Source organism: Hordeum vulgare, chromosome 5H (assembly GCF_904849725.1).
Source record: "Hordeum vulgare subsp. vulgare chromosome 5H, MorexV3_pseudomolecules_assembly, whole genome shotgun sequence".
NCBI lineage: Eukaryota > Viridiplantae > Streptophyta > Magnoliopsida > Poales > Poaceae > Hordeum > Hordeum vulgare.
The window spans coordinates 339,822,633-339,894,721 of record NC_058522.1 but is presented as its reverse complement, the minus strand read 5'-3'; the positions used below and the strand labels follow the sequence as shown (position 1 = coordinate 339,894,721).

At 44.9% G+C, this 72,089-nt stretch overlaps 1 protein-coding gene across 1 annotated transcript; it reads left to right on the top strand.

Moving 5' to 3' along the window:
• Positions 1 to 45,962: 45,962 nt before the first annotated feature.
• Positions 45,963 to 52,550, top strand: LOC123395382. Its single transcript, XM_045090373.1, has 4 exons — positions 45,963 to 46,332; positions 50,828 to 50,941; positions 51,035 to 51,791; positions 51,943 to 52,550. The coding sequence occupies exons 1-4, from the start codon at positions 45,978 to 45,980 to the stop codon at positions 52,232 to 52,234; spliced, it is 1,518 nt and encodes a 505-aa protein (XP_044946308.1). The 5' UTR covers positions 45,963 to 45,977; the 3' UTR covers positions 52,235 to 52,550.
• The last annotated feature ends 19,539 nt before the right edge of the window (positions 52,551 to 72,089 follow it).

The following is a 72,089-nucleotide window of genomic DNA, read 5'->3' as shown; positions in this document are numbered from 1 at the left end:
AGTCATAGCATGGAAAAATGGCCAGAATGGACCAAATTTGTGAGTTCTGACGAGGTCCCTATAACAGGTTCCCAGATTTTGCAGAACGTTCGGATCGCCACGTGACCCAAATAAGTGAATAGTAGCATAAAAAACTAGCGAGAATGTATAAAATCTGTGAGTTTTGACCAGGTCCCCGTAACCAGACCCCGAAGTTCCCCAAACATTCGTATCATACAAAACTGGCCAGAATGAAGAAAATCTACGAGTTCTGACGAGGTCCACTTAACCGGTCCCGAAGTTTGCCAAACGTTTGGATCACCTGGGGATCCAAAATGAGTGAGTAATAGCATGGAAAAATTGGCTAGAATGGACCAAATCAACGAGATTTGACGAGGTCCCTGTAACCACACCCCAAAGTTCCCCAAACATTTGGCCTCGGATTAAAAAGTTTTTTATATGAAAAATCATCTACTCGAAAAGTTACATCCGAATTCAACAAGGGAACCCCGTTGAAGATTTTTAGAATCCCCAAAAACGTAACATAATAAAAGATACGGGGCTTTTAAGATCTAGAGGGGGGAAATGGAAAAAAAATTGAAACTTAGTAATGGCGCACCATTTGCTAGGTGCGCCACTAGTAAGAGAGAAAAAAATTGGTTTCGATTTTTTTTTGGAAAAAATGTTCAAAATATGATACGTAATATGATCGGGAAGTTTGAAATATTTGTTCAAAATTTCATCACACTCATAACATGAACAAAGTCCTAGAAATCAACAAGGTTTAATAGGATTGATATGATACATATATCAACAAGTGCTTGTTAAGTGAGCTGGTGTTGGGGTTGGATAGAACTAAGAAGTTAAGCGTGCTCGACCTGGAGTAGTGTGAGGATGGGTGACCTTTTGGGAAGTTTGACCACGGAGTGTGATTTGACTTGAGATTAAGCCATAGTCACCCGAGATTAAGGGAAAATTCTCGAAAAAAGTGAGGATGGGTGACCTTTTGGGAAGTTTGACCACGGAGTGTGATTTGACTTGAGATTAAGCCATAGTCACCCGAGATTAAGGGAAAATTCTCGAAAAAAATTCCCCAGCCTTTTTTCTAGTAGTAATGGCGCACTTTGGACATAGTAATGGCACACCCACTAACAGCCTTTTTTCTAGTAGTGCATACAAAACTCGCTAGAATGTATAAATCTAAGAGTTTTGATGAGGTCCCCGTAACCAGACCCTGAAGTTCCCCAAACATTCGTAGCACCCCGGGACACAAACACGATGAGTAATAGAATACAAAACTGGCCAAAATGGACCAAATTTACGAGTTTTGACGTGGTTTCCGTAACCGGACCCCGAAAGTTCTCGAAAAAAAATTCCCCACTAACAGCCTTTTTTCTAGTAGTAATGGCGCACTATTGGACATAGTAATGGCGCACCCACTAACAGCCTTTTTTCTAGTAGTGCATACAAAACTCGCCAAAATGTATAAAATCTAAGAGTTTTGATGAGGTCCCTGTAACCAGACCCTGAAGTTCCCCAAACATTTGTAGCACCCCGGGACACAAACACGATGAGTAATAGAATACAAAACTGGCCAAAATGGACCAAATTTACGAGTTTTGACGTGGTTTCCGTAACCGGACCCCGAAGTTCCCCGAACGTTTGTATCGCCTTGGGACCCAAATCAGTGAGTAATAGCATGGAAAAATGGCAAGAATGGACCAAATATGCGAGTTTTGACGAGGTCCCCATAACCGGTCCCCATATTGATTTTCGGAGTGTTAGAAGTTTTTGCCCCAAACAGTTTGATCAATTTGCTTATAGTCCATCGCGTGGTGCCTGTGGTGGATTGATCACCCTCTGGAATTCCTCCATTTTAACGGGCACCTTTGATTAAATCTCAACCCTTTGGTTTAATTGTGTCATTCACCTCAAATCGTATTTTTGAAACTTGGACTCTGGTCAATGTTTATGGTCCTTGCCAAGGAGAGGCTAGAGATCAGTTTGCCAGCTAGCTGTATAACCTAAATATCCATGTCAATGATAATTGGCTGCTTCTTGGAGATTTCAACTTTATTCACTCACCCTCTAATAGAAATCTTCCTGGTGCTGATGTGAATGATATGTTTATCTTTAATGAAATTATTGGCCATCTAGGACTGTTAGAACTACCACTCAAGGCCAGGTCTTTCACTTGGTCAAATATGCAAGATTCACCACTACTAGAACAATTAGACTGGGTTTTCACTTCTGCCAATTGGATATCCTCCTATCCATTGACACAAGTTCTTCCTTTAGCCAAATCTGCATCTGATCATGTCCCATGTGTTATGATAGTAAACATTTCCATTCCCAAATGTAACCTGTTTCGGTTTGAAAACTATTGGGTGGAGATGGATGGATTCCTTGACTGTGTCCAGAATTCTTGGAAGATTCATTATAGGAAAAGTCACATCACTGCCATCATTATGGATAAGTTTAAACACCTAAGACAGGCTCTGAAGAGATGGCAGACTAGCCTCTCTCAGCTCAAAGCACTCATTGATAAGTGCAATAAGGTGGTGCTCTATCTGGATAATCTTGAAGAGCTCAGACCCCTGTTCAGACCTGAGGCCAACTTTAGAGTGATTGTGAAGCTTCATCTTGAACACCTTCTGCATTTGCAATTCCTTTACTGGAAAAAGAGAGCCAATATCAGATTCAGTAAGGTGCGGGAGGAGAACACCAAGTTTTTCCATGCCATGGCAACTGAAAGGTATTGAAGAAACTCCATTTCATCACTTAAATTGGAGGATGGATTTGTTATATCTGATCATGAGCAAATTGTTGGCTGCTTTTGGTCATCCTTCAAGGACAGCATGGGCTCCTCTCAAGGAATTAACCTGGCTTTCAACCTTCAGTCTCTCATACATAGGGTAGAAGGGCTAGATGTTCTTACATTGCCTTTTACCAAAGAGGAGATGGATAAGACTGTCAAAGAAATGCCCATTGATAAAGCTCGAGGAATTGCAAAACTAGAAAACATGAACTACTCATACATTACTTTGGTGCCCAAAAAAGTTCTCCTGAGCAAGTAGGTCATTTTAGGCCCATCTCCCTCACTGGAATGGGACTTAAATTCCTTTCCAAAATGGTTGCTAATAGACTGCAGTTACAGATCATGAAATGCATCCATAAGAATCAGTATGGTTTCATCAAGTCCAGAACCATCCAAGACTGTGTTGGATTGACATTGGAATACCTACACCAGTGTCATCATTCAAAAAAAACATTGTCATCCTCAAACTTGATTTTGAAAAGGATTTTGACTCTATGGCACATGAATTCATATTTCAGATTCTTAGGCACAAGGGTTTTAATGATAGGTGGATGTTATGGGTACAACAGCTCCTCACTTTTGGCTCTTCCTCTGTTCTTCTGAATGGAGTTCCTGGTAGAAAATTTATGTGCAAGAAGGGTGTGAGGCAGGGAGATCCCATGTCCCCTCTCCTTTTTGCCATTTCTGGAGACTTTCTTCAAACCTTGGTAAATCAGTTGTTAGAAAATGGGCTCCTTCACTTGCCAATACCTTGCCATGATAAAGACTTTCCAATAGTCCAATGTGCAAATGACCCTCTTATCATTTTGCCTGCTGTGGAGTCCCAGCTAGTGGAGTTCAAAAAGATGCTTATGATTTTCTCCTAGTCCACTAGTCTTCAAGTGAATTATCACAAGTCTGCTCTGTTGCCTATCAACATTGATCAAGGAGAACTTCAAAGGCTAGCTGCCTCTATTGGGTGTAAGGTAGGATCACTCCCTTTCACCTATCTTGGTTTGCTTGTTGGGACAACCAACCAAGGATTATTGATCTCATGACGTTGATGGATAATATGGAAAGGAGGCTCTCTACTAGGTCCTCCTTCCTGGCTCAGGGTGGTCCTTTGCAATATCTGAACTCAGCTTTGTCCTATGTTCCCATTTTTTTCCTCTATAGTCTGGAGATACCACCAGGGATCATTAAGCAGTTGGAAAGGATACAAAGACAATGACTCTGGCAAAAAAATGGCCAAGACCATGCACCTTCTCTTGCATCCCGGTACTTGGTGTGAAAACCAAAAATGAAAGATGGTTTGGGGATTATGAATCTGCCTGTCCAGAATGAGGCACTTCTTCTTAAGCATGTGGATAAGTTCTTGAATAAAGCTTAAGTGCCCTGGGTTGATTTAATATGGAACACTTACTATCACAGCACAGTTCCACAGGGTATCTCCCTTTGTGGATCATTCTGGTCGAAGGATATCTGCAAGAGAATGGACAACTTCAGAGCTGTCACCTATGTCCAACCAAACAAAGGAGATACTTTCCTCTTTTGGTCTGATTCCTGGGCACTAGGCGACTCAACCCTGCCCCTAGGTCATAGGTTCCAACGACTGTTCTCTTTTGTGATTGATGCATTATGCACTGCTGAGGAGGTTTTCCAAGCAATTGAGCCAAATAGCATGACTAGCATGTTTCACTTGCCTCTTTCTGACAGGGCCTTCCACAAGTTCGAGACGGTCACCTGCTTGCTCCAAAACCTTAATAGAGAACAATTTAGCAAAGATGTATGGCTCTGGAGTAGTGACAGTAAGGTTTACTCTGCTAAGAAATACTACCTTCATGTCCATCATCCCATTATACCCAGCCCTCTACTAAGTTGGATTTGGAAGAGTTGCTGCACCATGAAGATCAAAATGTTTGCCTGGATGCTCATTATGGAAAGGATGAACACCCAGGATATGCTTGAACAATGCCACTTGAAAGTTTCTGATTCAAACCCATGTGTTATTCGCCATGCCAGGGTCAAAGAGGATAGGGATCACCTCTCTTTCAAGTGCCTATTCAGCACCAGGGTTTGGAACTATCTTCAGATCACCTGGCAGGGTACTTCCATGTGGGACACTTAATTCGCAGCTAGGAAAGATTTTCAACATCCTTTCTTCTCTGAAGTAGTATTCACTGCTTGCTGGAATATTTGGACACTCAGAAATGCAAGGATATTCAACAATGAGCGTTCCAGATTCAATAAATGGAAGTCTAGCTTCACTCATGATATCTATCTATTAGCCTATAGGATTAAGGCTAGATTTAAGGAAGATCTCCTTAAGTGGATCTCCTTCCTACCTCCCTGAGGTTTGTATATCGGCACCCACCCCTGTTGTATATTCTGATCCTCTCATGTACATAAACTCTCTTTATGTTTGAATAAAAGAAAAGGCTGTGGGGTGATTCCCTACAGTAGATGGTAAAAAAACGGTCCCCATATTTCACAGAACGTTCGGATCGCCCCGTAACCCAAAATCAGTGAGTAATAGCATAAAAAATTGGCCAAAATGTATAAAATATGTGAGTTTTGACGAGGTGCCCGTAACCAGACCCCGAAGTTCCCCAAACATTTGTCTCGCCCTGGGACCCAAACACGGTAAGTAATAGCATACAGAACTGGCCAGAATGAACCAAATCTACGAGTTTTGACGAGGTTTCGGTAACCGGACCCCGAAGTTCCCCGAACGTTCGTATCGCCCCGGGACCAAAAATTAGTGAGTAATAGCATGGAAAAATGGCTAGAATGGACCAAACTTGTGAGTTCTGACGAGGTCCCCTTAACTGGTACCCAGATTTCGCTAAACGTTCGGATCGCCCCGTGACCCAAAATCAATGAATAATAGCATAAAAAACTAGCCAGAATGTATAAAATCTGCGAGTTTTGATGAGGTCCCCTTAACCGGACCCCGAAGTTGCCCGTTCGTTCGTATCAACCCGGGACCCAAAACCAGTGAATAATATCATACAAAACTTGCCAAAATACACAAAATCTACGAGTTTTGACGAGGTCCACGTAACCAGTCCCCAAAGTTTGCCAAACGTTCGGATTAACCGGGGATCCAAAACCAATGAGTAATAGCATGGAAAAATTGGCCAAAATGGACCGAATCTACGAGTTTTGATGAGGTCCCCGTAACCGGTCCCCATATTTCGCAGAATGTTTGGATTGCCCTCTGACCCAAAATTAATGATTAATAAAATACAAAACTGGACAGAATGTATAAAATCTGTGAATTTTGACGAGGTCCCCATAACCAGACCCCGAAGTTCCCCAAACATTCGTATCGCCCGGGACCCAAAATCAGTGAGTAATAGCATACATAACTCACCAGAATTGACCAAATCTCCGAGATTTGACGAGTTTTCGATAACCGGACCCCGAAGTTCCCCGAATGTTCGTATCGCCTCGGGACCAAAAATCAGTGAGTAATAGCATGTAAAAAGGCCAAAATGGACCAAATTTGTGAGTTCTGACGAGGTTCTTGTAACCGGTTCCCAGATTTTGCAGAACGTTCGGATCGCCCCGTGACCCAAAATCACTGAATAATAGCATAAAAACTAGCGAGAATGTATAAAATATGTGAGTTTTGACGAGGTCCCCGTAACCAAACCCCGAAGTTTCCCAAACATTCGTATCATCCCGGGAATCAAAACCAGTGAGTAATATCATACAAAACTGGCCAGAATGAAGAAAATCTACGAGTTCTGACGAGGTCCACGTAATCGGTCCCTGAAGTTTGCCAAACATTCAGATCACCTAGGGATCCAAAATGATGAGTAATAGCATGGAAAAATTGGCCGGAATGGACCAAATCAACGAGATTTCACGAGGTTCCCGAAACCACACCCCGAAGTTCCCCAAAAAATTGTATAGCCCCGAGACCCAAAATCAGTTAGTAATAGCATAAAAAACTGGCCAGAATGTATAAAATCTACGAGTTTTAAAGAAGTCCCGTTACCGGAGCCCGAAGTTCCCCGGATGTTCGTATTTCCCCGTGTTGGGGATATTATATGTTACGTGACCCGCCCTACTTGGGCCGGGTCACCAAGTGGGCGACTCATCCTTTGGCGATTTAAGTCTTGGCCCAATAAGCCCAAGAGCTGGATGGCGGTTCAAGATCCTCATGGAAAATCAATCATTGGGAGGATCTCCAAGTCTTGGAAAGCACGGCGACTTAGAGATAGAAAGAATCATGACTTGCTTAGGGCAAGGACTCTTGTAAACCCTAAGGGCTCGACCTGTATATAAAGGAGAGTCCCAGGGAAGGAGAGGGCAGGTTAGAAATCATCGAGAGCTAGGTCAGGCGAGTTACGCCCTCCTTGTAATCGAAACATCATCAATACGACACAAAGCAGGACGTAGGCTTTTACCTCCTCACGAGGGGCCGAACCTGGGTAAATCTCTGTCTCGCTCCCGTTCAACCCCTTTGAGTCGCCACCAGGGTGCGATGTCTCCAACACTAAGTCCTTTCACGAGGACATCTGCCGTGAAAAAACCATGAGAGTTGGCGCCCACGGTGGGGCCTACGCACGGTGGAGTTGAGTTCTGAAAGGGAGCCCTAACAGGGTCAGGGAGCTACGCGGCTGGGCTCATGACCCGGAGCCACCGCGGAAAGTACTACATCAACAACTCGTTGTGGGGGCCCGAGGCCGATTCAATCAAATCTGGCTACAGAGTCCCCTTCGGCAAGGTCAACATCTTCATCGGCATGGTCGGAGCACCCGTGCCTGAGCCGGACACCTCCACCGACATTGTCAAGCCAGCCAGGTATATCCGTCCCGTTGCGATGCCAAACCTGACACGCCAGGTCTTCGTTGGCTTCACACAGGACTCTGATGAACTAGAGCGATCGGCAACTCAGGAGACTACACCGGTCAACACAGACGACGAGTCATCCATGGGCGACACAGATTCAATTCAGTCTCTGCACGGGGGCTGCCTCGGGGATATGTCGCTGGCAATGGATCCCGAGGTCCTCGACCGGACCCGCCGTCAGATCGTCGTATACATGGTTGGGGTGACTCAGTCCCAGCAAAACCCTGCAGGCGACAACGGGGCTGGCAAAACATCCAAGAGCCCAACTGCGATCTTGGTGGACTTGTCGGCGGAGATAACAAGGATCATGGCGACCCGTGTAACGGCGGAAAACCAGGTCACGATAAATGTCGAGTTAGCAAAACTACGAGATGAGATGGCGAAGGCTCGGCGAGATGCTGAGGCAGAAGACGCCAGGATTGAGACCCGGCAAGCTCAGATCACTGCTGAGACGGCCCGCTTGAACACCGAAAACTGGGGACTCGAAAGGCATCAGCGCGCGTCCGATGTCGTTCATCAGAGGAGGCACCAGGGACGTTTACCCCCTGATCTGAACCCTACTCGCCTTTTCGACACTCCGCGCACCCCCGGGGCAGGAACCGTTCCAAGAGGAGAGCCGGCTCAGCTACCAAACTTGCCGCTTCAGCCAGCAGTTGATCGCGTTCCCCGTTTCCAGACACCTCAGGGCCACTTTTCCAACCTCGTGGACAACGTGCTCACCGCAACTCACCACTTCGAATTCCTTCCAATTTATGGCAATACTTCGGCTGAAATAGAAGCAAGAAACGCCATTGAGATGTTGAAGACGGCGGTGGTTCAAAACGCGCAATTCTCGCACAGCCTCGACCGGCTGCACTCCACCCCCCAGGAGAGCCGCACCAGAAGCCGGCCAGAGGACCGACCCGCCATAACCAGCGGACCACGACACTTACCTTAGGTTAACCCACCTGACCATCGAGACCCGCCTGGCCGGGACCACCAGGACATTCAAACCAGCTCAGCGCTGCTTATCGAAGGTGGCAGGAAAGTAGGGGTGCCATGCTTGGCCCCCGCCCTTCGCAATGAGCGGATGCCGAAAGATTTTAAAGGACCAAGGAAGGTGCCCAATTACACCCCGGACCTTGAGCCCGCGTCATGGGTTGAGAGTTATGAAATTGCAATGGACATGCTCGATGTAAGTGAAGCGGTCTGTGCCAGGTATTTTACAATGATGCTCGAAGGGACAGCGCGCACTTGGCTGAAAAACCTGCCACCCAACTCCATCCAGACTTGGGCTGAACTGAAAGAACGTTTCGTCAAAAACTTCTGGGGAACTTGCAAGCGCCCGATGATGATAGTTGACTTACAGCACTGCGTTCAGCGCCCCGATGAGTCAGCCCACCACTGGACGCGGCAGGTTGCAGAAATCATCCACTCATCAGATGGCATCACGGCGGCTCAGGCTGTGTTGATCTTGGAGCAAAACTGCCACTATGAGCCCTTGGTGCAGAAGCTGGGGCAACTCAAGCGAAAGGTCCAGGATATTGGCGAATTGCTGGACACCCTCACTCGATACGCTAAAGTGGACGATACTAAAGATCCGGGAGAGGACGACATCTAAGCCAACTCGCCGAGGAAAGGCGGGTCATCCACAAATCACATCTGGTCTCAGGGACGCGCCCACCATAATCATGGCGGGAATGGCAAGAGAAGGCAGCAGGAAGGGCCCACGGACTTTGTTGCCAACACCAGTGCTAATAATGGCAACCAACGCCAGAAGAAGAGGGGGTATAGTGGCAAGAAGCCGCGCAACTATAATGAGATACTTAAGGGCCCCTGCCCACACCATGCCATGGCGGATGGACCGGCGACTCACTCTTGGGAAGACTGTTACGTGATGCAGGAATTTCGAGTGGAGGCAATCAAGAAGGGTCAAACCGCTGACCAGGGCCAACGGCAGGAATAGTTTGGTGCACCTAATCAACGCCAGAACCCGTTCGACGGCTTTCCCGAACCAGGAGCCCAGGGCGGCTCACAACCAAGCAGTGGCCAGTATCCAGTGCATAACCAACAGTGGTATAACCCGCCCGGAGTGTTTCAGCAGCCACCCCCGCAGGGGGCTCCGCAGGGGCAATATGATCATGGCGGGTTCCGCAGCAATCCCAAACAGTTAAGCAGCGGGCAATACCATGTGTTCACCACCAGTGCCTGTAAGCGAGACAAGAAGGTGAAGCACCGAACGTATAGTGTATCTGAGCCGGCACTCCCCGGGTACCTCCACTGGTCCGAGCAGATTATCTCGTGGAGTAGAGAGGATCACCCACCCAGAATTGACAATCCCGGCGACTTAGCATTGGTCGTGGCCCCCCAAGTCGGAGGATATACCCTGTCGAAGGTGCTTATGGATGGCGGCAGCAGCATCAACATATTATACTTCGATACCTTTCGAAGGATGAACCTATTAGAGAAAGACCTAATGCCATCAACCACAGTATTCCATGGTATCGTCCCAGGTAAGTCGGCATACCCAATTGGGCGGGTCAAACTCACTATGCCTTTTGGTACAACATCCAACCACACGAGCGAGTCACTTATATTTGAGGTGGTCAAGCTAAAAAGCCCTTATCATGCATTATTTGGCGGCCGGCTTACGCCCGGTTCATGGCTCGCCCTTGTTATGTTTACCTTAAACTCAAGATGCCTAGCCCTAAGGGACCCATCATGGTTGATGGTGACAGGATGATAGCAAGGGAGTGAGAGGAAGGAGATGCGGCTTACGCAGAAATCACCTGTGCTGCAGAAGAGCTCAAACATCACCAAGCTAATGTTGATCCGGCAGATATGTCACCCCTCAAGAAGCCAGCAACAGATGTCGAGCCGCCCCTCAAGTTCAAACCAACGGATGACACTAAGATGGTGGACTTCGTTCCTGGCGACTCATCCAAGCAGTTTACTATCGGGGCGGGTCTGGATCCCAAATAGGAAAGCGCGCTCATCGAATTCATCCGTGAGAATCGGGACATCTTCGCATGGAAACCTTCTGACATGCCTGGTGTACCGAGAGAATTCACTGAGCACTCTCTTAATGTTGACCCTAAAGCAAAGCTGATTCAGCAATATCTTCGGAGGTTCAATGAGGAGCGACGCAAGGCAATCGGGGAAGAGGTCGCCCATCTTTTGGCCGCCGGATTCATCGTAGAGGTCTTCCACCCCAAGTGGTTGGCTAACCCGGTCCTGGTGCTCAAGAAGAACAGCACTTTCCACATGTGCATTGACTACACCGACCTCAAGAGAGCTTGTCCGAAGGACCCTTCCGCCCTTCCCCGCATTGATCAAATCATTGATTCGGTGGTGGGCTGCGAGCGTTTGTGTTTTTTGGACGCCTACTCCGGATATCACCAAATCAAGATGGTTGTGGAAGATTAGGAGAAGACAGCTTTCATAACCCCATTTGGGGCTTTTTGCTATGTGTCCATGCCGTTCGGGCTCAAGAGCGTCGGGGCGACTTACCAGCGCTGCATCCAAAACTGTCTCCGTGGCCAAATCGGACGCAACGTCCATGCTTATGTTGATGACATTGTGGTTAAAACTCGTAAGAAGGAGACGCTCTTGGAGGATCTCAAGGAAACTTTTGACAATCTGCGGGTGTATCAGATGAAGCTCAATCCCACCAAATGTGTCTTTGGCGTTCCCGCGGGAAAATTGTTGGGTTTCTTGGTGTCCGGACGTGGCATTGAGGCCAACCCGGATAAAATTGAGGCAATTACTTCGCTTGGGAAACCAGCGAATATCAATCAAGTTCAACGCATGGCAGGTCGTATCGCGGCTTTAAGTCGCTTTATAAGCTGCCTGGGGGAGAAAGCTATCCCCCTCTATCAGTTGCTTAAGAAAGCTGACCGTTTTGTTTGGACAGACGAGGCCAATGAAGCTTTTGAAGCCCTGAAGCAGCAGCTGGTTAACCCGCCAGTTTTGGCCGCCCCGACTGAAAAGGAGCCTATGCTTCTATACATCGCGGCGAATTCCAAGGCGGTGAGAATGGCAGTAGTTGTCAAAGGGAAGGAAGGAGGAAAGGAATATCCGGTACAACGCCCGGTGTACTTCATTAGCGAGGTGCTAACCCTCTCCAAACAACGCTACCCGCACTGGCAGAAGTTGGTTTATGGGGTCTTTATGGCGAGTCGGAAGCTCAAACACTATTTACAAGAGCATCCCATCACGATGGTTAGCTCCGCCCCTCTTGGGGACATCATCCAGAACCGAGAAGCAACGGGGAGAATCGCCAAATGGGCAATTGAACTTGGGCCGCACCACGTGCGGTACACCCCTCGCACGGCCATCAAGTCCCAGGCATTGGTCGACTTCATCAATGATTGAACCGAATTGCAGATTCCAGAAGACAGGCCTGACCGCACGTACTGGACTATTTATTTTGATGGGTCTAGACAATTGGAAGGCTCGGGGGCTGGCGTGGTGTTGATTCCACCCCAGGGAGACAAGTTCTGATATGTTCTCCGACTCATTTTCCCATGCACCAACAACGCTGCGGAGTACGAAGCCTTGCTTCATGGCTTGTGACTCGCCAAGGAGATGAACCTCACGCGAGTCAGATGTCTTGGCGATTCTGATCTGGTGGCTCAACAAGTTTCAGGTACATGGGATTCCCGGGACCCCTTGATGGAGGCTTACAGAAGGGTCGTAGCTGATGTGGCGGGTCATTTTCATGGCTACCAAGTTGATCATATCGACCGGCAACTTAACGAAACAGCTGATGCCCTCTCATGCCTCGACTCACAACGTAAGCCGGTCCCTCCTAATGTTTTTCTGGATATTTTGCATAATCCTTCCGTGAGGTTGGCCTCAGAAGAGGAGTTGGCGATACCAGATCCTGAATCCCGGCTGGTGGCGATTCTTCGTGTTATGCCGGTTGGGCTCTTCCTTATTTGGCGTACCTTGCACGAGGCGAGTTGCCTTCGGATGAGGTGTTGCCTCGCCAAATCGTCCGTCGGAGCAAGTCCATGGTCATCATCAACGGCGAATTATATAAGCGAAGTACCTCTGGGGTATTTCAAAGATGTGTTTCTTCCGATGAAGGGTGTGTAATTCTAAACGAGATCCATGCCGGAGATTGTGGGCATCACGCCGGGTCACGTTCCCTGGTCTCAAAGGCGTTCCGACATGGATTCTTTTGGTTGACGGCTCATGCGGACGCGGAAGAGATAGTTCATCGATGTGATGGTTGTCAATGTTATGGCCGACAGGCCCATGTGCCGGCTCAGGAGCTAAGGATGATCCCTATCACTTGGCCCTTCGCGGTCTGGGGGTTAGATATGGTTGGCCCCTTTAAAATGTCATCCAACAAAAAAACTCATCTGCTGGTGGCGGTTGATAAATTCACCAAGTGGGTCGAAGCAGAACCTGTTGGCAGCTATGATGGAGAAACGGCCGTCAAATTCTTGAAAAAGTTGATCTTCCGGTTTGGATACCCACACAGTATTATTACTGATAACAGTACGAATTTATCACAAGGAGCGATGCACGAGTTATGCAACCGTGAGCACATCCGGCTTGATATATCTGCAGTCGCTCATCCACAATCTAATGGGCAGGCGGAACGGGCGAATCAGGAAGTACTGCGAGGAATCAAGCCCCGACTCATGGTTCCCTTGGAGCGCACCCCGGGGTGTTGGGTTGAGGAGTTGCCTTCAGTACTATGGAGCATCCGAACCACCCCAAACCGTTCTACGGGTTTTACTCCTTTCTTCCTGGTATACGGAGCAGAAGCCATTCTTCCCAATGACATTAGGCATGTCTCGCCCAGAGTCGCTGCTTATGTGGAACAGGACAACGAATTGGCACGTCGGGATTCTTTGGATGCTTTGGAGGAAGCACGCGATTTGGCTGCCTCTCGATCGGCTATTTATCAGCAGGACTTGCGGCGTTATCATAGCCGCCGGGTCAAGAGCCGAGCTTTTCAGGAGGGCGACTTAGTGCTCCGTTTCATGCAAGATCGCACTGGCATGCATAAGTTGTCACCACCATGGGAAGGACCGTTCGTCGTTAGCAAAAACCTTCGCAACGGGTCATACTATCTGGTGGATCTTCGGCCTGATCGGCCGACCACGGAGGCTGAGCCAACTCGCCCCTGGAACATAGCCCACTTGCGGCCTTATTACACTTGAGCTATTGGCTCCGTTTTTTCTTCTCTCATCCTTTGAAAATTGTAAGTCTTTCATTATATTAAGCAATAAAGTAGATGCCCACGAATTCTGGGTCTTTCCTGCTACTTCATCTTATTGAAAGCATGGATCTTTATTGCACTTCGACAAGTCGCCCAAGCATGGACGCTATCCAAACCAGAGAGCATAAGTCACCATGCTGCAATTACTACAACACTGGGTATCGATAAGCCAAAGAGGATCAAGTCGCTACAAGCGCACAATTCAAACATGGGCGCCTTATATGATTCTGTGGATTAGGCCGGCTTACTTGGGGGCTATTAGCTCCCAAGTCGTTTTGTGGTAAGAGCGTATACGCTTCTACAATCCTATGACTGGTCTTTACCCTAATCATAGGTCACTTGGGGGCTTCCTCTCACTCAGATTAGCCTTACTACCCATTTGGCTAGCGAAAAATTACCGCATTACAAATGGTTATACTGGATTGTGTGTTGGCCAAATCGCCATATGGACCCATGAACTCTTGGCGAGTTACTCCGCTCTATGGACCCTGAACTCGCCTTGGTTAAAACATGCATGGTACCGGCTAGCGCCCCACATGGAGAATAGAGAAACCATTGGTTCATTGAACCTGCTTCACTGAAGCTCGACTCGTGCCTGATCAGCTGGTCTAAATACTTGAGCTTTTTTACACAAAAAAGTCTCCCTCAGGTAGCACTTGAGTTTATCTAACTCGTCCTATCCTGTCGTGACTTGAACGAGCCGACGAAATTCTTATTTTCACCTTCCTGGCACTGCCACGAGGTTTCACAAACTTTTATAACTCGTCGGATCTTTTTGGACCAGGCTCTTCTGCATATAATTCGCCAGAACACCTTGAGTCGGTTATTATTTATCATCCATTACTCATTGAGATGGTTTGATGTATGTTTTTTTAGCCCAATAGGTTGATGCTTGCAATCTCTACTGACATGGCGGGTCAAGCGTCATAAGGCGCCCCAAGGGCGACACAAGCTTTTTAAAAGATCGCAGAAAGGGATTGTTTTCTACAATAAACCTATTACATGGCTCGGATGGCCAATTCAGTAAACATCTATTCTGCTGGTGCCTCCGGGTCAGCTTGCCCTGAGCTCTGGCCGACTTCAAGTTGCAAGTCGCCCAGCACCCAATTGCACTTGGATAGAGCGGCAAATTCGTCTTCATCATTCAAGAATGCTGAGAGATCTGCCTCCAAATCAAAAGGGTTCTTGGGCCGACGAGGACTCAAGCTGGTTGTCACAAAGGTTGGCGGGTTTACTTTCTTATTCTTGTTGTCATAAGCAGCTTGGTACTTTGACAAATCCAAGCTTGCTGCCAGCTGAGTCGCCGTCGAACGTGATTCTTTGACAACACGCTCATAATCGTCTTGAGTAAATTCTGACTCATCGTCCTTGAGATGTGGAAAGCCTGCTGCTACTTCTTCGGGTTTCAGTTCGGGAGCATATGCTAAACATCAACTCAACGTAGTCAGCACCCCTTTCCGTGCGGCGGATCGGGTTAGCTCACCTATCTGAGGCGGAAGGGTAGATAAGCAGCCAAGCATCTTTTTTATTGATGTTATGGGTTCCTTGGCGCCCATCACTGCCTTCACGGTCAGCATGCTTCTAGTATACGGTTGCTCCGTCAGTGTGTAAATCGCCTTTAACCTCAAGATACAATCGTCCTGAAGATTGGCGGCTCTCGGACCTGTATAAAGGACAATAATGGTCAGTACTTTCTTCACACTAAGTTTTTCTTTTTCAAAGTACAAGATCAGGGATTCCTTCTTACCAAAGATAGCTTGTGCCATGTTGGAGATATGTTGATTTAAGCCGGCCAGCTCTTGTTGCATGGCTTCCAGTTTTTTTTTTCATCTTTTTCCGCTCGCTTTAGCGCGACGGCTTGATCAGCTTGAGCCTTCTTGTTGGTGGCCTTCAGTTTTTCCATCTCAGCTAAGATCACCTGATATTTTTCTTCCGCTTTAGCACGCGCGTCTTGCTCGACGGTTAGATTTTTCTTGAAGTCGCCCAACGTCGACTCAGCTTGGGAAAGAGATTCCTGTCAAACATATTATCGAGGGACAAGTCTCAGAATTATTGCAAGCAAACACCCATGACACTTGGGGGCTAATGTATATTTTTTTAGACAAAATTATACCACATCAAGACCCGACTCATCTTTCAAAATATGACCCGGCCCTTGGGGGTTACAGGTTGAAAGTTTTTTTTTCAACATCAAGACCCGACTCATCTTTCAAAAGATGACCCGGCCCTTGGGGGTTACAGGTCGAAAGTTTTTTCTAACATCAAGACCCGGCTCGTCTTTCAAAAGATGACCCGGCCCTTGGGGGTTACAGGTCGAAAGTTTTTCTAACGTCAAGACCCGACTTATCTTTCAAAAGATGACCCGGCCCTTGGGGGTTAATGAGGAGGATATGCATTAAGGTGTACCTCATGTTTATTCTTCATCATAAGGAGCAGATTCTTCTCCATCTCATAACTTGACTCCAGGCGACTTGCGAAGCCGGAACAGAGCTCTTTAAATTCAAGATTCTCATACTGAGAAAGTTTGGCCTTGGAAATTTCATGTCCAGTAGAAGGCTGGGATGATGTTGATACATGCTTCGATAAGACTGCTGAAGCCGGCTTGGAGAAGCCAGTACCAGTGATGATTACAGCATCCGGATCTTAAGCCGTTTTCAATGGACTTGGCGGGTTGGGCGTTTCCGTGCCTTCCTTGGGAGAACTTGGGAGGTCTGCCTGGTCATCAGGTTTATCCTTTGCCGGGTTAGCATGAGCTGGGGCCGGCTTTTCTTTAGGCCCAGGAGCCAGAGTGGAAGTTGATCCGCCAGTTTTCCTCTTCTTCGCTTGTGCTCTAAAAAGAGAAAAGGTTATGCTTAAAAGCAAGCATCATCATCATCAGGGCAAATGTAAGTATTATAAGGACCTACCCTTGAACGCAAATTATTGGCGGAAGGGTTGACATCACTGAGTCGCCTGACGACGGAGGAGAAGTCTACAAAGAGTAATATCACAAAATATGAGCGGGTTACAAGTATGATCCAAAAGAAAATGAAGGTGGACATCGATAAAGGATACCTCATGGTGCCGCTTCTTAGTGGGAGTCTTCACTGGTAAGTCGGACACTAAATCTCCTGAGTGGCTCCAAGTCTTCCGATAGGAAGCGTGTTGCGATTTCTTCAAGAGAAAATTAGGATCCAGACAAGCATTCGGATGAGACATGGGAACTTTCCCACAAACCCGCCTAGCCGACTTAGGCGAAGGAGAAGGTGAGTCGAAATAAATAGAAATTACCTCTACACCGTCATCTTGGCTTTCGTTATCATCATTCTATACATAAGAGATGCAGAGATATAAGCACAAATTATAGCAACGGATGTCAAGACAATTATAGCAACGGATGTCAAGACAAAGAAGATAGAATTTTACCTCTGAAGACACGTCGCCGATTTGGGATTCGTCCACATCGGACGATTCGGTGATGGCGACTTTGCTTGTACCCTTGGTTTTCTTTTTGGGAGGCGGCCAGGCTTGCTTCAGGGCCATCTTCTTCGGCCTCTTGGACCAGAATCGGTCGCCTTTCTGAAGTGGAATTTTTCTTATGCGAATTAGAATCCAAGTAAGTCGGAAAGAATGAACCAAAGGCGGGTTAAATTATTTACCTTAGGAGCCGGGTTAATCTTGCAGAATGTCGTAAGCCCTATTTGGCTACACTTGGCCATGGGCTCGCCGGTTAACTTCTTGATAATGGTCACAATATCATCCTCTGTGAGTGTTGTGCGGAAGTAGCATTGGGGGTGGTCTAAAGTGCCATCAAACTCACACATCAAGCCGTCTCGGCGACTCAAGGGAAGGATGTGCCATTCCACCCAGCAGCGGATCAGATCAACTCCAGTGAGACCATTGTTCGTTAGAGATCGTAACTCGGATAGCACTGGAATAAAATCTGACTCCTCTTCTTTGGTGAGCTTGTCTGGGAGTTTGAAGTTGGTGGGCAGACGTTCTTTCCTATAGCTAAGGAGTTTGTTCTCACCCGGAGGGGAAATTTCTTGGCAATAAAACCAAGACTCGCCCCAGCCCTTGGGATGGCTAGGCATGGCGAGTGACGGGAATGAGCTGTCCCTGCAGCGTTGAACGTTAACCCCTCCAAGCTCTAAGCTAGGGCCATTGGCAAATTCGGTCTGGCGATTCAAATGGAAGAAATACCAAAACAAAGGGACCGATGGTTCCATCCGCAAGTAGGCTTCACAAAATACTTGGAATTGGCATATGTTGCTGAACGAGTTGGGGCCCAGGTCTTGGAGGCGGACGTTCATGAAGGCCATAGCATCTCTGAGGAATTTTGATCCTGGCGGCTTAAAACCCCGTTCGAGATGCTCAGCAAAAACAACTATCTCCCCTTCCTTTGGGTTGGGGATTTCCTCATCTAATCCGGATCGCCACCCGATAACTTCCTTCGGGTCAAGATTTCCCATTTTTACACAGTCGTTGAGGAAGGCGTCGTCAACTTTGGTCGGGAGCCAGTCGGCCTTGAACACGGTGCCCATAGCTACAGAGGAAAGGTTCACTGGTAAGTTAACTTGCCGAACATCTGTTGGGCGGCTAAGGAGATCTATTAACCCGCCAAAATATTTGTTGAGTGGCTAAAGGAATTTGTTAACTCGTCAATAAAGGACCAGATCTGGGCACAGAGGCGACTTAAGAATTTCCCATTGTTTAAGAGAAGACATCTCAGAGCATCGGGATCTATAAACAAGTTTCTACACAACAGGCAGCAAAATATAGATCTACGAACAAGTTAAAATGAATGGAAAAAGGCCTGGATAAGGTAAAAAAAGTCTATGGCTAGGGTAAAAACATTGGAGATTTAATAGAAGCCTTTTTTAGATCCCCAAACAGGAGCTGATCAACTGAGGATATGATCGATACTACCGTGCCTACTACCGTTATTGTGAACCAATCGACATTTGTGGGGGCATTCGAGGTGTTCTAAGGAACCAGCAGGTGATGAACATCGAGGAGCTAAGATCTGTCTCAAATGGCGAAGGACTGACCTGATGATGGCGACCGGAGGCGACCGAGGAAGATCCACGGCGAGTGTTGTGCACTTGATCGGCCTGGAGATGCGTCGGACGCGGTGGCCGGAGACGGAGGTCCTTGAGCGGCGATGGAGTTCTCGTGCAGTCGCGAGGAAGAAGGGGCCGACGAAATGGGTAGGTGGGGATGTTCCCTGCCCCTTTCCCCGAGCCTATTTATTGGGTCGGGCGCTGGAATCAAGGCGCCTCACGTGGGAACTGAAGACGGGATAAAGATTCGCCATAATAGAGCCAAGATTTTCGGGATATCGGTGCCGAAAGATCCGTTGGAGATTGCGTCATCATTTCTTACGAGATTAAAGGGGTAAGATGGCGTCAACAAGAAGCGGTTCGGTGACTTGGATATTTTTACAAAGGGTGGCGGATTAAGCGTGTGATGCGTAAAAAGAGCAGAGTGAGTCGCCCTTAACTAAGTAAGAATTGGCGTGAACAGGTTCAAGTCAATCTGGGGCCTAATGTTGGGGATATTATCTGTTACGTGACCCGCCCTAGTGGGCCGGGTCACCAAGTGGGCGACTCATCCTTTGGCGATTTAAGTCTTGGCCCAATATTCCCAAGAGCTGGATGGCGGTTCAAGATCCTCGTGGAGAATCAATCATTGGGAGGATCTCCAAGTCTTGGAAAGCACGGAGACTTAGAGATAGAAAGAATCATGACTAGCGTATGCCAAGGACTCTTGTAAACCCTAAGGGCTCAACCTGTATATAAAGGCGAGTCCCAGGGAAGGAGAGGGAAGGTTAGAAATCATCGAGAGCTAGGTCAGGCGAGTTACGCCCTCCTTGTAATCGAAACATCATCAATACAACACAAAGCAGGACGTAGGCTTTTACCTCCTCACGAGGGGCCGAACCTGGGTAAATCTTTGTCTCGCTCCCGTTCAACCCCTTTGAGTCGCCACCAGGGTGCGATGGCTCCAACACTAGGTCCTTTCACGAGGACATCTGCCGTGACAAAACCACGACACCCCGTGACCAAAAAATAGTGAGTAATAAGAAACAAAATAGGCCAGAATATATAAAATCTCCGAGTTTGACGAGGTCCCCGTACCCAGACCCCGAAGTTCCCCAAACATTCCTATTGCACCGGGACCCAAACATGGTGAGTAATAGCATACAAAACTGGCCAAGATGGACCAAATTTGCGAGTTTTGACGAGGTTTCCGTAACCCGACTCCGAAGTTCCCCGAACTTCATATCTCCTCGGGACCAAAAATCAGTGAGTGATATCATACAAAAGTGGACACAATGGACCAAATCTACAAGTTTTGACGAGGTCCCCGTTACCGGAGCCCGAAGTTCCCCGAATGTTCGTATCACCCCGTGACCCAAAATCAGTGAATAATAGCATACAAAACTTGTTAGAATGTATAAAATCTGCGAATTTTGATGAGGTCCCAGTAACCAGACCCTGAAGTTCCCCAAACATTTGTAGCGCCCCGGGACCCAAACACGATGAGGGATAGCATAGAAAACTGGCCAAAATGGACCAAATTTGCGAGTTTTGACGAGGTTTCCATAATCAGACCCCAAAGTTCCCCGAACGTTCGTATCGCCTCGGGACCCAAAATCAGTGAGTAATAGCATGGAAAAATGGCCAGAATGAACCAAATCTGCGAGTTTTAACGAGGTCCCCGTAACTAGTCCTCATAATTCGCAAAACGCTCGGATCGCCCCGTGACCCAAAATCAGTGATTAATTGCATACAAAACTAGCGGGAATGTATAAAATCTACGAGTTTTGACGAGTTCCCCGTAACCAGACCCCGAAGTTCCCCAAACATTCGTATCGCCCAGGACCCAAAATCAGTGAGTAATAGCATACAGAAGTCACCAGAATGGACCAAATCTGTGAGATTTGACGAGGTTTCGATAACCGAACCCCGAAGTTCCCCGAACGTTCGTATCGCCCCGGGACCAAAAAACAGTGAGTAATAGCACGGAAAAATGGCCAGAATGGACAAATTTGTGAGTTCTGACGAGGTCCGTGTAACAAGTTCCCAGATTTTGCAGAACGTTCGGTTCGCCCCATGACCCAAAATAAGTGAATAATAGCATAAAAAACTAGCGAGAATGTATAAAATCTGTGAGTTTTGACCAGGTCCCCGTAACCAGACCCCGAAGTTCCCCAAACATTCGTATCACCCCGGGACCCAAAACCAGTGAGTAATATCATACAAAACTGGCCAGAATGAAGAAAATCTATGAGTTCTGACGAGGTCCACGGAACCGGTCCCCGAAGTTTGCCAAACGTTCGGATCACCTGGGGATCCAAAATGAGTGAGCAATAGCATGGAAAAAGTGGCCAGAATGGACCAAATCAACGAGATTTGACGAGGTCCCCGTAACCGCACCCCAAAGTTCCCCAAACATTTGGCCTTGGATTAAAAAGTTTTTTGTATGAAAAAAATCTACTCGAAAAGTTACATCCGAATTCAACAGGGGGAACCCCGTTGAAGATTTTTAGAATTCCCAAAAACCTAACAGAATAAAAGATACAGGGCTTTTAAGATCTAGAGGGGGGGAATGGAAAAAATTCAAACTTAGTAATGGCGCACCATTTGCTAGGTGCGGCACTAGTAACAGAAAAAAAATGGTTTCGATTTTTTTTTTGGAAAAAATGTTCAAAATATGATATGGAATATGATCGGGAAGTTTGAAATATTTGTTCAAAATTTCGTCACACTCATAACACGAACAAAGTCCTAGACATCAACAAGGTTTAATAGGATTGATATGATAGATATATCAACAAGTGCGTGTTAATTGAGCTGGTGCTGGGGTTGGATAGAACTTAGAAGTTAACCATGCTGGAGCTGGAGTAGTGTGAGGATGGGTGACCTTCCGAGAAGTTTGACCATGGAGTGCGATTTGACTTGAGATTAAGCATATTGACCCGAGATAAAGTCATAGTGACCTGAGATTAAGAAAAAAAAAGGGAAACAAATTCTGAAAAAAAAATCTAATTTTTTTTTGAAAAAATAATTGTTAGTAATGGCTTACTTCTATGTGGTACGCCATTACTAACTCACATAGTAATGGCGCACTATTGGACATAGTAATGGCGCACCCACTAACAACCTTTTTTCTAGTAGTGCATACAAAACTCGCCAGAATGTATAAAATCTAAGAATTTTCATGAGGTCCCCGTAACCAGACCCTGAAGTTCCCCAAACATTCGTAGCGCCCCGGGACACAAACACGATGAGTAATAACATAGAAAACTGACAAAATGGACCAAATTTACGAGTTTTGACGTGGTTTCCGTAACCGGACCCCGAAGTTCCCCGAACGTTTGTATCGCCTTGGGACCCAAAATCAGTGAGTAATAGCATGGGGAAATGGCCAGAATGGACCAAATCTGCGAGTTTTGACGAGGTCCCCATAACCGGTCCACATATTGATTTTCGGAGTGTTAGAAGTTTTTGCCCCAAACGTTTTGATCAATTTGCTTATAGTCCATCGTGTGGTGCCTCTAGTGGATTGATCACCCTCTGGAATTCCTCCGTTTTAACGGGCACCTTTGATTGAATCTCAACCGTTTGGTTTAATTGTGTCATTCACCTCAAATCATATTTTTTGAAACTTGGACTCTGGTCAATGTTTATGGTCCTTGCCAAGGAGAGGCTAGAGATCATTTTGTCAGCTAGCTGTATAACCTAAATATCCATGTCAATGATAATTGGCTGCTTCTTGGAGATTTCAACTTTATTCGCTCACCCTCTAATAGAAATCTTCCTGGTGCTGGTGTGAATGATATGTTTATCTTTATTGAAATTATTGGCCATCTAGGTCTGTTAGAACTACCACTCAAGGCCAGGTCTTTCACTTGGTCAAATATGCAAGATTCACCACTACTGGAACAATTAGACTGGTTTTTCACTTCTGCCAATTGGATATCCTCCTATCCATTGACACAGGTTCTTCCTTTAGCCAAATCTGCATCTGATCATGTCCCCTGTGTTGTGACAGTAAACATTTCCATTCCCAAATGTAACCTGTTTTGGTTTCAAAACTATTGGGTGGAGATGGATGGATTCCTTGACTGTGTCCAGAATTCTTGGAAGATTCCTTACAGGAAAAGTCACATCACTGCCATCATTATGGATAAGTTTAAACACCTAAGACAGGCTCTGAAGAGATGGCAGACTAGCCTCTCTCAGCTCAAAGCACTCATTGATAAGTGCAATAAGGTGGTGCTCTGTCTGGATAATCTTGAAGAGCTCAGACCCCTGTTCAGACCTGAGGCTAACTTCAGAGTGATATTGAAGCTTCATCTTGAACACCTTCTGCATTTGCAATTCCTTTACTGGAAAAAGAGAGCCAATATCAGATTCAGTAAGGTGGGGGAGGAGAACACCAAGTTTTTCCATGCCATGGCAACTGAAAGGTATAGAAGAAACTCCATCTCATCACTTAAATTGGAGGATGGATTTGTTATATCTGATCATGAGCAAATTGCTGGCTGCTTTTGGTCATCCTTCAAGGATAGCATGGGCTCCTCTCAAGGAATTAACCTGGCTTTCAACCTTCAGTCTCTCATACATAGGGTAGAAGGGCTAGATGTTCTTACATTGCCTTTTACCAAAGAGGAGATGGATAAGACTGTCAAAGAAATGCCCATTGATAAAGCTCGAGGAATTGCAAAACTAGAAAATATGAACTCCTCATACATTACTTTGGTGCCCAAAAAAGTTCTCCTGAGCAAGTACGTCATTTTAGGCCCATCTCCCTCACTGGAATGGGACTTAAATTCCTGTCCAAAATGGTTGCCAATAGACTATAGTTACAGATCATGAAATGCATCCATAAGAATCAGTGTGGTTTCATCCAGTCGAGAACCATCCAAGACTGTGTTGGATGGACATTGGAATACCTACACTAGTGTCATCATTCAAAAAAAAGCCATTGTCATCCTCAAACTTGATTTTATAAAGGATTTTGATTCTGTAACATGAATTCATATTTCAGATTCTTAGGCACAAGGGTTTTAATGATAGGTGGATGTTATGGGTACAACAGCTACTCACTTCTTTTGAATGGAGTTCCTGGTAGAAAATTCATGTGCAAGAAGGGTGTGAGGCAGGGAGATCCCATGTCCCCTCTCCTTTTGCCATTTCTGTAGACTTTCTCCAAACCTTGGTAAATCAGTTGTTAGAAAATGGGCTCATTCAGCTGCAAATACATTGCCATGATAAAGACTTTCCAATAGTCCAATATGCAGATGACACTCTTATCATTTTGCCTGTTGTGGAGTCCCAGCTAGTGGAGTTCAAAAAGATGCTTATGATTTTCTCCCAGTCCAGTAGTCTTCAAGTGAATTATCACAAGTCTCCTCTGTTGCCTATCAACATTGATCAAGGAGAACTTCAAAGGCTAGCTGCCTCTATTGGGTGTAAGGTAGGATCACTGCCTTTCACCTATCTTGGTTTGCTTGTTGGGACAACCAACCAAGGATTATTGATCTCATGTCGTTGGTGGATAATATGGAAAGGAGGCTCTCTGCTAGGTCCTCCTTCCTGGCTAAGGGTGGTTGTTTGCAATATCTCAACTCAGCTTTGTCCTCTGTTCCCATTTTTTTCCTCTGTAGTCTGGTCATACCACCAGGGATCATTAAGCAGTTGGAAAGGATACAAAGACAATGCCTCTGGCGAAAAAATGGCCAAGACCATGCACCTTATCTTGCGGCCCGGGACTTGGTGTGCAAACCAAAAATGAAAGATGGTTTGGGGATTATGAATCTACCTGTCTAGAATGAGGCACTGTTTCTTAAGCATGTGGATAAGTTCTTGAATAAAGTTGAAGTGCCCATGGTTGATTTAATATGGAACACTTACTATCACAACACAGTTCCACAGGGCACCTCCCTTTGTGGATCATTCTGGTCGAAGGATATCTGCAAGAGAATGGACAACTTCAGAGCTGTCACCTATGTCCAACCAAACAAAGGAGATACTTTCCTCTTTTGGTCTGATTCCTGGGCACTAGGCGACTCAACCCTGCCTCTAGGTCATCGGTTCCAAAGACTGTTCTCTTTTGTGATTGATACATTCTACACTGCTGTGGAGGTTTTCCAAGCATTTGACACAAATAGCATGACTAGCATGTTTCACTTGCCTTTTTGTGACGGGGCCTTCCAGAAGTTCGAAACGGTCACCTGCTTGCTCCAAAACCTTAATAGAGAACAATTTAGCAAAGATGTCTGGCTTTGGAGTAGTGAAAGTAAGGTTTACGTTGTAAGAAATACTACCTTCATGTCCATCATCCCATTATACCCAAACCTATACTAAGTTGGATTTGGAAGAGTTGCTGCACCATGAAGATCAAAATGTTTGCCTGGATGCTCATTATGGACAGGTTGAACACCCAGGATATGCTTGAACAACGCCACTTTAAAGTTTCTGATTCAAACCGATGTGTTCTTCGTCATGCCAGGGTCAAAGAGGATAGGGATCACCTCTCTTTCAACTACCAATTCAGCACCAGGGTTTGGAACTATCTTCAGATCACCTGGCAGGGTACTTCCATGTGGGACACTTAATTGGCAGCTAGGAAAGCTTTTCAACATCCTTTCTTCTCTGAAGTAGTGTTCACTGCTTGCTGGAATATTTGGACACTCAAAAATGCAAGGATATTCAACAATGAGCGTCCCAGATTCAATAAATGGAATTCTAGCTTCACTCATGGTATCTCTCTATTAGAGTATAGGATTAAGGCTAGATTTAAGGAAGATCTCTTTAAGTGGATCTCCTTCCTACCTCCCTGAGGTTTGTATATCTGCACCCACCCCTGTTGTATATTCTGATCCTCTTATGTACATAAACTATCTTTATGTTGGAATAAAAGAAAAGGCTGTGGGGTGATTCCCTACAGTAGATGGTAAAAAAACGGTCCCCATATTTCACAGAACGTTCGGATCGCCCCGTGACCCAAAATCAGTGAGTAATAGCATACAAAATTGGCCAGAATGTATAAAATATGCGAGTTTTGACGAGGTCCCCGTAACCAGACCCCGAAGTTCCCCAATCATTCGTCTCGCCCCGGGACCCAAACACGGTAAATAATAGCATACAGAACTAGCCAGAATGAACCAAATCTATGAGTTTTGACGAGGTTTCAGTAACCGGACCCCGAAGTTCCCCGAACGTTCGTATCGCCCTCGGACCAAAAATCAGTGAGTAATAGCATGGAAAATGGCTAGAATGGACCAAACTTGTGAGTTTTGACGAGGTCCCCTTAACCGGTACCCAGATTTCGCTGAACGTTCGGATCGCCCCATGACCCAAAATCAATGAATAATAGCATATAAAACTAGCCGGAATGTATAAAATCTGCGAGTTTTGACGAGCTCCCCTTAACCGGACCCCGAAGTTCCCCGATTGTTTGTATCGCCCCGGGACCCAAAACCAGTGAGTAATATCATACAAAACTGGCCAGAATACACAAAATCTACGAGTTTTGATGAGGTCCACGTAACCAGTCCCCAAAGTTTGCCAAACGTTCGGATTACCCGGGGATCCAAAATCAATGAGTAATAGCATGGAAAAACTGGCCAAAATGGACCAAATCAACGAGTTTTAACGAGGTCCCTGTAACCACACCCCGAAGTTCCCCAAACACTCGTGTCTCCCCGGGACCCAAAATCAGTGCGTAATAGCATAAAAACTAGCCAGAATGTATAAAACCTGCGAGTTTTAATGAGGTCCCCGTTATCAGGTCCCCAAGTTCCCCAAATGTTCGGGTTGCCCCGAGGCCCAAAAATAGTGAGTAATAGCATACAAAACAGCGCAACATATATAAAATCTGCGAGTTTTAACGAGGTCCCCGTAACGAGACCCCAAAGGTCCCCAAATATTCGTAGCGCCCCGGGACCCAAACACGGTGAGAAATAGCATAAAAAATTGGCCAAAATGGACCAAATCTGCAAGTTTTGACGAGGTTTCCGTAACCGGACTCCGAAGTTCCACGAACGTTCGTATCGCCCCGGGACCCAAAATTAGTGAGTAATATCATACAAAATTTGCCAGAATGGACCAAATCTATGAGTTTTGATGAGGTCCTCATATCCGGTCCTCGGAGTTTGCGAAACGTTCGGATCACCCCGGGACCCAAAATCAGTGAGTAATTGCATGGAAAAACTGGCCAGAATGAAACAAATCAACAAGTTTTGACGAGGTCCCCATAACCACACCCCAAAGTTCCCCAAACATTTGTATCATCCCGGGACCCAAAATCAGTGAGTAATAACATACAAAACTGGCCAAAATGTATAAAATCTGTGATTTTTGACGAGGTCCCCGTTATTGGAGCCCGAAGTTCTCCGAATGTTCGTATCACCCCGTGACCCAAAACCAGTGAATAATAGCATAAAAAATCGCGATAATGTATAAAACCTGTGAGTTTTGATGAGGTCCCCGCAACCAGATCCTGAAGTTCCCTAAACATTCGTAGCGCCCCGGGATCCAAACACGATGAGTAATAGCATACAAAACTGGCTAAAATGGACCAAATTTGTGAGTTTTGACGTGGTTTCCGTAACCGGACCCCGAAGTTCCCCGAACGTTCGTATTGCCTCGGGGCCCAAAATCAGTAAGTAATAGCATGGAAAAATGGCCAGAATGGACGAAATCTGCGAGTTTTGACGAGGTCCCCGTAACCGGTCCCCATATTTCGCACAACGTTCGGATCGCCCCGTGACCCAAAATCAGTGAGTAATAGCATACAAAATTGGCGAGAATGTATAAAATCTGCGAGTTTTGACGAGGTCCCCGTAACTAGACCTCGAAGTTTCCCAAACATTCGTATCGCCCATGGACCCAAACACGGTAAGTAATAGCATACAGAACTGGCCAGAATGGACCAAATCTACGAGGTTTGACGAGGTTTCAGTAACCGTACCCTGAAGTTCCCCGAATGTTCGTATCGCCTCGGGACCAAAAATCAGTGAGTAATAGCATGGAAAAATGGCTAGAATGTATAAAATCTGCGAGTTTTGACGAGGTCCACGTATCCGGACCCTGAAGTTCGCCGAACGTTCATTTCACCCCGGGACCAAAAACCAGTGAGTAATATCATACAAAACTGGCCACAATGGATAAAATCTACGAGTTCTGACGAGGTCCACATAACCGGTCCCTGAAGTTTGCCAAACGTTCGGATCACCCGGGGATCCAAAATCAATGAGTAATAGCATGGAAAAACTGGCCCGAATGGACCAAATCAATGAGTTTTGACGAGGTCCTCGTAACTACACCCCGAAGTTCCCCAAACATTCGTATCGCCCCGGGACCCAAAATCAGTGAGTAATAGCATAAAAAAACTGGCCAGAATGTATAAAATATGCGAGTTTTAATGAGGCCCCCGTTACCGGAGCCCGAAGTTCCCCGAATGTTCGTATTGCCCCGTGACCCAAAAATAGTGAGTAATAGCATACAAAACATGACAGAATATATAAAATTTGTGAGTTTTGACGAGGTCCCCGTAACCAGACCCCGAACTTCCCCAAACATTCGTAGCGCCCCGGGACCCAAACACGGTGAATAATAACATACAAAACTGGTCAAAATGAACCAAATCTGCGAGTTTTGACGAGGTTTCCGTAACCGGACTCCGAAGTTCCACGAACGTTCGTATCGCCCCGGGACCCAAAATTGTTGGGGAACGTTGCATGGGAAACAAAAAAAATTCCTAAGCATACGAAGACCTATCATGGTGATGTCCATCTACGAGAGGAGATTTGGAACTACGTACCCTTGTAGATCGCACATGAGGAAGCGTTAAGAAACACGGTTGATGTAGTGGAATGTCTTCACGTCCCTCGATCAGCCCCACAAACTGTCCCACGAACCCTCCCGCGATCCTTCCCACGAACCGTCCCGCGATCAGTCCCACGATCCGTTCCGATCTAGTGTCGAACGGACGGCACCTCCGCATTCAGCACACGTACAGCTCAACGATGATCTCGGCCTTCTTGATCCAGCAAGCAAGACGGAGAAGTAGATGAGTTCTCCGGCAACGCGACGGCGCTCCGGTGGTGGTGATGATCTACTCCTGCAGGGCTCCGCCCGAGCTCCATAGAAATCCGATCTAGAGGTAGAACTATGTGGTCTAGGGTTGAGTTGCACATGAAAAAGTTGTCTCAAATCAGCCCTAAATCACCACTATATATAGGAGGGAGGGGAGGAGGCTTGCCTTGAGGACAAAGTCCCCAAGGGTGCGCCGGCTAGGAAGGGAGTAGGATTCCTACTCCAATCCTACTCAAAATAGGATTGGAAAGTGGAGTCCTTCTCTTCCTTCCCACCTCCCATTTTTTTTCTTTGGTTTTCTTCTTATGACACCAAGGCCCTCTTGGGCTGTCCCACCAGCCCACTAAGGGCTGGTTCTCCACCCCTAGGACCATTGGGCTTCCCCCGGGTGGGTTGCCCCCCTCCCGGTGAACTCCCAGAACCCATTCGTCACTCCCGGTACATTCTCGGTAATGCCTGAAACCTTCCGATAACCAAATGAAGTCATCATATATATCAATCTTTGTCTCCGGATCATTATGGAAACCCTCGTGACGTCCGTGATCTCATCCGGGACTCCGAACAACATTCGGTAACCACACATATAACTCAACTATACTTAAACATCACCGAACCTTAAGTGTGCAGACCCTGCGGGTTCGAGAACTATGTAGACATGCCCCGAGGTACTCCTCGGTCAATATCCAATAGCAGGACCTGGATGCCCATATTGGATCCTACATATTCTCCAAAGATCTTATCGGTTCAACCTCAGTGTCAATGATTCATATAATCCCGTATGTCATTCCCTTTGTCCTTCGGTATGTTACTTGCCCGAGATTTGATCGTCGGTATCCGCATACCTATTTCAATCGCGTTACCGGCAAGTCTCTTTACTCATTCCGTAATACAAGATCCCGTGACTTACACTTATTCACATTGCTTGCAAGGCTTGTGTGTGATGTTGTATTACCGAGTGGGCCCCGAGATATCTCTTCGTCACACGGAGTGACAAATCCCAAGTCTTGATCCATACTAACTCAACGGACACCTTCGGAGATACCTGTAGAGCACCTTTATAGTCACTCAGTTACGTTTCCACGTTTGATGCACACAAGGTATTCCTCCGGTGCCAGTGAGTTATATGATCTCATGGTCATAGGAACAAATACTTGACACACAGAAAACAATAGCAATAAAACGACACGATCAATATGCTACGTTCATAGTTTGTGTCTTGTCCATCACATGATTCTCCTAATGATGTGATCCCGTTATCAAGTGACAACACTTGTCTATGGTTAGGAAACCTTGACCATCTTTGATCAACGAGCTAGTCAACTAGAGGCTTGCTAGGGACGGTGTTTTGTCTATGTATCCACACATGTATTTGAGTTTCCAATCAATACAATTATAGCATGGATAATAAACGATTATCATGAACAAAAAAATATAATATTAACTAATTTATTATTACCTCTAGGGCATATTTCCAACAGTCTCCCACTTGCACTAGAGTCAATAATCTAATTCACATCACCATGTGATTTTAACGAATCCAACACCCATATAGTTCTAGGGTCTGATCACGTCTTGCTCCTGAGAGAGGTTTTAGTCAACGGTTCTGAAACTTTCATATTCGTGTGTGCTTTACAAATCTTTATGTCATCTATAGATGTTGCTACTACGTGCTATTCGGAATACTCCAAATATCTACTCTACTATATGAATCTGTTTTACTACTCCTAGTTATTCGGATTAGTGTCAAAGCTTGCATCAACGTAACCCTTTATGACAAACTCTTTAACAACCTCCATAATCGAGAAAAATTCCTTAATTAGTCCATTAGATACTAAGGATAACTTTGACCGATGTTCAGTGATTCAATCCTGGATCACTATTTGTACCTCTTAACAGACTTGGGGCAAGACACACATCAGGTGTGGTACACAGCATGGCATATTGTAGAGTCTATGGCTAAGGCATAGGGGACGACCTTCGTCCTTTTTATTTCTTCTGCCATGGTCTGGCTTTTGAGTCTTACTCATATTCACACCTTACAACACAACCAAGAACTCCTTCTTTGCCGATCTATTTTGAACTCCTTCAAAAACTTGTCAAGGCATGCATTTCATTTGAAAGTTCTATTAAGCGTTCTGATCTATCTCTATAGATCTTCATGCTCAATGTTCAAATAGCTCTATCAGGGTTTCCTTTGAAAAACTCCTTTCAAACAACCTTTTATGCTTCACAGAAATTCTACATTACTTTCGATGAACAATATGTCAACCACATATACTTATCAGAAATTCTATAGTGCTCCCACTCACTTCTTTGGAAATACAAGTTTCTCATAAACCTTGTACAAACCCAAAAGCTTTTGATCATCTCATCAAAGCGTATATTCCAACTCCGAGATGCTTGCACCAGTCCATGAAAGGATCACTGGAGCTTCCATACTTGTTAGCATCTTTAGGATCGACAAAACCTTATGGTTGTATCACATACAACCTTTGCTCAAGGAAACCGTCGAGGAAACAATGTTTTGTCATCCTATGCGCAATATTTCATAAACAATGCAACAACTGCTAACATAATTCCAACAGATTTTTAGCATCGCTACGAGTGAGAAAGTCTCATCGTAGTCAGCTCTTTGAACTTGTCGGAAACATCCTTGCGACAAGTCGAGCTTTTCTTAATGGTGACTTTTCACCATCATCGTTTGTCTTTCTTTTAAAGATCCATCTTTACTTGAATAGTCTTACTACCATCAAGTAGTTCTTTCAAAGTCGACACTTTGTCTTCATACATGGATCCTCTCTCGGATTTCATGGCCTCTAGCCATTTGTCGGAATCTGGGCCCACCATCGCTTCTCCATAGCTCGTAGGTTCATTGTTGTTCAACAACATGACCTCCAAGACAAAATCACCATACTACTCTGTAGTAGTATGCGACCTTGTCAACCTACAAGGTTTGTAGTAACTTGATCCGAAGCTCAATGATCACCATCATCGTTTTCCACTTCAATTGGTGTAGGCACCACAGGAACAGCTTCCTGCGCCCTGCTACACACTGGTTGAAGTGACGGTTCACTAACCTCATCAAGTTTCACCACCCTCCCACTCAATTCTTTCGAGAGAAACTTTTCCTCGAGAAAGGATCCGTTTCCAGAAACAAATACTTTGCTTCTGGATCTGAGATAGGAGATGTATCCAGCTATTTTGGATATCCTATGAAGATGCATTTATCCGCTTTGGGTTTGAGCTTATCAGACTGAAACTTTTTCACATAAGCGTCGCAGCCCCTAAACTTTTAAGAAATGATAGCTTAGGTTTCTCCAAACCATAGTCTATACTGTGCCATCTCAACGGAAGTACGTCGTGCCCTATTTAAAGTGAATGCGGTTGTCTCTAATGCATAACCCACAAACGATAGTGGCAATTTGATAAGAGACATCATAGTATGCACCATATAAAATAGGGCGTGGCTATGACGTTTAGACACACCATCACACTATGGTGTTCGAGGTGGCATATTGTGACACAATTTCCACATTGTCTTAACTGTGCACCAAAAACTCGCAACTCAGATATTCATCTCTATGATTATATCATAGACAGTTTATCCTCTTGTCACGACGATCTTCACTCTGAAATAGCTTTGAACTTTTCAATATTTCAGACTTGTGACTCATCAAGTAAATACTCTTGTATCTACTCAAGTCGTTAGTGAAGTAAGAACATAACGATATTCACAGCGTGCCTCAACACTTATTGGACTGCATACATCAAAAAATGTATTACTTCCAACAAGTTACTCTCTTGTTCCATGTGGTATGATTTTGCATGTCTCAAGTGATTCAAAATCAAGTGAGTCCAAATGATCCATCTGCATGGAGTTTCTTCATGCGTTTATACCAACAGGTATGGTTTGCATGTCTCAAACATTTCAAAAATGAGTGAGTACAAAGGGCCTGTTTGGGACTGCTCTGCTTTGTAAGTGCATCTAGTGCCCCTTAGTGATTTTGGTGGTTTGAAGACTTATAGGTTAAGTATCTAATGTGCTTATGAGTGTACACAGGATCTATAAGTCATTGAGGAGTTTGAGATATTTGAAGAATATCGACCCCTAAAAATATATGTCTTCTGTTGAAGAAATTGGTCTGAAGCTGAAGAAATGAATCGCGAGGAATCTGCGATGAAATTGATATTCCTCATGAAGATACTGATACTAAGGAATCTGGTGTGTCCTAAATAAAATCACTCTGAAGAATTTGAAGCATGAAGATTTACACTTTCTGTTTTATTTTCTTCGCATTTGAGTAATAGGAACACCGTACTGTTAAAGGGGGTCGAAGTTACACTTTGGAATGAATTTCCTCATGATGCTCAACCCAAGCCTAATCCTACCAAAAGCCTCAAGTGAGGAATAGAGTGACATGAGGACTCTCACAGTTGAGGGTTCCGACCGTTTCGATAGCCACGCCAAGTCATTGGTCTTATCCACTCCAACGGTCATATTATTTAAGGGCATTAGTGTCAAATCATGTCGGGATGCTCCCAGGCTATAAATAGCCACCCCCCACAACCACTAGCTGGTTGGCTGCTCCGTTAGAAACTGACACTTGTCATAAGAGCAACCCAATTCCTCAGAGTCTTCGAGAGTAATTGATCGGTGAGGAAATACACCATACACCGAAACCACAAACCAAACCTAGTGATTGAGCATCACTGAAGAAGTTGTTCCTGTGTGGGACTGAAGCCTTTTACCTTTGAGGACTGTGCATCCTCCAGACGGTTAGGCGTCATGGTCTAGAGCTTTCCAGTAGTCAATTGTGGATAGCCGGGTGACCAAGTTTGTGAGGGTTTGGAAGTCTGCCCTGAAGACTTACCACGAGTGTTGGGCGAGGACTGTGTGTCCTTAGCTCAAGGAGAATACGGTAGGGACTGTGTGTCACGGGACTGTGTGTCTTTTGGTTTCAATACCAAGCCGCTCCAAACCAGATGTACGACTGTCACAGCAGTTGGAACTGGGTCATCAACGACTGTCTTCACTGAGAAACAGGTTCTAATTCCTCAACTCCTTACTTTCCTCGTATTATGTGTTGATGACTTTCACTGCGACTTTTTGAAGAATTTGCTGAAGACTTTCTCTGAATTTCCTCAACCCCAAATTCTTCACGTCAGTTAATCCTCATCTGTATTCTGCGTGCCTGCTCACTATGCAATTTGTTTTCACATTCTTCACTCTGAAAAACTGATGTTGTGAAACTTTGCACTTTCTGATCCTTTACTGTTTCCGCTGTAAGTTAGTCATCAGTGAGGAATTTCCTCAAAAGGAATTTCCTCAGTGATTAAATTCTAAAAATCTCCTATTCACCCCCCCCCCTCTAGTCGATATAACGCACTTTCAATTGGTATCAGAGCAAGGTACTCCCTTGTTCTGTGTGATTTTGGTTTAACCACCTGGAGTTTTAGTTATGTCGACTGCAGACATGTTTAAGGTGACTGCAGCATGTCCTACCTACGAAGGAAATAACTTTCCCTTCTAGAAGAACAAAATGCAAATGCATCTACAAGCTATTGATAATGATCTCTGGTATATTGTGGAACATGGCGTCCCCATCATCTCTGCGAGTGTCTCTGCTGCTGATGTGAAGAAATTCAAGCAACTCGATTCTCAAGCTAAGAACATCATCTCTGGCCATCTGAGCCCAGGCCAGTTTGGAAGAGTAAGTGCTTTGGGCTCTGCAACACTGATCTAGGAGAGACTGTGCAAAGTAAATGAAGGAGTATCAACCCAGCGTGACTCTCGTGTTGATGTTCTTCGCAATCTCTTCAATCGCTTCAAGAGACATGACAATGAAAGCTGCCAAGACACCTTTGATCGCCTCACTAACATATCAAATGAACTGCAAGCACTGGGAGCTCAAGACATCACTGATCATGAAGTTGTGAAGAATCTGCTGAGATCTTTGGATTCTTCATTTGATACTTTAGTTCTGATGATTCAAGAAAGACCAGACTACAAGATGCTTGATCCAGCTGATATACTTGAAAGGCTAAATACTCATGAATTCCAGCTAGAAGAAAATAAAGATCTATATGTACCAAGCTATTCCAGACCACGTGCACTGAAGGCTAGAGCAATTTCCTCATCTGAAGAAGAAGACACAGATGACAGCTCTGGTGACCCTGAAGAATTTGGACAGGAGCTTGCAATGCTCGTGAGTAAATTCCAGAGATTTACATGACGTGGTCAGTTCGATAAATCTTGAAGAAGAGACATGAAGAAATCAGAATCTTCATCTGAGGACTACAAGAAACGAACCTGCCACAAGTGCAAGAAATCAGGTCATTACATTGCTGATTGTCCCCATTGGGGAAAGGAATCAAAGAAGAAGAAATACAAGGATGACAGTTCTGATGACTCGAAGAAGAAGAAGAAATCTTCAAAATCCTCATCTTCAAATCCCTCATCGCACAAGAAGACTATTTCAGAAAGGCTCGGGCACTTATTGGCAAGGAAATGGACTCAGAAGCAGAATCAGAGGAAGGTGATGAAGAAGAGGGTTCTGATGAAGACTCAGAATCCGGACAGGCTAGTCTTGCACTGGCAACCACCTTCGTGAGCAAGTCAATCTTCAATCTTGAAGAAAATGATATCACCGTCCACACTGATGACTATGCTGATGACTTCGCTCCAACCTATTGCTTCATGGCAAAAGGTTCAAAGGTACCAAATAATGCCTCCTCCTCTGATTCAAGTGACTGTGAACTTGATGATTATGAGAAACCCAGTTACAGTAAAGTTGCTATCATTGCCACTAAACAACAAACTGCCCTGGAAAAGCTTCAGAAACTACTAGATAAAAGTGATGATCTGTTGAATGATGAAATGAACCTTACCCAAATCCTCACTGAAGATGTGAAAAGTCTTCAGTCTAGATTTGATAATCTTCAGGATCGTTATGATACACTTCTCACTGATCATGAGAAGCTTTCCTATGAATTTCTTCAAAGGAAGCTTGATCTTGAGAAGCTGAGGATGTCTCATGATGATCTTCGTATGGAAAATGGTTGATTACTAGCTCAACAGATCAGCGCTGGTCAAGTTGAATTCATTCCTCCATGTCTTAAATGCATTGAACGTGAAACTGCTAATTCCTCACCAGAATCATCAAATGCTACCATTGCTACAAATTCTTCAACTGCACCTGTTGTGTCTATTTCCTCACTTGAGGAAAACACAAATGTTACTGATGAAAATGCACGGTTGAAGGAATTGTACGTGACAGGCATATACAAAAGCCTCAAAGGACATCAAACCCTTTGTGATGTGCTCAAAAAGCAAATCTTGAACAGGAATCCGAGGAAAGAAGGAATTGCCTTTAAGAGGAAATAAAATGCTGATGGATCTTATTGGAAACCTGAGCAGTATCCCAAAACCTCATGGGTTGCTGCTACTGGGCCTCCTTTTGATCCATCTAACTAACTGGCTTTTCATGTGAATTATCCTATTCCTCAGATGAGTCATTTGACTCCAACTATAAACTGTTCAAAAATCAATCTGGTGAAGTATTTGCTCGATATGTTGGAACTAACTGCAGGAATGGTCCTCCCCTGAGGAAAATCTGGGTTCCCAAAAGCTGTCTTGAAAATCTTCAGGTGAATATCCTCATGACACCACCACTGAAGAATCTGAACCCCCGATCAAATTCCTCAGGAGGACCAAAGTCTTCAAGAGGCTCAAAGTCCTCAAGTGGTCAAAACTATGCTCGTACCCGTGCTAATGCGTCTAACATGCAGGGAAACTACAAGGAATATGAATATGAGTGTTACTCCTCAAATCATTATGTTCATAAATCCTCAAACCAGTTTTCTGCATGTTCATATAAGTACTTTAACCCCCCCTACTGTTAAGAGAAGTGCATTGGCTTCAATGCCACCTTTCTCATATGGTGCTCGCAGGATGATGAATGCTTTGCCACCCCTTCAGATGTGGGTGGTGAAGAAATTGAACTAATCACTACTGTAGGTCAGGTCTCCAGATGAAAATTATCATCTGAAGAATTTGCTGGAGACGTGAAGAAATGCTTGATAGGACGCAAGCTAATGATTGATGAAATAGAAATATTTCACACGTCCTTACATTTCTGCTATGATGAAATTAATGATCTGATGAAATTAGTATCATATTCTTCAAATCTAAAGCATATGAGATGGTAAGCTGTACTAATTCATCTGCAGGATGACAAACCCAAGAATACTGAGTGGGTTCTTGATAGTGGTTGTACACATCACATGACTGGTGATAAAAGCTTACTGATGAATATGCCACTAACTCCATCACCTCTGAAGCAAATCACATATGCTGACAAAGGTAAAAGCAAGGTATTGAGACTTGGCAAAGTGGCTATTTCCAAGGATAGACATATGGATAAAGTGATGCTTGTTGAATCCCTTGGTTTTAACCTCATGTCAGTCTCGATGCTTTGTGATCTTGATATGATTGTTATCTTTGGTAGATATAGATGTGTAGTCATCATGGAATCTGACAGATCCAAAGTCTTCGAAGGTGTAAGAAGAGGGGATTTGTACATTGTTGATTTCTCTACAGGTCCTCAACCAGCCACTTGCTTACTAGCAAAAACCTCAGAAGGATGGTTGTGGCACCGAAGACTAGGTCATGCAGGCATGAGGAATTTGCACACGCCCGCGAAGAAGAAGCATGTCATCGGCATTGAATCAGTCAAATTCCTCAAGGATCATCTCTGCGGTGCTTGTGAATCTGGGAAAATGACCAGATCCAAGCATCCCTCTAATACTATCATGACCACTACACGTCCATTTGAATTGCTTCATATGGATTTATTTGGACCTACTCACTATGCCACACTAACCAATGCAGCATCTTTATATGGCTTCGTCATAGTTGATGATTATTCCAGATATACTTGGGTGCATATCATAGTGTATAAAACTGAAGTGGGAAATCTTCAAACGATTTTCTTCAAGGGCCTCGACGAACTTTGGCATCAAGATCAAACATATCAGGAGTGATAATGGAACCGAGTTCAAAAACACTGGTCTTGATGATTATCTTGATGAACTTGGTATTACTCACGAATTGTCTGCTCCTTATACTCCTCAGCAGAATGGTGTCGTCGAAAGGAAGAACAGGACTCTGGTTGAAATGGCAAGAACTATGCTTGAAGAATATCAGACTCCTCGTCGCTTTTGGCCTGAAGCAATCAACACTACATGCCATATCATCAATAGGGTATATCTTCACAAATTCCTCAAGAAAACCTCATATGAACTCCTCACTGACAAGAAACCCAATGTAAGTTATTTCAAAGTCTTCGATGCAAAATGTTGGATTAGAGATCCTCACCATAGCTCAAAATTTGCACCTAAGACACATGAAGGTTTTATGCTCGGTTATGGAAAGGACTCGCACACTTACAGAGTCTTCAACAACTATCACAACAAAGTTGTTGAGACTGTAGATGTGCGGTTCGATGAAACTAATGGATCACAAAGAGAGCAATTGCCTTCTGATCCAGATAAGTTGTCTCCTAAGGAAGCAATAAAGCTCAAACCTACTGAAGACATTGTCCCCACTGAGGAATTTGGTGAAGAAACGATTCCCATCACTGATGAAAATCAAGAAGATGCTCCTGAGGAAATTGCACCAGAACCACTTCCTCAGCCTAGACGAAATCCGCAATCAGCTCATCCAAGGATTGCAAACGAAGTAGAACTTGACAAAATCCTCAACGAGATCAACGCGCCAGGTCCTCTCACTCGCTCAAAAGCTTCACACTTAGTTAACTTTTGTGGACATTTTTCCTTTGTATCCATCACAGAACCCTCAAAAGTTACTGAGGCTTTTCTGGAACCGGAGTGGATCCAAGCTATGCAAGACGAACTTCTTCAGTTCAAGCTGAATGACGTATGGGAGCTCGTCAAACGACCAGATCCTCGCAAGCACAACATCATCGGCACCAAGTGGATTTTCCAAAACAAGCAAGATGAGGACGGTCAAGTGGTGAGGAACAAGGCATGACTTGTAGCCCAAGGCTACACCCAGGTTGAAGGAATAGATTTCGATGAAACTTTTGCACATGTTGCTAGACTTGAAGCTATTCGAATACTACTTGCTTATGCTAATCATCATAACATCATCTTTTATCAAATGGATGTGAAAAGTGCATTCCTCAATGGTAAGATTGAGGAAGAAGTATATGTTGCTCAGCCCCCAGGTTTTGAGGATCCAAAGAATCCATACAAAGTCTTCAGACTTAAAAAGCCTCTTTATGGTCTCAACCAAGCCCCTCGGGCATGGTATGATACATTGAAGGAATTCCTCATGAAGAAAGGCTTCAAACATGGTTCACTCGATCCAACTCTTTTCAATAAATCCTATGATAATGAGCTATTTGTGTGTCAAATATATGTCGATGATATCATATTTGGTTGTACTGACAAACGATACAGTGATGAATTTGCCTACATGATGAGTGAAGAATATCAGATGTCCATGATGGGGGAGCTGAAATTCTTCTTAGGTCTTCAAATTCGTCAACAAAGCAATGGAATCTTCATATCACAGGAGAAATACCTCAAGGATGTTCTGAGGAAATTCGACATGCATGAATGCAAAGGTGCCAAGACTCCAATGCCTACCAACGGCCACCTCGGTACTAATGAAAATGGTAAAGATTTCGATCAGCAGGTATACCGTTCTATGATTGGTTCTTTATTGTATCTATGTGCATCTAGGCCAGATATAATGCTTAGTGTTTGCATGTGTGCACGTTTTCAAGCAAAACCGAAGGAATCACACCATAGGGCTGTGAAACATATTCTTCGATACTTAGCTCACACACCAACACTAGGATTATGGTATCCCAAGGGCTCAAATCTTCATCTGGTAGGGTATTCTGATTCTGACTATGCTGGTGACCATGTGGATCGCAAGTCAACTTCTGGCACATGCCATTTCCTCGGAAGATCACTAGTTTGCTGGTCCTCAAAGAAGCAGAACTGCGTATCACTCTCCACTGCCGAAGCTGAGTACATTGCTGCTGGTTCTTACTGTGCTCAATTACTATGGATGAAGCAAACCCTCAAGGACTACGGCATCAACATGAAGAATGTGCCTCTCTACTGTGACAATGAGAGTGCTATCAAGATTGCATATAACCCAGTTCAGCACTCGAAGACCAAGCACATCCAGATTCGTCATCATTTTCTTCGGGACCATGTCCTCAAGGGCAATATCCTCATCGACCATGTGAAGACTGATGATCAACTGGCAGATATCTTCACTAAGCCCTTGGATGAGAAAAGGTTTTGAAAGTTGAGGTGTGAGCTAAATATCTTAGAATCTTCAAATGTTTTGTAAAAACATGCACACATCCTAACACTTATGCAAAATTGATGACTTAGATGTGCAACACATGATGAATCGATTTTCTTCAACTGATGAAGAATGTCACTCTGAGTGTGAAGAAATCAACGAAGAAATTGATTCTCAGGGCCCTACGACAATTGTATGCGGCGTGTGTAATCAACATTCTTATATGGTGGGTCACGCCACCGCCCAATGTGAAATTCCTCAAGTTGATTTTCTTCAAATGTTCTATTTCCTCAAAATGTGTTTTTCTTAAAAACAGATGTTCTTCATTGTGACGATTTATCACAAAATCTTCAAAAACACTTGATGACTTTCATTTGACTAGATAGACTGTGATTTCAAGTCCTCAACAGCATTCACTTACTGCTAATTCTTCAAGTTGATATTTCTGCTAAGTGAATGTGATCGGACCCTACCTTCCCTCTATGCTATACTCATCCAGTCTATTCAATTCTTCATATGCGTTATACTTGAAACTTTGTTCAAAATCCTCACTGCGTCCTTGTCAGCTGATGATTTTGTAACGAAAATCCTCAAATCTTCAAAAACTGTTTCTTTAATACACAATAACTGAACCCCACTTCCCATGATCGGATAACCACGATCTCCACTATCTCCACCGCAGTGTTCGGGAGCTACACGTGTCCTGCGGAGACATAGAGGCAGGGGCTGTTTGGTCCGAAATTTTCGCGCCAACAGTAATTGTTTGGCTATAAATATGTCCTTATCCCCCTCGGCATACTCTTCTTCGCTCCATCACTCTACTGCCACAGCAAACACCACCTAACCCTAGCACCATCGCTGGAAGTCTCGTCACCGGTGAGGAAGAGCTTCACTGCCTCGACTTCTCCGTCGCCGGAACCACGCCGGAGTCGGACCATCTTTGTCCGCCGCTGTCTTAGACGTCCTCTGTCGCCGAGTCAGGGTGCATTGGACACGCAACCGAAGAGCTTCTCCACACACCTTTCTATGTTCTTTGTGCGCACCTTCCAGGGTAAATAAATCCCATTTTTACTGCAAGTTAGATCTAAAATATTACATCTTCCATGTGAAATCTCTCAAGAATCGATAAGCACTTGATTCCTCAAACACTGCCTATCACCACATCATTGATGAACCATGCTAAGCATCTAAGATTTTCACGAGATTCCTCAATTGTGCGAATTTTCGGATCTGTACAACTCTGGAACCCAAGAACAGTATGCTTAGGCAAATTCCTCAACCACTGGTTATATTCCTCAAACTGTCAAACTTTTTCATTTTCTTCAAATCTGAGAACGCATATGACCTCTCCAAATTACTCGCAACTATACTCTGTTCACAGGTACACACATGTCAGCTGATGAATCTCTCGGTTCTCATCACATTACCTCATTTGCAACGTTTCTGGAAGAAAATCTTCAAGTCTCATCAGAATCCTCAAGAGTTCAATCTCATCAGCAAAATCATCAACTGAAGAAAATGGAGGATGACAGAAAACACAAGGGAGGAAAGAAACTTGAGCAAAACACAGCTGCGGATATCCCTAAGGATATTTAATTGGACTATTGCACGCCTGATGAAAATGAGACAATGGCCAAGAGAAAGATACGATTGCAGAAGATAGACCGCCGATGGGCGAAGGAATGGAAGGAATACAGGTTTGTGACTGCCAAGTATGCGAAGAAATTCGCTCTGAAGCCCCCTGGCAGACAGGCCCCACTTGAGGATCATCGAGTAGCACATCCCTCAAGCCTCATGACCATTCATGACTATCCAGATGAGAAGGAAAAACATCTGGCTAAGCTCAAGAAGCAGGCAGAAGCTGCAGTGAGGAAATTCAATGAATCCTCAGCTGCTGCTACCTCCTCTGCCGCCGAGACTTCTGGTTCAGAAATTCCTCAAATGCGGTCTGTACCGTCAAAGCCAAGGGCTCCAAAGCCTCAAGAGAAGTCTGCTCAGGCTTCAGCCACAAAACCTTCAGCACCAAAACCATCAGCGCCAAAACCCTCAGTGCCAATCTCCTCAATTCCACCTCCAAAGCCTCAAGAGAAACCATTACAGAAGCAAGTCATGAAGCCTATGACCGCCAGCTCCAGCTCCTCACTCCCAGCTGCAATCAGCTCGGAGACAAAGTCTTCACCACCTCATGCGAAGACTCAGGTATCTGCTGAACGTGCACCTCTGCCAAGCGCTAGCAAAATCATCACCGTCCCGTCTGCATCAGAGGGTAGTGATGAATTTGATGATCAAACCCTCCAAGCCATCATCAAAAACAAGAAGGAAAGAGTAGCTCAAGCATCAGGCAGTGCCATTCCTATGGCAATGGACCCCAAGGTCCTCCTTGACTACATCAACATCTGGTATGAGGACCCAAACACTCCACTTGATGATTTGAAGCTTCCCCCTGGCATCAGCCACATGGTGACCACTTTCATCAATGAAGCCAAGTGGAAAGAACAGCAGGCCAGGCAGGCCAAAGTTGCAAAGATTAAAAAGGAGAAATTCCTCAAGCAGAATCTCCTCAAATTGAGTCCTGATGCACTGGTGTCAACACAGGCAGAGCCGAAGAAATTGACTGACAAGTACCCCAAGCTGTCAGATCGTAAAAGTCTCAAGAGCAATTTCATCAAGCTGGCCACTAGTGCTGTTGATGACTACAATAAGAAGGTCGCACCCCCAGCACCAACTTCTCAGCCCTTGATTGAGGAGCCCGCAGATGAATCTCCTCATGATGAGGAAACTCCTCAAGCTGAGGAAGTACACCAAGAAAGCCGTGCAGATGCACCGGCTATTGAAGAAATCATCATGGAAGCTCCAGCTGATGAATTTGTTGCAGCTGATGAGACTGCCCCTAACCCAGCTGCTTCGTCAAAGCAAGCTGATGACTCTGTTCCAGCTGGCTCCTCAATACCAGCTGAAGAATCTGTCAAGAGAACCCCTTCGCCAAAAGCTTCAACGGTGAAGAAGATGACTCCGTCTGCATCAGACGTGAAGAAAACCAGGGCTGCTGAGAAGGAATCCAAAAAGAGAAAGGCCTTCTCAGCAGAAGAAGAAACAAAGGCCAAGCGCCTCAAAGCACTTGAAGAAACTGCTCCTCTCGATCCTGTGCCCCTGAATGTCGCTCCTTCCTATGAAATGATCATCATTGATGATCCAGCAAAAAAGGCAGATGAGGAAATGAAGGATGCCGCCTCTGAGGAACACACTAACGAGGAAATTCACATAGACGACGGTCCTCCGCCCTTCATTCCTCAGAAAGACACTGCTCAAGAATCAGTTGCACCAGCTGATGAAACTACATCTGCCACCAAGCCAGCTGAGGAAGAACAAACTGAAAATCCTCAAGCTGATGAAATTCAACGCTCTGAGCAAAATCCTCAAGATGAGGAACAGGCTAACCCAACTCCTCCAACTGAGCAAGAAGAAGCAATTCCTCAGCCTGATGCACAGACAGAGCAAGCGCCTCAGCCTGACGCCCAGCAAGCACCATCTCCTCAGCCTGGAGTACCAGCTGCTGAAATTCCTCACCCTGAGGAAAATGCTGAGGAAAATGCACCGAACCAAGACAATGCATTCATCGTGCTCAACCCAAAGACTGCCATTGTTGTCTCCCCTCCTGTTCCTCAGCAAAATCTAAAGCCAGTTCAGCGTCAGCCATTCTCCAAGCGTCCTAAGTTTCAAAAGGAAAATTTCTTTGAAGAACGCATGTACTTCATTGGAGAGAACCCCTATGACAAGCCTCAAATGAGGCATCTGAAGTTTTGGACTAGGACTCAGATGAATTACTATGCCTCTGTGCTATGTGGACGAAACAAGATATTCCAGCACAGGCATATTCCTCATGTTAAACTTGAAGCAATGCCGTGCCTGGCGCCAGTCCTCAGTTTACTCCATGATGCTGGTTTACTCCCTATGTGCTCCGACATCTCTGACTGGAACAGCGAGCTAATTCTTCAGTTCTATGCCACTCTTCACATCTCTGGCAACCCTGAAGACATTAACACTTGGGTGTTTGACTGGATGACACAAAACAGTCATTACAAGGCGCCTGCTACTGAGCTTCTCCGTGAACTGCCTGTACCAATTCCCTTAGAGGAGGCTGTGAAGCTTTATGGTGAGCATGAGCTGCCAAATGGGATGATGGAAGTCCTCATGAAGCCTTTGGCTGAAGGAAAATCTCCGAGAACAACCTTCCTCGTCCACGAGCTCAAGCACACACCCAGATCTGTTTACATAATTCTCTGTAGTGTGCTCGCGACGATCAAAGGCCATGATGAAGAAGAAGATGTTGTACGCCTCATGAAGAATATCCTCTTCAACATCATTCATGGTATTCCTATCAACATCCATGATTTCTTCTTGAGGACTTTGGTCGACAATGCTATGTGTCCTTTTGATCACAAGATATATGCCCCATGGATCATGAGATTCATCAGGACAAGGACAGGCATCAGCTTCCACGCTGATTTCCAAAACCATGTTGGTTATATGCCTCCTATCCGGGTCAACAAGAAGACTTTCGAGTCCATTGAAGGAAAAGGCAAATCAGTGATTGAAGAAGGCAGTAGACCCCTTGATGGCCAGTTCAGAGAGCCAGAAGCTTATTCTTCCTGGGATGATACTGAGACTCGTCCGGCAAGCCCCGTTCCTCCTCGCGTGATGAATACCAGAGAGCTCCTCCTCAGTCTTCACCAGAAGGTGGATCGCAATCACAAGTGGGTCAAACGCCAGTTTGGTGCCATTGTGAAAACCCTCACTGAAACACAGAACTTTGTGAAGCTCAACCATCACTATCTGCATGAGGTTTTTGATCGCACCTGGGCTACACTTGCACATCTGAAGACTCAGACTGAGCTTGAAGAAATGGACCTTGAGCGAGACTTTGAATGGTCGTGGCCTCCCAAGAAGAAGTTCAAGCCTATTCCAGTTCCAGACCTTGAAGACAACTCCTTTTCTTCATTCCGCACTGCCGAAACTGATGACGACCAATCCGACGAATCGGACAACGAGTCCATGTCGTCGTTGTTCACCTCCATCTACATACCGAGTGGCAACAATTGTGAGTGTCAATGAAGCAAAATTTTAAAACTTTTTTTTTAAAAACTCACCTTCTGCCAAGGCGGGGCGGGGGGGGGGGGGGGGGGCGATGGGCAGGCGGGGCGGGGCGCGTAGGGGCGGGCGGGTGGCCGACGTCGATGCGGAGGGCCAGGCCGCGGAGGGGCGACGTCGATGGCCGGGGGGCGGGCGGCGGGCGTCGGGGGCGCGAAGGGGCGGCGGGCAGGGCGCGGAGGGGCGCCAGGCTGGCGCCGGCGGCGACGGGATCGGGGGAGGGAGCTGCGCGGGATGAAACTTCTCTCCCACGCGAGGGTGGAAGAGGAGTGCGGGTTGGGGGGAGTTTTTTCCCCAACCTTCACTTCTACAGGTTGGGATGATGTTTGAGGGTTGGACCTCTAATTTTTTTTACGGGTTTGAGGATTTAGGGGTTCTAGTCTATCTTTTTTTTTTCTGACGAAAACTGTAAAAAAAGGTTATTTTTAGGGGTTTGAGGATTTGAGGGCTTTACTAGACTTGCTCTAAGCCGTTGAAGATAGGTTTCGCCGTTGGATAACAATCGGATGGTCTAGAAAAGATTTCTCAGGAAAAATGCTAAAGAAAACGAACAGCCGACCTAACCGTCGCCTCCACCTCATCCCATTTTCCAGTCGCCGCCGCCGCTGCAGGAGCCGGAGCCGCCGCCGCCGCCGCCGCAGGAGCCGGAGCCGGAGGATACCGCAAGCAGGTGATTATCCGAACACCTTGCCCTCTTCTTCATCCCTGGGCGGGTGGATCTTTCCCCCGGCAGCGGCGCCCGAGGGAAACCTCGGCCTCGCCGAGAGGGGGATCGACGGGGGCGCTCGGGTCGTCGGCGGCGCGCGCCGTTCGACTTCCCGGGCGCCCCGCTTCCGGATTCCTTCCCGTTGCGGGGCAGCGGCACGGGAGGATCAGGTGTCGCCCTCAGGTTCGTTCTTTCTTGCAATTTTTTGTATAGGCCAGGCGCCCAGAAAAACACCCATCCTGTTCCAAAATCATTTGAGTTTGTAACTCTACCCTCATGTTAAAAGTTTCCCTCAACTTTATTTTGGATCTTTGCATCTTTCTGCCTGTTCCCATCCCCATGTTGAACCTGGTTGTCAGAAAAGTTGGTTGGTGTTGTTTACTGTCTTGCAACTGGCCTCTCCAAAAAATAAAAAGCATAGTAGTTGCTTAGAAAAACTCTGCAAGAACCCTAAGGCCTCATTCGGCAGTTGTGTTTTTCCACCCCCAAGGGGCTTGGGGATTGGTGGGGATTTGGTGATACTCTCCCCTCCACCAAATCCCCTCAATTCCCCAAAAATCCCACACCCCCATAATTTCCTATGTTTGGTACAGCAGCAAAATAATACAAATTACAACAGCTGTGCAACATTTGCGTACAAGCAGCAACACAACAGATAAGATGGTGCAAAATAAAAATCAAATCTTTTCAACTTAAACAACATCATAGCAAGAAAAACTTGCTATAACCCATACACAATCCATCACAACGAGCACCTTGCTATCAAATGGACAATGGTGCATAATATGAATATTACAAAGTAGTGCAAATATATCAGGAATGGCACACACTTCATGAACAAAGTAGCAGGTCCTAAAATAATTCCATCACAACTAGCTTCTGGGGGCGGCAACTCTTTCCTTTGCTACTATCTGGTTCTTGCAGTGAAGACTCAGAATAACTCTGCAAGAAAGCAGTGACCTTGAGCCCACATGAAAAAAAGGCAAAAAAAAAAAACAAACAAAACTACTACAAGTGTTATGGACCATAGGAACTTGAGTGTATATGCGAAGACCGGAACATATGCATAACGTAGAGATGGACAGTACAATTAGCAACCAGAAACATTTAGATGGTCATAATGATATGTGGTAGCACAAAAACAACCAGGAGACTATAGTAGCTCTGGCACGTTCTCAATCTGACAACATAAGGTCAGACTTATATCACCCAGTTAATTCAAACTAAATCAAAGGTCAGACTTATATCACCCAATTTGACAACATAAGGTCAGACTTATATCACCCAGTAAATTTCTCACCCAGCCATATATCACCCAGTTAATTCAAACTAAATCAAAGTAACCCCTATATATTTGACAACATAAGGTCAGACTTATATTTAAGAACAAAGAGAGTGTAACACTATTTTCAGATGATGCAGATCATTTGTCTTCGTTTCAAAAATAAATAAATATATATAACTGTCCTGTCATATACCATTTTTTCAAGGGTTTGCAACCCCTCCCTGTACAGCCGTTGAGAGATACTTCCTCTGTAATGATCTAAATACTTTTATATTTCCTTATGGAGAGAGTACCCTCTATTCCCTTTTTGTGAACTTAGGAACGAACGAGGTATGCATCATATATTGCCCGGTGACAGTCTAGAGGTCCCTAAACAAGCAAACGCGGCCGGTCGGCAAAGTTACCATGCTGTTTGGTGGAACAATCAAATACTGTTGGTAGCACGTCCGAGTTAAAATCTTAATTAACATATCTACATACCTACACATGTATAGATCAACTAGCCTCCAGTTCTACACATGTGTAGATTTACTGAATCTATTCAGATGCCATTTTAATCAACCTTAGTGCTGAGAAAACAGCACCTACTACTAACTGAACTCATGTTAAAAACAGAATTAGCAAGTATGAGTTGTTCTTGATCTTGATATAAATTCAACAAAGGAAGGCATCACCTCTGTAATCAAAGATGTAAGTGCATCTTAACTAGAAGCTGCAGACCAAAGCTAGCCACAAACATATTGGCAAGAACTAAGAATATACAAGGCTGTCAAAGAATCATAGGAGCACACCAACGGTGAAACCCTAGACAGAGGGGAGGGGTGAGGTGGAACCAGTCCATACCGGCGAAAATGACACGTTTTCGGAAGGATCTGGACGTCGGAGCTGATAGGGGCTGAGGCAGCGCGGACGGCAGCGGCAACGGAGTGGACGACGACGACGTCAAGAGCCAAGAGGCCTCGGGATCTGAGGCAGCATCTGGCTCGGCTTGGACGGAGTTGAGGAAGAGAGCAAACCGACGGCGAACTACGGGAGGGAGGAGGGCGGAGGAGGCGGCGCCGTCACAGCCGAGGGAGAAATTTCACGAGGGTTAGGTCGTGTCTCCTCTCACACGAATACTGGAGGGTTTGGGGTGCAATTTTCGGGATGGGCCGGTCCAATACCGTGGTACCGAGTGGGCCTGCTGGGAATTTTCGGGATTACTATACCGACCGGTAAAATACCCGTTGAAGCCTGCAAATACACCGCTGCCGAACGAGGCCTAAGGCATTGTTCGGTTCCACTGGAACCAAACCTCTAGGGGATTAGACCCACCCAAGGATTTGGTGTTCCCCCACCTCGTCACCCAATCCCCTAACCAACAAACCCTGCTGATCCCTGTACAACATAGTCTGTTCGGTTAGTCCCCGTCAACATCCCATTGATGGCCTTACACTGCAGCACCAACTCAATCAAACCTCCTATATATAGTTGTTCTTTGTACCAAATCAAAGGAACATCACACACATCAAACTTGGTATAAATTTCATACATCTATGCACCAAATCAACAAAACATCATATGAGAAGCTTGCAACAAGTTGATAATTTTGAAGAAGACTCTGTCGTGGATTGGGTGACTCCGTCGTGGATTGTGCATAGAGTGACTTAGTGTGTTGGATTGGTCGAGTTCATGCTTGGGTGCGGCGACTAGATACTTGGATAGTGCACACGACTCCTTGCATGCAATTGTCATAGTCGACTTGGCAGGGCGGCGCGGCGACTATGTATTGGGGTTTGAGCATCATGGATTAGGCGTGGGGCGACTTAGTATGTTGGGTTGGTCGAGTTTGTGCTTGGATGCAGGGACTACTTAATGGGCAGTGGGCGACTCCTTGCGTCCGATAGCCGTAGGCGACTTGGTTGGCTCCGGTTAGTCGACTTGGTGGGGAGGAGTGGCGACTATGTATTGGGGTTTGGATAACTCCGTCATGGATTAGGCGTGGGATGACTAAGTGTGTTGGTTTCCTCGAGTTTGTGCTTGGGTGCGGTGACTACATAACGGGAGGTGGGCGACTCCTTGCGTCCAATAACCGTAGGCGCCTTAGCTTGCTCCGGTTAGTCGACTTGGCAGGGCGGCGCGGGGGCAACTCCGTCATGGATTAGACGTGGGGCGACTTAGTGTGTTGGGTTGGTCGAGTTTGTGCTTGGGTGCGACAACTATATACTAAGGAGGTGGGTGACTCCTTGCGTCCGATAGCCGTAAGGAACTTTGTTTGTCCTCGATTAGTCTATTTTGTGGGAGGTGGCGGGCGACTATGTATTGAGGTTTGGGTCACTCCATCCTGCATTAGGTGTTGGGCGACTTATTGTGTTGGGTTGGTCGAGTATGTGCTTGAGTGCGACAACTATATACTGGACGGTTGGCAACTCCGTGCGCGCGATAGCCATAGGCGACTTTGTTCGCCCCCTCTAGTATATTTTATGGGAGGTGGCGAGCCATTATGTATGTTTGGGCCATCCTGGATTAGGTGTAGGGAAACTTAGTGTGTTGGGTTGGCCTAAGTTTGTGCCGGGGGGCGGCAATTATGTACTAGGGCGACGGTGACTCCTTGCACGCGATACTTTAGTTCACCCTCACTAGTCTGTTTTGTGGGAGGTGGCGGGCGACTATGTATGAGTTTGTGCGACTCCATACCGGATTAGGTGTGGACGACTTGGTGCTTGGGTGCGCCGGTGCGGCGACTACGTATTGGGCGGAGGGCGACTCCTTGCTCACAATAGCCCTTGGCAACTTAGTTCAACCCCGGTTAGTCGATTTTGTGGGAGGTGACGGGCGACTATGTGTTCGTGTTTGGGTGACTGCTTCATGAATTAGGAGTGGGGCGTCATTGTGTGATTGATTGGTCAATTTGTAATTGGGTGTGGCGACTATATTCTAGGGCAGTGGATGACTTAGTTTGCTTATGTAGGAAAGATGTCTTCCAAAAAAGAAGGTAGGTAAAATGTGAATTTGTTGCCTATATCACTTAAACAAGATAAAGCTGAGATGTCTAAATGTTGTTGCATTGCATGTATAGCGAACAAAAACTATTTTTATGTGGGAACAGAAAAATGAAGATGATGATGAATATTGGTATGGAGAAGGGACAATGCGGATCTCGCATGTGACCCACCTGCTGATGTCCGCGGGCATGTGACCCACCTGGTTTTGTTGTTTGAACTAAAAAAACGCAGCTCTTTTTTTTTTGCCTTAACACAGAACTGCACATTTTTTTTTGCTGATTGTGTATAACTGCATAAACTCTTTCCCTGCCTTAACACAGAACTGCACATTTTTGTTGCTGGAATAGAAAAGGAAACTTGCAGTTTTCCCCCCTTGTAAATAACAATTTACTATTTTTTTTTGAAACAGTTCCTGCGTTGGTGTTGTTACCTGCGAAGGGGAAGGACATGAAGCCCAGTGCCCAATTCACTTATTTATCCTTCAAAGTAGATGGACTAACTTCTGTCCTGTTTTATCATGCAGGTGTGTATATTATACCTGTATCTACTCAGTCCTCTCTTGTTATAGTTTTTTTTTTGGGGGTGAGTCATTAAATAACTGCTAGTTGTTTCTTAGGCACTAAGGAAATGCCACCGAAGAAGAAGAAGACGGGTGCCAAAAAGAAGGCTGTAATCAACAAGCCTCCAAGGATCTGCCATTATCTCCTTTTACCAGGGGAGAATGGCACACCGGTTATAGATTTTGTCAAGAGCCTTTTGCCAGGGAAGAAGACGGGTGCCAAAAGGGAGACTGATATAATGTGTGATCAAGAACCAGTAGGCCAAACGCAGAGATGGCTTAATCCGCCAGCAAGTTTTACAGAGAGTGTGAAACAGATATTATTCAGAATAACCAATATGCCATTAGACGTTATTTCCTCTGGTTACTGTTTTGAAAGCTTGCGTCCGGAGAACATAATTGTCACAGACTACTTTGAGATTCCAAAGTTACTGGTTGCTAACTTGAAGGAAAGAACCGCCGAGGGCACAAAGGCCAATCTTACAGCCCTCGGCAACCTGCTTGACCAGTTGGTGAGCGAAACAAGTGAGAAGTATTACACGGACTCAAGTATTAACCCTGAGTTCAAGCATCTGATACAGCATATAAAAGGGTATCAGCAAGGCGACCCTTTTTTTCTAATGAGATATCCCATCTGCTACGTTCCTTTGGAAAACCGGTCCTTTCTCTATGCTGAAATGTATGATTATATAATGGATATTCTTAGAGAAACTGATCCGGAGGCGTTCCAGTTTGTCATCACCAGTCTGTCCTACCCCTTGGACTGGAATGCTCAATGTCAGAGTAACACATACCTTCTTCAGTCCTTGGGCAGGTAAGTCTTATTGGTTAATATCACATAATTTTGAGTAGATTGATCAATATCCAGCATAGTTTAATTGGCATTGTTCTTTTCAATGTTACCAGTATATTCCATATGTCTACTGCTACTGTAACTATAACAGCCATTTTTGTCTATTTTACAGGTCAAGATATGATCCCGATGCGACCCGTTTCCCCGCAGAATCGGATCCTCGATTGGAGGTACTGAGGTATCACAGGAATGGGCCTGCCCATCCATTAGAAGACGCAGCAGATCCATCCAAAGAAAATGGGATGTCCTCGACGAGGGCTGATCTTGCGCATAGACTTTATTTCCTGTTTCCTCGTTTAATGTCGTCAATGCAAACCAGCTTGCACTTTCTTGGAGCTCTTCGGCACCTGGGAACAGAGAAGTTATTTCCCTTTCAAGTCGGGAAACCTGATGGTACTCAGTAGTGACTAGGAAGCAAGGGTAGTAACTCACTACGCTTTCTACAGCTGCACATTGTGTATCATGTGTGTGTAATTCCGGAGCTGGTTTTGCCCCCTGGAGGAACTTGAAGTGCAGCTCTAGTCTGAATCTTGGAATGGTGAAAAGAATGTAGTTCATCTAGCTTTCTTAGTGACCTAAATAGTCAAGATGTACAGTATATTTGAACATGCTAGGAGCTGGTTTGCCCCCCGGTGTTGGTGGCACTTGAAATTTGGTTGTAAATACGTACATGGTTTTCAAAATAGGGAAGAGAAAAGTCAAGAAGCCTCTAATGATCAATATAAGGGAAAGGAAGAAAGACGCGCCAACTTGAGATTTTTTGTCAGCACATCTTGCTTGAGCTACAGTGTTGCTTGTATCTATTGTATGTGGTAAATGCAACTGGTTTCCTGTCAAGAAAAGGGGAAAACAAAGAACCACTTTTTTGGGAGAGAGAAACAAACAACCACTTGGCACACAAAATGAATTACAAAAAGACCATCACATTTTAAGTTCATATCCAGATTTGCTATCACATTCCTTAAGTGCCCCAAAAATTTACCCGTTTTCTTGTAAATTTTCTCAATAAACACTGATGATCGTTTTGGACGATTCTAATCCAATTTCTGACATGACCGGCCTGCTGGTCAGGTCCACGTGTCAACAAATTTTGCGCTGTCCGTTAAATCAGATGTGAGGCCCACCCATCAGAATTAATACTACTCTACTACTCCGAAATTGCTTTCGGAGTCCGAGCTCTATGCAGGCCTTTAAATTCAAACTTTAAATTTCATAAAAATTCATATTTAATATTTTAAAAAATTCTAAAAAAATATACTACATAGATATATGAAGGTATAATAAATTTTCAGAACTAAATACATTGAAAGTAGGGGTATGCAAAAAAGACAAATCTGAAGCTTTTAAACACATGACACTATTTATTTTTCCAGATCTTGAATTTATCTTTTTTGTACAAGTCGCATTTCAAAGTATTTTGACCTAAAATTTTACACACACACGGATCACATACTTGTTTAGTTGTATAAATCTTTTCAGATTTTTTTGGAATCAAAATGTTCGAATTTTGAATTTTTCAAAAAATTCGGTCTCCATGGCTCTCGGGAGCCAAAGGTCCATTCTCTCTAATACTCCGTTCTTCTTTGTGGCATTTCATCGAACTATTTGTGTGCAGAGGGCACCGGGAGGAGTACACCGTGCACCGGGAGGAGTACACCGTGCCAGAGTCACCAGTCGCCCCCCCTGGCCATGTCGAGCGTCACATCGGACATGCCCTCGCCTCCTTTGCTCCCGCCAGCTGCGGCTCTCTCCCCTCCACTCTGTCCGAGCCACACCATCTCCCTCCATGCAGCTCGACGTAAGCCGTGGTGAGCGCGTCGCCGAGCTCGTCGGGGGAGCAGACCAGGCGGGACTCGGGCTCCTTCAATCCTCGACGAAGCAGACGTGCTCACCGGCCTTCGGCGTCGTGGCCACGCGCGTCGGCTGCACCTGCATGGAGGTGACACTATGTCGGCCATTGACGGTGCCGGCGGCCGACTAGCGCGGGCGCAGGGGCACGACCGCCACCTCTCCCTCGGCAGCACATCTCGCGCATTGATGGAGCTCTTCAAGGTCGGGCCTCCCGTTGTTTCCCCACACACGGTGTCATCGGTTCCTGCCGGCCGCCATGGCATCTCAAGGCTGTTAGACTAAGCTCAGGTCATTAGGCTAGTTTTCTGCTTAAAATAAATATTGCATGACTGTCGATGTGACACTTTCATGCAGCATGCATGTACTCCCTCCTCCGTTCCTAAATATAAGTCTTTTAAGATATTTCACTAGAAGTCTACATATAAAGCAAAATGAGTGAATCTACACTCTAAAGTATATCTATATATCCGTATGTAGTCCATTAATGAAATCTTTTTAAAGACTTATATTTAGGAACGGAGGGAGACGTGCTGCATGCACCGATCTCTCTTCCGATTCTTTGTGTTATTCTTAACCCGGTCAGCGTGGCACGCTTGTGCATCTCGAGGTTGTGGGATGGTGCGGCAAATCCGGATCACAGCGAGCTGGCTGGGGTAGTTGATAGTTTTCTTGTTTGTAACAGATAAAAGATCAGGTAAAACGCAGAAAACGCTGCGCAGTTACGGCAACACCAAAACCACTCGTCTCTCCCACGTTCGTCTCTCTCGCAAGTTCTCTCTCTCGCTGATCCGGCGACGACAATTGGCATTAGAGCCTCGGTGTTTGATCCCTGACGGCCGGCGGTGTGTGATCCACGGAGCTCATGTGGGGCGACGAGAAGAAGAAGAAGGCGGCGGCGGCGGGGCAGTCACCATTGGCCGGAGCGCCGCTTGCTCGCCTCACCGGTGGCGGCAGCGGCGAGATCCGCATCATCGAGCTGGCCGTGCGCAAGTCGAAAGGCTCGTCGGCGTCCATGATGCCGACGAAGACAAACTACATGGAGTGGTCCCTTGTGATGCAGGTTAAGCTGCACGTCGCGTGTGTGTGGACCGTGGTCACTGATGGCACCGACGACGAGCGCGACGACAGGCGCGCCCTCTCCGTCATCCTTACGTGCGTGCCGGCGGACATGCTTCGTGTTCTCGCGGCCAAGGACACAACCAAGATGGCCTGGAAACCACCAAGACCCTCCGCATGGGGAGCGAGTGCGTGCAGGAGGCCAAGGCGCAGGTGCGCCGACGGGAATTCGAGGACCTCCGCTTCAAGGACGGCGAGACCGTCGAGGATTTTGCACTACGGCTCACCGGTGTCGTCGCCGATCTGGAGCTGTACGACGATCCGGTGACGGAGCACAAGGCGGTCCAAAAATTCCTCCGAGTCGTGCCGCGCAAGTATAGGCAGATGGCCATGGCAACCGAGTCGCTGATTGATCTCAAGACGATGACGGTCGAGGAGTTGACTGGACGGCTATCGGCGTGTGAGGACCACTACGGCCTCGATAATGCCGCGCACTCCGGCGGGTAGCTCCTACTCACCGCCGAAGAGTGGGCCGCTCGCGAGCACAAGTACGGTGGCGAATCGTCATCCGGCGGCAACAGCGGAAAGGGAAAGTCACTGGGCAAAACACCGGCCAAGTGCGGCGACGGAGGTGGGAAGCCGCCGTCCGGTAACAGCGGCACCGGTGGATCCGGCGGCTCCGGTGGCAAGAAGAAGGGCAAATGCCATTAATGCGGCAAAGGTCGGACACTGGAAAAAGGACTGCTGGTCGTGGCTGGAGAAGGAGAAGAAACAAGGGAAGAAGGAACAAGCTAACCTCGTCCGCGAAGGTAGAGACGAACACGATCATGGTCTTCTCATGGCCGTAGTCACCAATGTCTCCACACCTGAGCTGGTGGCGCCCCAAGCTGTGTTTCTGAACGAGGAAAAGGTGATTCCCGTGCCTTCACCCAACGGCCTCTGGTACTATGATACAGGGGTGTCCAGCCATATGACTGGGGAGAGGAACATGTTTTCTACACTTGATGAAGGTGTGCATGGCACGATGAAATTCGGAGATGGCTCTCTGGTGGCTATCAAGGGCAGGGGCGCAGTTGTGTTTCGCTGCCAGAATGGCGATCAACGTGCTCTCTCTGAAGTCTATTTCATTCCGAGCTTGCGTAGCAATATCATCTCAGTAGGGCAGTTGGATGAGGGTGGATGCAGGATAGGGATTGAAGGTGGGATCATGACCATCCAAGATCCGGGTCGGCGCACCCTAGCTCGCGTCAAACGGACGGCGAGCAGACTATACACGGGCGTACTGACCATTGAAGCCCCGGCGTGTCTCCTCACCAAGACTGAAGATGTCACCTGGCGCTGGCATGCAAGGATGGGACACCTACACTTCAGAACTCTGCAAGCCATGTCTTTGAAGGAAATGGTATGCGAGATGCCGATCATTGGCCGCGTCGAGGAGTATTGTGATGGTTGTGCATTGGGCAAACAACACCGTGCACCTTTTCCTCAAGTGGACGGATACAGAGCAGAGAAAGGCTTTGAGCTTGTTCATACAAACTTGTGTGGGCCGATCACACCAACCACAGGGGGGGGCAGTAAGTACTTCTTGTTGATGTTGATAGTTGACGATTACAGTCGATACATGTGGTTGGAGCTGCTGACATCCAAGGATGAAGCTCATCAGAAGTTCAGGAAAGTACATGCAATGGCTGAGAACGTGGGAAAATGCAGGCTTCACGCATTCCGGTCTGACCGGGGCAGTGAGTTCAACTCCATTGAATTCAGAGAATACTGCGAGTAGTTGGGCATCAAACACTACACGACCACCTGATACGTCCCAAACATATCTATAATTTCTGCTTGCTTCATGATCTTTTGGGTGACATTGTTATATGTTTTGCTACACTTCTATATCTTTCTACACATATTTGGACTAACCTACTAACTCAGTGCACCTAGTGCCAATTTTTGTGTGCTGATGTTTTTTTGCAGGGGCTTTTACCCAATTTTCCGGAGCCCCAAAAATCCCTAGAAAAAAATATAAAAATCAGCGTAACGGAAGCTTCCAGATCACCAAAGATGGGCCAGAGGGGGGCCAGGGGCTGCCCGGGCGACCTCCCGGCACGGCCTAGCCCCTGGCCGTGCCCACAGGCTGCCTGGGTGGGCCCCACCTCCTCTGACGCCCTCCTTTGGCCTATATTTACTCCTCCGAGAGGAAACCCTTCCATCACATCCAGAATTACGAATTTCTCCATCGTCCCACCGCCGCTGTGCTTCCGAGATCGGGAGCGTCAGGAGACCTCTTCCCTGCACCATGCCAGAGGGAGGATTGACCTCCGGGAGATTCTCCACCATCATGGACGCTTCCCGGACGTGTCGTCAGTAGTCCTCCTTGGACCATGAGTCCATGACCAGTAGCTATGTGATGTCTTCTCTCCAATCTTGTGCTTCCATGATTAGCCCTTGTGAGCTGACCTACAAGATCAAGGCATCTATGTAATTTTCCTGCTATTGCTATGCTCGGTTTGTTGGGATCCGATGGATTATGAGATTATGTTCAGATTGTATGAGTTATATTTTTGATTATCCTTTTATATTATGTTCTTTAGTGATTCATGCATGTTCTCCGTTGCTTTGTATTGCTTTGGCGGAGTAGTAGATTGTAACTCCAAGAGGGAGCGTTATGCATGATTGTGGGTTCATGCCCCCTGATGTCTAGCTTCAGTGACACAAACATGAGACTAGGGGATGTGCTATTCCCACCAGGGAGAAAACAACGGTGCTTGTGACCATGGTTGCAAGGATTGTTTACCTTACGCATAGTTCGTTAATGCAGTTTTCCGTTGCTTTGAGTTTACACTTTGGGTGGGGCTCCTAACTTAATACCAGCGAGATGTTCTGGATAGATATCTCAAGGTGGATGATTAGTAAGTAGATGCTGATGAATAAACAGTCTACTTGTCTTGGCGTACTGCCCATTACTATTGAGCCTCTAACTTTCAAGTAGCATAATTAGCATTGCGGTGCGTTCATAATTCTGTCAATAGTCTACTTGTTTTGATCCTTTGCAAACTACAAGGCCAGAGAGATTGACAACCTCTCTGTACTCGTTGGGAGAAAAGTTATTTGTGTGTGTGCAGGTCCACGTCTTCTGCTTGCGCCAGGGTAGGGGACACCTACTTGTTGATCCTCGGAGTCCTCCTGGTTCGATAAACCTTACAGTCTTCGTGTAAGAGAAAACTTGCTGCTGACTACATCTCCACCTTCCACTTGGGGTAACCAACGAGGGGCGAGAAGTATATTCATCAACTCGTCATCAAGCAAGTTTTATGGCGCCGTTGCCGGGGACTCCAGCCTTCAAGATAGGGGAGTCGCATGCTATCTTTTACCTTTTATTTTTAGTCTTCTTAGTTTGCTTTCTAGTTTTTGCTTTAGAGTCTTATACCAAAAGCCACAAAAAAATTAGTTGCTTTGTTATTGCTTGTTGCTTCTGCTATGGGTTCCACTGAGAACACCAAGTTGTGTGACTTCACTAGTCACAACAACAATGACTTTATCTGCACTCCTATTGCTTCTCCTGCCACTGGGGCTACGTCATATGAGATTAAACCTGCTTTACTGAACCTTGTTATGAAAGATCAATTCTCCGGTGCTGGAGATGATGCTGCTTTGCACTTGAACAATTTTGTTGAGCTTTGTGATATGCAAAAATATAAAGCAGAATATGGTGATATTGTTAAACTTAAGCTTTTTTCCTTTCTCCTTGATAGGAGGAGCTAAAGTGTGGCTTCAATCTTTGCCTAGGAATATCATAGATTCTTTGGATAAGTGCAAATATGCTTTTATTGGGAAGTATTACCCGCCTGCTAAGATTATCCAGTTAAGAAGTAACATTATGAATTTTAGGCAACTGGATAATGAACACGTTGCTCAAGCTTGGGAACGTATGAAATCTCTTGTTAAGAATTTCCCTACACATGGTTTGACTACTTGGATGGTTATCCAAACTTTCTATGCAGGACTGAACTTTACCTCGCGGAATTTGTTAGACTCGACCGTGGGAGGAACCTTTATGTCAACTACACTTGGTGCTGCCATAAAGCTATTGGATGAGATGATGACAAATTATTCTCAATGGCACATCGAGAGAGCTCCAACAGGTAGGAAGGTAAACTCTGTTGAGGAGATTTCCTCCTGTAATGATAAGGTTGACATGACCATGACTTTACTTACTAAGCAAGCTCCTATTGATCCTCATGATGTTCCTCTAAATTCTTTGGTTGCTCAAGAAAGAGAGCAACTTGATGTTAATTTTATCTCTTGGAACAACTTTAATAATAATGCTTATAGGAGTAATTTTGGTAGCAATCCTAGACCGTTCCCATCCAACAACTATGGGAACAACAACAATTATCCTAGCACCAAAAACTCCACTTCTGAATTAGAGAGCATGCTTAAAGACTTTATCACTTCTCAAAAAGCCTTCAACAAGAGTGTAGAAGAGAAATTAGGAAAATTAGATAGTCTCTCTTTGAAGGTGGACAACATAGCTCATGATGTAGAGATGCTTAAAATTAGAACTTCCCCTCTTGAGTAAAGGAACACCACACCCATGAATGCTATCCAAGTCCAAATTAATGAGAACGTAAGAATTCAGCCAAACTTAAGGATAGATGAGCTAGAGAAAAAGAAGAGGAAGATAGGATTAAGAGCCTTCCTACACACACTACCATTGCTACTATACAAGTTGTTGAGGATCTCAAAACTTTTAGCACCCATCACACCCCTAGTCCCAATGGACCTATTAATGGTGATGCTAATACCTCAACTATAGGACAAGAAGGTCCTTTGAATTTAGAGACTACCAAAAGAATGAGCTTAGATGACATTACTACCACTTTAATTAATGGTAGTAATCTTGATTTTGATAATTGTAGTCTTTCCGAAGTGATCACCTTTTTTCAAAGAATGGCTAAAGACCCCCACATTAGTTCACTCAATATTGCCTTCATCGAGCTTATTACCAATGCTCTTATCAAAGCTAGGGAGGGGAAGCTCAAGCTTGGGACTTCTATTCCTAGAAAACTAGAAGGTGGTTGAGATCCTATGATCAAGATTAAATTGAATAATATCTCTTGCTTTTCTTTATGTGATGTTGGAGCTAGTGCCTCCGTTATGCCCAAAAGAATGTATGATAAGCTTGATTTCAAACCTTATGATCAATGTTCTTTTGGTGTTCGTCTTGTTGATTCTCCTGTAAAGAAACCTTTAGGGAGAATTAATGATGTGCTTATTGTTGTCAATGATAATTATGTGCCCGTTGATTTTCTTATTACGGACATTGAGTGTGATCCCACATGTCCAATTATTCTGGGACGTCCTTTTCTCCGCACCATTGGTGCTATCATTGAAATCAAAGAAGGGACCATTAGATTCCAATTTCCCCTTAAAAAGGGAATGGAACACTTTCCTCGAAAGAAGATTAAGTTACCTTATGAGTCTGTTATTCGGGCAAGTTATTCTTATGGAGTTGAAAATACTTGATCTTTTTTGCATCATGCCTAGCTGAAAGGCATAAAAGAAAGCGCTTGCTGGGAGGCAACATCGTTGTATCTTTATTTTCAAGCTTTGTGCCAAGTTTTAGCCTCCGATTGCAAGAAAGTTCAAAAGTTGTGACATGTTGTCCAGAAACAGATTCTGTCTGCTTGACGAAAAATTCGCCAAATATCACCAGATCATCTTTTTGATCCGAATTGTTTTGACATCAAGCTATATATAATTGTCTTTCCGGAATCTGTTCTGAGTTTTTTGATTTCAGTTGCAGAAGTGCCCCAAAAAAATTATTTACTACCTGCTGTTCTGTTTATCACAAATTCTGCCACGTTTTGCGTTTTCATCATTTTGCAAAACTTAAGCTTGCTTTTCCTTTGCAAAAACCTCTTGGCAATCATGAGAAACAGTAGCTTTTCATGAAAATATTTATTTCCAGTAGGTAATGAATTATTTTATCATGGGTACTAACCACTCTAATTAGCTTATGATGAGTTTCGTATGAAGGGAGCTTTCAAGTATGTGATGGAAGATGATGAAAGAAGATCCAGGAGTATCAAGCGCTCAAGCTTGGGGATGCCCCCATGCACCCCCAAGAAATATTCAAGGAGACTCAAGCGTCTAAGCTTGGGGATGCCCCCGTGCATCCCCTTCTCTATCAATAATCATCAGTTCGTCCATCTCCATGCTATATTTTTATCACTTCATATGTTATGTGCTATGCTTAGAGCGTCCCGCTCTTTAATTTTTAGTTTTTCTTGCTGGTCATAACAAGTCGGAACCTAGCCTTCCTTGTTTGGGAGAGAAACACACTCCATTCCACTCTAGAACACAACATAGGTTTTCATGCTTATCTTTTTTGTGTGTTCTCTATCTTTTCATAGCTGTTGTCATGCTTAGCTCTTAGTTTTCATGCTATATATTTTTAAGAGCTTTTATTTAGGTTGCTTTTGGAACTCTCTTGAGTTATCATGCTTATCTTGTTTAGATAGTTGGCTTGTTGCACTGAGTTGTGTGTCTTGCATGATTAGGTAACTGAGGTTGCTATTTAAGTATAGTAGTAGCTTGCAATAGTTTTGAGGTATTGATTTGACTAATGTTTGGACTATTGGTGCCAAGAGCTTGAGCATATTAGTGACATGTGTCGTATTTTGGGAAATCCGTGTGTTTTTCAAAAACTAAAAAATAGTTGATAACTTTAGCTACTAAATTGATCGCTAACCTGTGGAGGGGTTGGAATATATAGAGTACCCTCACGTTACCATGAGTCAAGGACGCGCAAGGATAACCAAACCCCCAAACACTCCTCCTCGGGGTACTTGTCTCTTGGTGAATCTCCTAACTAGATAGAGAGTTACCGATAATAAGTGTATGAGTTCTTCGGACTAATGTGAGTATTCGATTGTTGGCACTTCCACCATCCATATTTTGCTAGCCTCTTTGGTACCTTGCATTTCCCTTTCTCATCTTGAGAGTTGGTGCAAACTTCGCCGGTGCATCCAAAACCTTAGCATGATACGCTCTGTCATCATAAGCCTCATTATATCTTTCCTCAAAACAGCCACCTTACCTACCTATTAAGGCATTTCCATAGCCTTTCTGAGATACATTGCCATGAAACATCCACCATCTCATGACTTGATCTTCATGTCATACATGCTTTTGCTTGATCGAGGATCCACATGCTAGTTGGGCCTTGCCCTTACTATTGCTACATGACGCGCTAGTTTCATTGCATATCCTGCTACACTGGCAGAGGCATACATTTGCATACATCATGATAGTTTTCACTTGTCTTCATGTGAGTACTTCTTATAAAGTGTGATGATCTTCTTTTTATTCTTGTAAAACATAGAGTGTTGCCCCTAAGTGAGGAAAAGATCCCAAAGATGACAAATGAAAAGATCCCAAAGAGGACAAATGATAGATAAATAGGAAGAGCCAAAGAGGCCACAAAAAAAAGAAAAAATAAAAAGAAATAAAAAAGAAAGAAAACGATAGAAGGGGGCAACACTACTATTCCTTTTGAAAGATCCACACTCGTACTCCATTGCTATATTTGTACTACATAGAGATTATCATTCATGCATAACTATGTGGTGACCCTTACACTATAGAACTTGGCTTGCATATTCCAATGACGAGCCTCCTCAAATGAGCTCTAGGTCCTCATGAGCAAGCAAGTTGGATGAATCCCCACTAGTTCCATTGGAGATCTTACCTTAGCTCATATGTGCATCCGTTGCATGGCAATCCCTACTCCTCACATCATATCTATCATTTGGCTTTCTCTCGCCTATGGTTGCCCTCATTGATGTGAGACTTTCACACCCTTTCTGTCTTCCTTCCCCATCATTATTATATTTTCCATCCTAAGTGCCAACATATCTTGCTTGCGCTCATCCATTGCGTGAGTGCTCAAAGTCGAAAGGGAGAGGATCATTTTGACTTGTGCCTGACTAGTGGTCCGGGGATGAGTCAAAATAAGATTCCGAAGGAGACCAAGTGTTAGGTTTAGTAGATTGAGTTCTCAATTAAAAATATATTTTATACTCTCAACCCATCTCCTACTTCTTGCACGCAAACACCATTTGGAGACATTCGAGTCACGGACAGCGAGAGCTCTTGCACCTTTATGTTCTTACTTTACTAATGTCAATACTAAATATAGACTCTTGCTTGTTATTGTCTTGACTTGAATTGCATATCTTACTTGCTTTACTTTGAAGTTCTTATATGTGTGTTAGCATGTCACCACATAAATTATTGTGTTATCATTTACCTACCCGAGGACGAGCAGGAATTTAGCTTGGGGATGTTGATACCTCCCAAATATATCTATAATTTATGCTTGATCCATGATCTTTTGGGTGACATTGTTATATATTTTGCTACACTTTTATATATTTTTACTCATATGTGGACTAACCTACTAACTCAGTGCACCCAGTGTCAGTTTTTTGTCTGCTGATGTTTTTTTTGCAGGGTCTTTTACCCAATTTTCCGGAGCCCCAAAAATCCTGAGAAAAATATATGAAAATCAGCGTAACGGAAGCTTCGAGATCACCAAAGATGGGCCAGAGGGGGGCCAGGGGCTGCCCAGGCGACCTCCCGGCGCGGCCTGGCCCCTGGCCGCGCCCACAGGCCGCCTGGGTGGGCCCCATTGATGACCCACAAGTGTAGGGGATCTATCGTAGCCTTTTCGATAATTAAGAGTGTCGAACCCAACGAGGAGCAGAAGGTATTGACAAGTGATCTAGAGCAAGGAATAACTGCAAGTACTGAAAGGTAGCTTTTTTGGGTTTTCTAGTATAAGCAACAAGTAAATAAATGCAAGGAAAGTAAATAGTGCCGAGGTGCAGCAAGTGGACCAATCCTTTTTAACACAAAGGATAAGCCGAGGGACTGAACTTATAAAGACTAAGGCGTTCATGAGGACACACGGGAGAGATAGCCAAGTGCTTTCGTCATATTCCGTCTAGTACTATGTTTTGTATTGATAAGTGTTATGTGGGTGGATCCTAACTGGTGCGCCGTCTAGGCTAAGACAAGTACACTCTTATGATTAATCCCTCTTGCAAGCATATGTAAATACAAGATAGAAATTAAGGCAAAGCCTAACCATAGGAATAAGCTTTAGGATCCAATACTCCCTCGTGCAAAAGTATGCAAACTGGGGTTCAGGTTTCTGTCACTCCGGAAACCCACTATAAGCATTCTTTATACACGATGCATTCCCCTAGGTCCTTAAAAAGGCGAAGTGTTATGTAGTCGACGTTCACATAACACCACTAGAAGAATAACACCATACTTAAATATCAATCAACACATATTACTTCAACATCATATGACTACTAGCATCTAGACTTTTCCCATGTCCTCAAGAACTAATGGAAGTACTCACAAGACGTAAAAGAGATCATGATCAGAGGTGATGAAAATATGATTAACAATCTGGCCATAACAATAATCCTCCAACAAAACTCAATAGCATTCACCACAAAAGAGTAATCAACACCGGTAGAGTCTAGGGGATGAATAGTGCAAGGTACAACTCCGATTGCAATGGTGAAGTAGATGGGATGAAGGTGGAGATGGTGCTGGTGTTGGTGATGATGGTGATGATGATCTCGATGATGCCCGTGATGATGGTGATGATGATGAGTACGATCTCCCCTTCCGGGAGGAGTTCTCCCATGCGGAATCTGCGCGTTGGAAAGGTCTTTTCTTCTCTGTTGGTTTCCGCCGCGGAGCGGCGGCGGAATCGCGAAAACTCTTCTGTCCCCAGAATTTTTTTTAGGTTAAGAGGGAGATATAGGCCAAAGGAGAGTGCCGGGGGTGGGGCCCGTCACTCAGGCGGCCTCCTGGCGCGGCCTAGGGGGGCGCCAGCAGGTCGCGTGGGTGACCTGTGGCCCCCCTCTGGCCCTCCTTTGGCATGTCTTCGGGACCCGTACGGAAACTTCTTCCCTCAAAATTTCAGCTCAATTGGAGATGTTCTGATATTGTAACTATTCGTGCTATTTTCTCCGCTGAATCCTGTGTCTGCTGTTTCGGCACCGGAAAGTTGGAAACTGTGTAAAATAAGTCAAAACACTATAAGTACATCATCATAAAGTGACTCAATGAATAGAGATAAATTATGATACAAAATAGTGATGCATTTTGGACGTATCAACTCCCCCAAGCTTAGACCTCGCTTGTCGCCAAGCAAATACTGAGCTCAGTAAACCTGTCCACAAGTTTAGAGAGTGAAGTGTCGATAAATAAGAATACAGACAAGAAGCATCATAATTTCTCTACTCAACTCAACCATCCTCAACAGCAATCTCAACTCATAAGGCTCTTATGAAAGAGTAATATCAATTACAATCAAAAATAGAGCTAAGAAAACTCATCAAACCATGGCAAACATGTCCTTGGTCAAAGAACTACTAATAACTTTTAACTTTTGCTCCTCCTCTTATATTTTGATGAGATCAATTGAAGCTTTTTGAAAGAACATGTTATTAGTCAAGAAGTGAAAATGCTAACACAAAGGAAGATGTTTGCTTTAGCTAAGCTTAACAAACAACTCACTTATCTTAACGATAATGTCAACAAAGGTGTGATATGCCAATTCTCAATGAAACAATATAAATGCATGTATCTTTATCAACATAAAGTGTCTGCTCTTTTTAGGAAAGAAAGAAGTAGGTTTTACTGACTCAACATAAAAGTAAAAGATTGGCCCTTCGCAGAGGGAAGTACGGAAAACTCACGTGCTAGAGCTTTTAGGGATTTTGAAATCAACAAGATTGTAAACAAAGCTTTTGAGAGGTCCATAATTTGTCAACGAATGCTAGTAGATAGCCCAATACTTCTCATGCTAGACAAGTTTTGAGGAACGACTCCCAAAGTGGGGACGATCACATCCCCTTAGTCTCCTTTGTTTATCACTACCAAAGTTTTCTGATTTCTCATCAACAAAGCGTGAAGGAGGTTTTGTTTGTTGTTATTATCTTTTAAGAGCCGGGCGCACTCATGCCAGTCCCTCCTCGTATTAGTGGTTCACAGATCACATGCAAACCCAAGATAAAACTTGTCCAGTATGAGAAGATCATGAATTACCTACTACTTCCTCATGAGCTAAAGAAGAGGCACAAAACATGGAGTAATATTTAAAGCTTTAAAGATAGCACATGAGTAATTTACTTTAGGAGTGGCGGTGAAATACCACATATCGGGAAGATATGGTGGACTCTAGGGAAGGTTGAGATTTCAGGGTATGGATGCACAAGCAGTATTCCCGCTTAGTTCAAGGGTTGGCTAGCAAAGGCTTTTAAGAGCAGACAAATAATGTTGACTTGGATGCAAAACAATATAAAGTTTAACATAAAGAATTGGCATAAAACATCAAGTTGTCTTCCTTGTCAGCATAACACTTCAAGCATAAGAACATAAAGGTTTTGGCTAAGTCGCTACTAGAAAAACTCATGCTTGTTGTTATGACCAATGCTATGTTTGCCAAGATTAAATAAACTTTCCAAAGCCATACCTGATATGTAAGATCAATACTACCATAAGAATCAACATATAAGATCGATTGCGTGAAGATAATACCAAGTGCAGCAAAGAAACCAATAGACTTCTCATTAATATTCCATCATAGACACTGCACGCTCATGGATACAAACTCTCCACAAAGGAGTGATAGACCTTAATGCAAACACCAATTTCATAAGATAACTTCCCTAGACATGATATGACACTAAACTTGACCAAAATTAAGTAAAGGATAAAAATAAAGATACCGGGCACTCCCCCAAGCTTGAACAAGCTAAGGGAATGCCATTACCCATGAAGATTTTACTCTTCATCCTTGTTCTTGTTCCTCAGGTAATCCTTAGTGAAACACTTCCATGGCAGAGGTCCTCCTTCCACACAGGATTCTTCGATCTCTAGGATCCTGCTTTCGGCAGCTAAGCCCAAGCGCAAAAACTTAAGTTCATACTCATAGTTCTGGTTTTGAAAGTCATAGATGTGCCCTTGAAGCTTGAACACTTTGGCTTCTAGTGAGGATATGCTTGATCGCACTTCCTTCATCTCCTCCTCATGCTCCCTCTTCAGCTCAGTGATGATAACATAGTTGGCCTCAACACCATGCTCGATCATCAACTTGTACTTGAAGACTTCTTGCTCCACCTCTTCCAGCCTGGCCCTGGTGCTCCCCTCCTTGACAGGTCCCATCAAATCCTCTTTGTGGAGGACACCATCCTCCACCCAAAGGGTTTGAGGGTGTCTTTTTACCTCTGCGAGATAAGGGTTGATGGCGTTGACGAGGAACTTGTCCTTGGTAGACTCTGGGGAAGCCATGGCACCTAAGTTTGCTGAAAGTTCTCCTGGCACAAACTGATCGAAAAGAAAACGCACGGAATCACAAGATACAACGCCGGGACGATCCAGGAAAATATATAGGAAAAATTTCTGCACCGAAAGGAAGACAACAAGCCAAAGTGGAGTCGGAGATGGGCTCAAGGTTGTCCAAGCGGCCTCGTGGCGCGGCCAGGGGCCAGCCCGCGCTAGCAGGTCGCCTGGGCGACTTGGAGATCTTCTCCGGATCTGCTTCGGCTCGGAATTTTCCTAATTTTGCAAAACGCATAAAACGGAACTTTTATCGATGTTCGCGAAGTTTCCTTACCGTATTTCATACCTTTTCTTATTCTGCTTGTGCCGGTGTCGGATACAGTGTTGCAATATATTCTTCATGAGTGGCTATCTGTATCACATCCACCTCTACATTGATGGGGTCTCCATCCATGTAATGCTTAAGTCTTTGCCCATTCACAACATATGGTTTTGTGCCTTCAAAATTATTAACCTTGATTGCACCGGAGCGGTAGACTTCTTCGATATGGTACGATCCTTCCCATTTGGAAAGTAATTTACCTAGAGAAAACCTGAAACGAGATCTATACAACAAAACTTTGTCACCAACATTAAATTCACGTTTCAAAATTCTCTTGTCATGCCACTTCTTTACCTTTTCTTTGAACATTTTTGCGCTCTCGTAAGCTTCACTTCTCCACTCATCTAGAGAAGTCAAGTTCATGAGACGCTTTTCACCAGCAAGCTTTGGATCAACATTAAGCTCTCTAATAGCCCAGAAAGCTTTGTGCTTTAATTCTAGAGGTAGATGGCATGCCTTGCCATAAACCATATTATACGAAGACATCCCCATGGGATTTTTGTAACCAATTCTATATGCCCACAAGGCATCTCCTAACTTATTGGACCAATCCTTTCTAGAACTGTTCACTGTCTTTTGCAAGATCAACTTGATCTCTCTATTTGTGAGATCAACTTTCCCACTTGTTTGAGGGTGGTAAGGTGAAGCAATTCTATCATTAACATCATATTTGACTAGAGCTTTTCTAAAAGCACCGTGTGTAAAATGTGATCCTCCGTTGGTCATGAGGTACCTAGGCACACCAAACCAAGGGAAGATTACATCCTTGAGCATTTTCAAAGATGTCTTGTTATTGGCACTTTCAGTGGAGATTGCTTCAACCCACTTGGGCACATAATCTACAGCTACCAAGATGTGAGTGTACTTGTGTGAAGGAGGGAAAGGACCCATAAAATCAAAACCCCAGCAATCAAAAGGCTCAATGACTAGCGAATAATTTGTAGGCATCTCATTCCTCCTACTAATATTACCAACTCTCTGGCACTTATCACAGGATAAAACATAATTTCTAGCATCTTTAAAGAGAGTGGGCCAATAAAAACCTGATTGGAGAACCTTGTGTTTGGTCCTATCACCGGCATGATGTCCTCCATAAGGACTGCTATGACATTGTCTCAAGATATCCTTCTGCTCATGCTCCGGTATGCATCTCCTCAAAATTCCATCCACACCTTCTCTAAAAAGATGTGGGTCATCCCAAAAGTAATACCTCAAGTCATGGAAGAACTTCTTCCGCTGCTGGAATGTTAAACCTGGAGGCAAAAACTTTGCAACAATAAAGTTAGCATAATCTGCATACCATGGATCTGAATTAGATTTCACCTGTAAAACAGCTAACTGTTCGTCAGGAAAACTATCATTGACCGGAATAGGATCATGTGGTATGTCCTCCATCCTAGAAAGGTTGTCTGCTACAGGGTTGTCTTCTCCCTTCCTATCTACAATCTGCAAATCAAATTCTAGAAGAAGAAGAAGGACCCATCTGATAAGCCTTGGTTTGGCATCCTTCTTTTCCATAAGATACTTAATAGCAGCATGATCAGTATGAATAATGACTTTACAATCAACAATGTAAGGCCTAAACTTATCACAAGCAAACACTACCGCTAAAAATTCTTTCTCAGTAGTAGCGTAATTGTTTTGAGTAGTGTCAAGGGTTTTGCTAGCATAATGGATAACATTCAATTTCTTATCAACCCTTTGTCCTAACACAACTCCAATAGAAAAATCACTAGCATCACACATGATTTCAAAAGGCAAATTCCAATCAGGTGGTTGGACTATAGGGGCGGTTATCAAGGCTTTCTTAAGAACTTTGAAGGATTCCTTACAATCTTCATCAAACACAAAAGGAATATCCTTCTGGAGAAGATTAGTAAGGGGTTTAGAAGTTTTAGAAAAGTCTTTAATAAATCTCCTATAGAAACCAACATGACCGAGGAAACTAGGAATACCTCTTATGTCTTCTGGATAACACATTCTCTCGATTGCTTCAATCTTTGCCCTGTCCACCTTGATTCCTCTTTCAGAAATCTTGTGGCCAAGAACAATCCCCTCATTGACCATGAAGTGGCACTGCTCCCAGTTGAGTACCAAGTTCGTCTCCTCACATCTGTGCAAAACTTTATTAAGGTTGTGGAGACAATGGTCAAAAGAGTTTCCATAGATGGAGAAATCGTCCATGAAGACCTCCACAATTTCCTCACAAAAACCATGAAAGATAGCGGACATACACCTTTGAAAAGTAGCAGGGCATTGCATAAACCAAAATGCATACGTATATAAGCATAAGTACCAAAGGGACAAGTAAAAGTGGTCTTCTCTTGACCGGCAGTGTTAACATGAATTTGAGAGAAGCCATAGTACCCATCAAGATAGCAAAAGTGAGTGTTTTTGGATAACAATTCAAGCATTTGGTCGATGAACGGCAATGGGTAGTGGTCCTTCCTGGTTGCCTTGTTCAACTTCCTCTAATCAATACACATTCTATATCCAATAATAATTCTTTGAGGTATTAGTTCATTCTTATCATTAGGAACCACAATCGTTCCTCCTTTCTTGGGAACACAATGTACTGGACTTACCCACTTACTATCAGCTATAGGGTAGATAATACCTGCGGCTAGAAGCTTGAGGATTTCAGTCCTCACGATATCTTTCATCTTCGGTTTTAACCGTCGTTGATGATCAACAACCGGTTTGGCATCAGGCTCAAGATTGATAGTATGCTGAAAAATAGATGGACTAGTCCCCTTAAGATCATCAAGGGTATATGGAACGACTAAGATGCGGCCCTTTCCTTATTTGGGGGCGAGGCCTCAAAAAGGAAAGAGGCGCATCTACGCGTTTCGCAAGCGAGATAATCTTTACAATACAGTAACTAAAAGAGTGACAAGTAGGGCATACACTTGCCATCTGATAAGAACATAGTCATACAATCACACTTATTCAGAAGATGAAATGGTCCAGCTACGGACAAGATAAAAACAGATAAAGCTATGGTATCCCGCATGCTGGCCCCACGATCACGACCACGGCGTCTAGTCCTTCGTATAAGTCACGTACAACTTGCCGCTGTCCTCATCGAACTCCCACTTCAGTTGGTTGTCATCGAGAACTCTTGCATCAGGTGTACCTGTACCTGTGGGTGTTTGTAGTAAACCGTGAGCCACGAGGACTCAACAATCCTATGACCTTGGTATCGAATCTAACTGAGTTAAATGGGTGAGGAAGGTTAAGTGTATGAGTTTGCAGCAACCTAAGCTTATATGGTGGCTATCTTATGTGGAACAGAGTTATCATATGGTGGCCTACGCAAGATGGTCGAAGACTAGGTTGATCACTAAGTGATCTAAACCCCTACTTACGTCAATCATAACCCCACCGCGTTCTCGATCAGAGAAGGATCTCTGAAGGAGACAGTCACGGTTACGCACTCAGTTGGCAGTTTTATTCGAATTACTTTAAGTTGTCTAGAATCGAATGTTAACAAAATATCCATGTTTGCCACATAACCGCGAGTACGGCTTTTCGAAAGATTAAACCCTGCAGGGGTGCTCCAACTAGTCCATCACAAATTACCACTGGCCGCATAGTAATCCTCTACCACAAAACTCGTGATCTCGTCGGATTCCTTGAAGGAAAACCTCAACTCCGAGAAGACCCAAAGCCTCACCGGAATCCCAATGCGCAAGATATATCGCTAAGGTAAGACAAATCTGGCAAGACCTCCCGACGTGTCAACGATCCCGATAGGAGCCGCGTATCTCGTTCTCAGGACACGACGGATGAGCACTACATACAGTGGCCAGATAGACATCCCCGAGTTGCCCTGGGTGGCCCCGCAAGTGGCTCTTATTTGGACCAACACTCATGAGGAGCACTAGCCCGGGGGGGGGGGTTGATTAGATTCTCCGGGGTAGCTATTCCCTATGCATTTTATTATTAAGTTAAGCCAGATTAACACCAAAGTTGGGTCCTGCCAGACAAGTCTTAACACTATACAATTTATCAAGGGGGTCCCCATAACAACCCCGAACGTGTTAGGAGCGCTCAGTTATGGAAATAAACACTGATAGCCAAAACTAAGGCTGCAACAACGGAACTAATCATCCGGCAAAAGGCTAGGCCTTCCGTTATTTACCAAGTATATAGGTGCATTAATTAAATAGCAGTTAATATGATGATATCAAATTGCCCATGTTATCACATGGACCAACTGGCACCTGCAACTAGCAACGCTATCAATTAGTGGTTGAGCAAGCCTACTTAGCCCAACAATATTTGCTAGGAGGGGTGGTGTTTGAGGTTTCATGGCAAAGTTTGATGGCCTATATATCATGTGGTAGGCAGCGGAGATGTAACGAAGGAAACGTAACACTAAGCATAACAAAGCTAGAAACGATGTCAAGGTCATGATCATCTTGCGTGTGATTTCTTCAGACTAGAACTGCTCTTGTTCTTCCTGCACGAACTCTCTGGAATCCACGTACTCGCTCTCCGTTCCCGATGCTTCCCAAAGAGAATATAACAGCAAATAAACACCAGAAAACATAATGCAGCAATCAATATGATGCATGTGTGATGAAGAGGGCATG

What these genes read in the sequence shown, in the direction of transcription:
- LOC123395382 (XM_045090373.1), top strand. Translation starts at nt 45,978, where the DNA reads ATGCTAAAGAAAACGAACAGCCGACCTAACCGTCGCCTCCACCTCATC. An exon ending in GGATCAGGTGTCGCCCTCAG is followed by an intron (nt 46,333 to 50,827) that starts GTTCGTTCTTTC and finishes TTTTTGAAACAG; the next exon opens with TTCCTGCGTTGGTGTTGTTA. An exon ending in CTTCTTCAGTCCTTGGGCAG is followed by an intron (nt 51,792 to 51,942) that starts GTAAGTCTTATT and finishes TCTATTTTACAG; the next exon opens with GTCAAGATATGATCCCGATG.